At 41.5% G+C, this 72089-nt stretch overlaps 3 protein-coding genes across 4 annotated transcripts in view; 1 reads left to right on the top strand and 2 right to left on the bottom strand.

The window, feature by feature from the left end:
• rps6ka2 (ribosomal protein S6 kinase, polypeptide 2) overlaps positions 1-1988 on the bottom strand; it is a 17249-nt gene extending 15261 nt beyond the window's left edge. Inside the window, exon 1 of the mRNA XM_076726556.1 lies at positions 1280-1988. Within this exon, the coding sequence (XP_076582671.1) occupies positions 1280-1384 (105 nt within the window). The 5' untranslated portion in view covers positions 1385-1988. The remainder of the gene's footprint in view (positions 1-1279) is intronic.
• Positions 1989-2910: 922 nt separating this feature from the next.
• rnaset2 (ribonuclease T2) lies at positions 2911-9680 on the bottom strand. Of its 2 annotated transcripts, XM_076726534.1 has the most exons (10): positions 9548-9680; positions 8520-8597; positions 8263-8317; positions 6794-6843; positions 6564-6621; positions 6167-6231; positions 5186-5299; positions 4936-4981; positions 4721-4795; positions 2911-4577 (listed from the first exon to the last, which is right to left on the bottom strand). In XM_076726534.1, the coding sequence occupies exons 2-10, from the start codon at positions 8588-8590 to the stop codon at positions 4383-4385; spliced, it is 729 nt and encodes a 242-aa protein (XP_076582649.1). In that variant the 5' UTR covers positions 8591-8597; positions 9548-9680; the 3' UTR covers positions 2911-4382. The 2 variants fall into 2 exon arrangements, with proteins under 2 accessions (XP_076582649.1, XP_076582657.1); XM_076726542.1 differs by lacking the exons at positions 8263-8317; positions 8520-8597; positions 9548-9680 and adding an exon at positions 7443-7484 and having other exon boundaries at positions 3139-4577.
• A 3090-nt stretch (positions 9681-12770) lies between these two features.
• myom2b (myomesin 2b) lies at positions 12771-42674 on the top strand. The gene is made up of 39 exons (XM_076737474.1): positions 12771-12814; positions 15138-15241; positions 18228-18285; positions 18489-18643; positions 18864-18950; positions 21057-21145; positions 21778-21828; positions 21957-22121; positions 22552-22713; positions 22890-23031; positions 23291-23490; positions 24264-24317; positions 24439-24566; positions 25084-25267; positions 25407-25581; positions 25672-25793; positions 25885-26072; positions 26419-26545; positions 26733-26911; positions 27998-28112; positions 28365-28527; positions 28872-28978; positions 30049-30093; positions 30506-30642; positions 30873-31017; positions 31302-31364; positions 31732-31799; positions 32774-32887; positions 33081-33168; positions 33964-34002; positions 34888-34993; positions 35752-35818; positions 36214-36310; positions 36890-36926; positions 38846-38868; positions 39009-39064; positions 39158-39247; positions 41545-41670; positions 41984-42674. The coding sequence occupies exons 2-39, from the start codon at positions 15159-15161 to the stop codon at positions 42191-42193; spliced, it is 4245 nt and encodes a 1414-aa protein (XP_076593589.1). The 5' UTR covers positions 12771-12814; positions 15138-15158; the 3' UTR covers positions 42194-42674.
• The last annotated feature ends 29415 nt before the right edge of the window (positions 42675-72089 follow it).

The following is a 72089-nucleotide window of genomic DNA, read 5'->3' as shown; positions in this document are numbered from 1 at the left end:
TAGGTGCAAAGTGATGTGTGCAAAGTTTATTAGAGTAATGGAATTTTCCCTCGCGGGACAAATAAAGGAATATTGAATTGAATTGAATTGAATTGAATAAACAGAACACATATGATATGAGATGGCTTTATCCTAAGCACTGAGCATGTGAGGTAGGGTTTGTGCTTTGAATGTAAAGGTGATCAAGCTCTTTGCAGACTAAACTACTCAAAGCTGGGATCATGCAGTTTTTCATCAGCAAACACCTGCTGTGATGTCACTGACTGGGGTGTGGCTTGAAGTGTACCGTGCTGGACAGTGTCAGCCCGTGGACCACAGTGCAGTTTGCCTGATGTGATGCATTGCTGTTGTTTTCATTAAAGAGGGCAGCAGGAGTGGCATCCATCAACCAGAGAACAGGTTCAAGGCCTCAGCACCCGCTTCTGGGATGCTGATCTGTAGCTGACCTGACTCAGGCCCTTGCAGCGAAGGAGAGGGAAGTGGAAGGGGGACTTTCCCACATGGAGCGTCACGTTTCAGACAATCAAACGAACAGGCCATCAAACACAAGCAGACATATACGAGCCAGAGAGACGAACAATCACACGAACAGGTAACAGCCTGTCAAGTCGATTCATCAGCAGTCACAACAACAAAGAGCAGAGGAGCAGAGGGGGAGTCTGCTTTCTATTTATATCTCAAACATACAGGTAGACGTGCAGCAAACAGCATGCTGCCCCTCTCCTCCTGCTGTTTGGTTTCTTTGAGCTATAAATAGACCTCCACCGCTGCGGCCGTCCACTGAATCAATCTGTCTGCGTCCATTTATCAGCCTGCCTGCCTGTTTGCCTGTTAGCGTCTCTGTCTGTTAAATTGTATTTCCATGTAGCCTCTCTCTCTCTCTCTCTCTCTCTCTCTCTCTGTCAAAACAGAGTCTCTCTGCCACAGTATTTTCTGGATTCCTGACAGGCAGGCTGAGCAACAGCTGTAACGATGCTGCAGTGACCACAACAAACCAAATAACGCACATTCTTCCCACACCCATTCCCATGTGCGCGCGCACACACGCACACGCACACACACGCACATACACTGTTGATAAGAAACGGCTGCTGTGTTGGTTTTCGTCTTGGGGCCTTAATATTCATATAAACACACATGTTGCAACTGTGATGCAACGCAGGACACACACACACACACACACACACACACACACACACACACACACACACACACACACACAGAGGACTCCTCAGTGGATGTAAGTTTGTGTAGCTCCTGCATAAACAGCCTGACTAACCTCCAGCTGACAGAAGCCCGCGCTGCTCTTGTTCCTCGCCGCCTTGTTTTTCAGGTAGATAGAAAACCATCTCCTCACTGTGAATTTTCGCGTGCTGGTATCCATGGCAATGGGCAGACCTGTGCATCTATCCCATAATGATGTACATCTCCCTGCAGGAGGTCCAAAGGTAGAAACAGAAACAGAGCTCTTTCTTCTTCTGGTTATCTATTTGTCCCGCAGTTCATCCATTGGCCCGTCCTCAATGCAGTCGTCGCTCTTTACTTTCCCCATCATTCACATTCGCTGCTCGTCTCTCCGCTGGCTCTCAGCCTGTCGTCCCCCCCTCCGTCCCTCGGCTGCAGTGGACGCCAGTCAGCACGCAGTCCCGGTTGTAACAGAGCCGTTAATCTGCGCAGACGGACAGGCGGGCAGGTGCTGCTGGCTTTGGGATTGTGTTGTTTTGCAGCAGGTTCGCTGCGTGAGGCTGCAGGGAGAAGTGACGAATAAATCTGTTCCGCTGAATCAGGAGAGGTGTGTGTGAGCCCCCCTTCACATCTCTGCTTGAGCGTGTGTGTTCATCCCCTGCTGCCTCCCTCTCCCTCGCTCTCTCTGCAGAACAAGGGATTGTCACCAGTCACATTGTGTGCCGGCGAGCTCCCCACCCCTCCCTGCCTCATTCTCCCCTGTTCCTGGCCCTCACCTCCCTCTCTGTTTCTCCCACCAGCGTACAGCAACAGCTGGCGAGGTCACATGGTGTAACCCAGCTACCTCTGTCTGTCTCTCTCTTCCTCCATCCCTTCTCTTTTGCCCCTGCATGACATCCCAATAACACACCCCGGGCGCAGACAGAAGAAAACATAGCAAATGACAAAATGAAGCAGAGTATAAGCAGCAGTGGAACAGCAGAGGCCTGTGGAAAATACCGTGGCTCTGATTCAGGGACATGCATCAGGATTCAGTTCAGTTTGAGGGCAGCAATCAATGGTATAATCAATAGCAGTGATGACAGGAACAAGGACAGCAATCACAGAGAGTACAGTATGATCTGGTTGATCACTGGCCGTGTGTGTGTGTGCAAGTGTGTGTGGAGGTACTTGGATCTGTCACATCAGCAGCTTTGCAGAACTGCAGTGTTACATAACGGAGGAGAGAGAGAGAGAGAGAGAGACAGAGAGAGAGAGAGAGAGAGAGAGAGAGAGAGAGAGAGAGAGAGGAGGGGGGGCTTTCTTAGATGGAAGCAGGGGCTAAATCAGGCCTGCTGCTCCACCTGGGTCAAGTGTCCAGAGCTGACCTGAGCTCTAATTTTCTCTAAAATTAGGTTTCAAGTTCTTCAGCGAGGGTGATTCACCTCAAACGCTTAGACCATGATCCCCAAACTTGGAGCATCACTAAAAACAGAGCTCATGGTACTGTTTTCATGTGTTTGACAGGATTTGGACCACATTTTGGATATAGCTGGCACATATTTTGAGGGCATTTTAGCACTATTGAATATGTAATCAGATGTGTTTAGTCAATCTGCGGTGCTGTGTTGTGGGAGGAGATTCAGGATTATGGACTGGTGTCTTTGTCCTGGTAGGATTATGGCTCTGTAAGGAGATCACAACATGAATATTCATACACACAGAGTAGATCTGGACAGATAGAAATACTGGCTCAAATATAGTATTATATTATACTCCGTGCATAAACAGACATACAGACAGAAGATGCCATTTAAAACCATCCTTATAACACCGCTTTCAGCCAGATGGTCCGTCTCTATTTATTCACCAAGCTCCATTTCATTTCCATAAATAAAAAATGTAAATAGGTAGACTTTAATCAATGCTGCGTGTTACGTAATGACTCAGTGATGACTGGAGGGCAGACCGACTACATATTGATTATTTTATTGACATTAAAAAAACGACAGTACAGTTGTTCACTTCGGTGGTTTCACACATCAGCATTTGTCCACTGGGACACTTGATTATTTAAAAGCTTTCACTGAGGTATCTCTGCACAAAAATGCACCACCAGAAACAAATCATTGTACAAATCAGTGGGGAATTAAAAACTGTCGTCCAAAACGTTTGCTCCATCCTTGAGAAACAAGCATTTTGTCTACAGGCAGAAATGGTGCACCATGAACTTGTGTGACATACCGTGAAATATATTGAGTTTTTGGGCTCTGTTTAGACTTTCTAGTCTATACATGAGGTATAATATACTGGTGTTAAGCTCTCAAATGTGACCAACAATCCTCTTCAAGCAACATGGACACAGACCTAGCCAGGCCTGCAGCACTACACTGAATAATGCCCTAAGTACTTGGCAAACATCAGAAGGCAGCAAATGATAACTACCAATAATTTAGAATGTGCGAAAGACCAGCAGTGCTGTTCACTCCAAAACCCCTCAAAAATATGCCTAATTTCAGTAGTGATTCAATAATAAAGAACACCTGTTATTTTTTATTTAGCAACTACAAAATCAAATCACCTCCACAAAAAAGAGATGGAACACAAATGTGGTATAAAGTATGGTCAGCAGTGTCAAAAGATGTGCACTTGGATTTGACATCTACGTAATCAATAACATGAAGTAAGAGTCGAGTCAGTGGCACTCAGACAGAGACACACAGAGGCACAGTAAACTGCCCCTCCGCCTGGCCTGAACTCACCACGAAGCACCCTGCTGAGCCGTGGATCGGAGTCATCTACTAGTAAGGAGGAGTCAGGAAGGGACGTAATTCCATTAAAGCACTAAGTAGTAGTGAAGTGTGTGTGTGTGTGTGTGTGTGTGTGTGTGTGTGTGTGTGTGTGTGTCCTGGTTTTTGCAGGATATAAAAAGAACAATGACCTTGATGGTGACTTTTTCCAAGTACTTGTTGCATCCAGAGTGTTCATGATAACCAAAAATGTTTTCAGACTGCTGTGTTGTATGAGGCTATGACGCTCATTGTGAAGCCTGAGAAAATATATGGTGTGTGTGTCTGTGTGTGTGTGTGTGTGTGCGCGTGTACATGCTGAATGACAGTACAGTTGATTGGTAAACAAAGAGTAGATTTGTGTGCCTTTCTGAAGCAAAAAGTTTGGTTGTAGTGTGTGTTGCATTTCTGTTTGTGTGTGTATGTGTTTTACTGAAGAGGTGGGTAGTAAACGGGCATATCATGGTCACACACACTGAACCCAGAGGCTTTGTCAACAGCCATGGGATTGTCCCAGTCTCCCTTAGATATGGTTTTCATGGTTAACTGTTTCTCACAGTCCAACAGGGTGAAGTCAGGGTTGAAGCAGATCTCAATCTGCCCCAAAATCTGGACATCAGCATTCTGTGAAACACAAAAGCATACATTTGAACAATCTGACAGACTGTCACCTCACACATACGCACACACACAAAAGAGAAGTATAACCATTGAAAACACAAACAGCAAACAGTGACGATTTCATTATTTGAATGGCATTTTCATACCTTTGACGGATGGGCGCATTGGATCTTCGGTTTGACGCCGTAGAAGTTCTCGATGACTCCTTCAATCTGAGAAAACTTCACACAGACACATTAGGAGCAGAGAGAAGAGCAGCAGTGACAGGCACTCTCATGCCACAGATTATTTCTTACATAACACTAATATATTTGAGATTTTCACACACCACAATTTGACGTTAAAATATAAATAGACCTACTGAGTAGTATTTTTCTGAAGGGGTGATGTCAAACTTCAGCAGGATGCTACAACAACAAACAAAGATTTCTACTTGAGGCTTTGATGCTTTTATTCAGAGTGACTTAAAATAAGAATATAGCAGTCTGTATCTGTTAACAAGACTGTGAACAGTCAACATGTGCAGGATTAACAGGAACATCAAGACAGGCAGAAAATGAGACTTTGTTTCTGAGGAAAGAGGCGCGTTTGTGTAGGAAAATGTGCTGTACCTGTTCAAATCCACTTTATGGTAAAGTTCCAGTGCCTTGCTGAAGTATTTATGTTGGCTGTTCAGAGAAGCTGCTTTGGCTGCACATGTACCATGTTTGTGCCATTCATACTTCCTGTTGAATCAGACAAATAAATTTTAACAGGTGTTACTGTTATCATGTACAAATTGAAGCTGGAAACACACTTCATGATTATTATCATCTCAGTTTGCCCACTGATGACTGATTTCAAGGCCACGGAGCATCTCCACTGGGAGGCCAGTGTGGGCAGTTGACACACGATGTCTTTTGTTGTTCTGGGGTTTGGGAACCACATCACCTGTCCCTTGACTAAGCCATCGGATCAGCCATGATTACATCCCTATGCTTGAATATGATCCTGTAGTTAAAACTGGTTAACAATTAATATGAGCACAGTGTGCTTCTCAACACTGCTAACTATGAAGGTCAATGGATTAATGCATGACACTACATCAAATAGTGAATTCCCATCTTTATAGAGTGACTACATAAACTATGACATATGCCACAGGACAATGGGCAATAGAGTATGTTATGTTAATGTAGCCACTGACAGGTTGAAGTTTGTGACTGAAGAAAATAAATCCACTCAGACTACCTCTGTACAATAAGATTTTTTTTTTTTTTAAATGACTGCTGGTGTGAAATAAGGTTATATGTTCATTCTGCTTTTAAGATCACACACACAAGGCATGCCACAGTGGAGCAAAGTACATTAACACCCACTACTCTAATCAGCCCTATTACACAATGGTAGAGCAGTTATTGTCATGATGTCATATTACTTGATGATGCATTGACAACCAGGAAAAAAATGCAGCAGCAGTCATGAAAGATGCTCTAACAGTGATCTGGTAGTTGTGCCTTACTGTAGTATAGAAAACCAGAACACACTCAGCTAAAAAGTGTCACAGACAGACTGACAGACAGAAAAGGTGGAAGGGTTGGTTGGTGTAATACCAGAATCCAGCAGACAAGGGGTTAAGGAGGTCAGGCCAACTCTTCTTCATGTCTGGAAGCAAGTCCTGAAAACACATACCCCGAAACAGATGTGTTCATTTATCAGTGTACCAACCGCAGAAAACGAGAAGAAAAACACGACCACCTTCTCACTTTGGTAATGGAAAATTTTATTTGATTTTATGTGCTTTAGGTTAAAGGAGATTTTAATTGAGCTACAAATCAAGTACTCTCTTGTTTCTTCTTTGTCCTACCAAATTTTGTCATTGGTGAAAACCAATGTCTATCCATGTCCAATCTCCATGAATTACAATAACTACAGATTTAACATGTTGCCAAAAGAAGATAAATGACTTATATGAATTTGAAGACACACTCAGTCTGAACAGTTTGGTACCTGTATTTGAGAAGAGTTGAAATGCCACGATGAATTGCAGTCAATACCTTTATCTGGCCTGGAAAACAGAGAGATTTACAACATTAGATATCTCAGTTTCTCTGGGTCACTCCCTCACAGAGAGAGGAAAAATGAGGAAGTGAAAAGAGGTATTACAGCCATTTGCCGCACTGATTGACAAAAGAACACTCTCTTATCTAATTAAAAACCGCACACACGCACACACTTACCACAATCCGTGTAGTGTCCAGTAGCTAATGTTCGGATGACAGTGCTCCATCTGAAATGTATTTAAAAAATATAGTATTGTTATTCCATCTGGACACACAAATTTAAAACGTTATTTGTCATTTGGAAAGTAGCTATGAGGGCTGCAACTAATTAATTCTTTTATTGATGTCATTCTTGTTAAATGAACCGATTAATAACTTGGTCAATGAAATTTTAAATATGATGAACATTTTCAGTTTTAGGAGCCCAAAGATATTTGCATACAAACAAAACAACAACCCTGGTAAAGGTATTATTAAGGTAGCAGCATTTCAGGACAATGTTTGTACTTGAAAATAGACTTAAGCGATTAACAGAATGAACAATCACTTTGGAGATAAAGCTTGTCTTGTATGTTGTATTCAATCTGTCAAATGCCTGAGGAATGTCACACTGTTGAGTAAAAAGGAGAAGTGCAGCAGTGTTGTGGCTTTGCAGTTCAGGATCTACATATATATCTCCTCAGTTGAGTCTTGGAAAATGTAAACTTCTGCTTAGAATGGAAACGTGTTCAGCGATTGAGACCTCAAGATTTGCTTGAGACAGCATAAAAATCTTCCCCCATACAGACATGTATCATACCAAGACAACAATGCGGCCAAATCAGACCTTTGCTGCTGACACGTGATACACTTGAGGGTCTGAACCATCGGAGAAGTTCTCAGGAAAGCATAGGAGACGAGAAACGTGAGGTCAAAAAGCACAAAGTCAGAGATGTGTGTCTCCGTGGCATGACTGATTAAAACCACATCCTCACTGAATGTTTCACAGTACGCTGCCCAATCAAACCAAATTGTTGACATGCCGCCTGTCACATGACGCTCAGACATCACATGATGTACAAGGATTAAATGTTGACTCAGTTACACAGTATATAGGTAACATTCATGGGCAAGATAAGAGGGCAACATAGTTTTAAGATTACATACCATGTTCTTAAATAATTTAGCCTAATTGTTGGATAATTATTAGCTATCCACACTACACTCAGTTTGTCTCAACATATCCTGGGCTAACCCTTAATCTAAACCTATTATGCAGAGTGTCCAGGAAACAATCAGTGATTCATGTGTTTTGGCTCTGGCATACAGAGCCCATTTTAATCCATGGCTGCTTTGGTGCACAGTTATATTCAGGATGTGGAAAGTCAAATCTGAATGGAGTACAATGAATTAGAAGTTGTCCTTTTTTTATGTCAGATATTTTGACTTGTTATAGTAGGAAAATCACAGATGTTCCCAAAAATATCAATGATGGCTCTGTCCTATTCCAGAAGCTAAATGGCAATCATTGATTTTATTAATTCTACTATTGCTTTTCCTATGATGACATGTCAAATTTTGCTCCGTGAAAAAGCCTGACTGCATCTTAAAAAGGTCAGAATATAAGAGAAAAAAATAAATAAATAAAAGGCAGGAAAGAAACTCACACTACAGAAAGTGCGTGGCCAGTGGTGGGTCAGGATCAATTTGGTCCACATGTGTCTGCAACATGAGCACACACACATTAATTTCTTAATGGAGTCCAGGTTGTTTGGACAGGATGACAATGACTCAAACATATCGACTTAGAGCTATGTATTAATGTAAGAGATGTGTAAATGGAAAAGCAAAAAATAACAGAGTTCATTAGACCAAATCCCATTACGCTCATCTTTACATACTGTGTGTTATTTGCTGCACTTACGGAGGTGAAATCACGAAGGCAGAGGACAGGGCTGCTGCCAGAGAGAGGAGGAGAGGAGACCAGAGCCCCATGTCTGAACTAAAGAAGACAGAGAAATCATAAATGAGTACATTTCTACAAAAGTGGACCTTTATGAAACCATGTATTGCACATACTGTAGATGTTACACTGGTTCACTGAGCACAGTGAGTTGTGAAAGAGAAAAACAGGTTGTGGCTTCCACTGAGGGAAGTGAGAGGTGATGAAAACATCATGTGACAACATATTAGGCAATCAATTAAAACCTTTAACGCAGCAATCTCTCCCACAAACACACAACATAACATGCATTTGAAAGCTCATGCGTGCACATTGCGATTATCACAGGGCAGATTTCTCTCAAACTGTGCTAAAAGGCAATGCAATTCTGTGCCTTAATGTTGAATTAGCCTTAGCCTCTGGATGAAAGTGACCGGTTTGTGTAAGCACACCAGGCAAGTTCCCGCAACAAGCAGCAGAATCAGCAGCAACGCCAAATTCATGTGATTTAAGGCAGCTGGAAACTGCCTCCTACAACCAACAGTGCAGAGACTGTGGGGAAATAACTGCGTCTAACAATAACACGTTTACACGCTCGGAATGAAACAGAACTCATATTTATGGGACAGTTTTCAAAGACGTTTCTTCCAGTCAAAGTCTGTCCTGCAAAGGTCGATCAAGCGCACGAGGACTGAATGTAACTTAAGAAGCAGATGGCGACGAGCAACTTCGACATCAACGGTTAACGTTGATGCTGATAAACGTTAAGTTAGTTAACATGAACTTAAATCAAAGTTACAGTGTGTAACTGAAGTTGTGAAAACGCGAGCTGAGTCAAGGTAGAAGAACGAAACAATATCGGAAGCTGGACGTTAGACATGAAACAGCTAAACTATCGAGCCCTCACACAGACAAGACAAAACCCGGTTCTGACTACCAAGCGTAAACCTGAACTTCAGCTTTAACCGAACAACTGGTTTAAACAAGTGTAACGTTTAAACTGGTCTCACCAAATATGTGCGGCGGTTACCGGAGCAGAGTATCTTTGAGTTCACTCAACCAGGTCAGGGCATTACTCAGGATACAGTAGTAAGTAACAGTCTTGTTTATGTCCATACGTAGTTTACGTCTTACAGCCGCTCCACTACCTGTCTGTCAGTTCAACCAATCACGAACACCGTAAACGTCATGCGTCATGACGTAGCGGGATGGGTGGCTTGCTTTACTGTCCGGACCCCACCGGCTTCTCCCTCTCCTGGAGACGTGGAGTGAGGTTTTGAGACCAAGTTCGCTTGTGTAACGATGTTCGAGCGCTCCTTTCAAGACAGCCTGCAGTGTAGAATAAAATATGCATTCTCATTCTTAGTATTTTTAAATAAATGATTCATAGTTTTATACGGATATACATTTTATCTCCATAGTTACTGCAGTTTTTGCTTGACTACTTGAGTACTTACTTGAGTATTTCCATTTTCTCTAAATTTCTGCTTCTACTCCATCTCAGAGGCAGACATTGTACTTTTTAGTCCACTACATTTATCTCAGAGCTTCAGTTACTAGTTACTTTTCAGATTACAATTTTTCATACCTTTCGTGTCTGGTTAAAACTATAACAGTAGTTTAAATTAGCTTTGTTTTGACTTTTGATAGTTTGAGTACATTTTGTTGATTGATACTTGCTGATGGGCACTTTTACATAACTTACCTCCTCCACCACTGCCCAATGGAAAAGGACAGTAGATATTATTTCTGTCCAAATGTCTCATATCCTGGTCAGTATAAATCCAAGATCAAAATAATGCTTGTGTACTTGATGACTATAGTTTCTAGTAGTTTTGTTTTGTTTGCAGAAATTGGTACATTGAAAGAGTCTATATAAACAAATAGACCACTAAAGGTATTGCATTGCTACCTCATGTTTCTTCAACTAAAGACAGAGATTCAGTCAGTCACTTCACCTTGTTAAGTGCTCTGCACTAACGATTCATAATTCAAAGTTAATCGAACAGGTCTGACTTATTAAATGCATGAAGTGCCCAGAGGTTCCTTTTAAATAATGACTCATTACACGCCAAGGTATAAAATTAAGCATATCAGGAGACTAAAATGAAAGAATATTTAATCTTGCTGTGTCTCCAGGAACTGCAAAGTCAAAATGTGCTGCCTGGAATAGTGAAATTTTCATAATGTCCTATTGGAAAAAGCATCATACAACAAAGCTGTACGTGTATGTTCAATTTTCAAGGCTATTTCTTCCTCAGTTAACTTCCTGAAAATGTAATGCCACCTCATTACCCTGGAGTCCTGGCTTACCCTTGTCTCACTGTCAGCCAGCAGCATAATGTACTAAGTTATCACTGGGCTTTGCTGGCAGAGTGTACTACCACATGACCAACAGAGGGCTCTTTGCAACCACAGACAGACATCAGTTCTGTTTTTACAACACACCCAGGAATACATGGAGGTAACGAGAGAAAAAAAAAAAGATTACAATAGTCTCTGCCTATGTAAAACACTGACAATTTATTAAGGCATGATATACGTACTTGGTTCCTGGTGACTCTCACAGGTCAACCTCTCAACAAAATCTAAACTCACACTTTCAATATACTTGATATCTCTCATTCATTCATCTTCTATACCGACTATCCTTTTCGGGGTTGCGGGGGGGCTGGAGCCTATCCCAGCTGTCAACGGGCGAGAGGCGGGGTACACCCTGAACCGGTCGCCAGTCGATTGCAGGGCAACATATAGAGACGGCCAACCATTCACACTCACACTCACACCTAAGGACAATTATTAGAGTCACCAATTAACCTAATGAGCATGTTTTTGGTCTGTGGGAGGAAGCCGGAGTGCTCGGAGAGAACCCACACATGCACGGGAAGAACATGTAAACTTCACACAGAAAGGCCCTGCCCCCCCTTTGATATTTCTAATTCAGTACAATGTTTAATCCTGCTTGTGAAAAACGTAAATTGTTTGATGTAACTGGGTAGGTGATGGGAATGGGACCTTGTCATTTCCTGGTGAGTTCTGTTTCTTGTGGAAGTCAGCCTTGGTGGGATTTTCCTTCTATATACTGCACCTACTTCTATTCTTCAGTGTGACTGAAAAATGACAATTACATCACCACCTTTGTTGCCAAAATACCCTTCACCTTCCTTTACTAGTGTAGTTCCCATATTCCAAGATTTTATGGACTTGATGTACTGAAGAGAGCTACGTTTCTTAGACAGTTAGAGTTTTCATCATTAAAGCAATCATCTGCCACCTATCCTTTTTGTTGCCTACTTGTCTTTTGTCTCCTTGGTTGCCTTCATTCACACTCTTCTATCTATCTGCATCATTCACACATCACACACTCCTCCCCACGCCCCCACCCTGCCATTCTCTCTCTCTCTCTCTCTCTCTCTCTCTCTCTCTTTCCATTTCCTCAACTTTAACTCCATGTTGTACCATCATATGATTTCGCCTCAGATGTGAAATGCGTTTCACAGCTTCTCCACTGTGTCAGGAATAGTCTAGCTGTAACTGTAGCTAGTTTTATAAATAGGCCCTGGCCAAAGTTCAGCATGCGACACAGTGTCTCAAGATGTTTCTGAGTGCATATGGAGAAAGACGTTAGAGAGGAAGAAACATCAGTACAGTCAAAAGCGCTGATAGAATGCTTTAAATGTACACATGAAACTGTAGATATACATGGTCATTGACACACTGATTTTAAAATTTGTCTGAGTTTGAAAGTGCACATTCTATAAATCTGATATGTTTTTCATTCAAAAATTTTGCCACTGTGGTATCGAGGAAATTAATGCGAGCAGCCTAGTTGCAACATGGTTATTCAGCCATATTTCTGCTTATTCTGTAGAGCTAAAAATGCTGCTTACAAAGGAGTGGCACAGCCCCCCATGACATCTCCATGGTCAGATTGTTGGCATTGTCTTGAGCAGCTGGTATACTTGAATAACCAGCTGTTTAGCGCCAGTTGTTGAGATAATATGTCAGAAATCAGCAATTGGGCTAAAGCGGCTTCCACTAAAACCTGTAATGGGCAAACTCTGTTCATCAAATAGTTGCCTGGTTCTAGTGGCCATGAGTCTTGAAGGATACTGGTTATATATAGGCAGTTCTCTCTCCTTTTAAGGCCTCGGGGAGAGGCTGGTGGGGGTCGGTTGGAGACGGGTGGTGGTTTTGTTGGCCTGGTACTTGGTTTAGGCTGACTCCCTGTGGGTTCAGGCTGACAACCGAAGTCGGTGCAAGGGAAATCTCAAGGGGTAAGAAAACCTACAATTTCACTCTCTTTCTGTTGCTGTCCCCTCTGGATCCTCAGCTTTTTAATGTACTTTGTTTCAAACCCAAGTGTAGCAGGTGGGATCAGTGGGATGGAGGAGTAGAGAACAGATTAGGGTATGACCAAGGGATGTTGCATGGCCGCTAACCAGAGCTGATAATACTTTGTAATGAATGATAGGACATCTGAATCACAAAGGATGTGCAGCAATTGATTTGCAATAAATGAGTTTATCACTGCTTTGAGGATAATAGCCATAAATGTCCTGTTAGAGGGAGGACAGATAGACAACATGTTTCCCTGTGTGTTTATCGTGGTAGGAGTCTAATTGGTTAAATGGACTCCCACTGGACAGTCAAATTTGGTGGTGACTGTTGCTTCAGTGTAGAATTTGCTGATGCGCAGGGACTCATAATGTGTTGCTCTCATTTTAAATTAAAAAACGTACAATGGAAATGAGCCATTATTATTCCATTGTATTACCACTGCCACTTGTTAGCACAGAGCAAGTGTATCCAAATAACAACTGTGCAAAATCAAGCTTCAGAATTTTAGAGGTTTGTATGGTTACGGTTGGGAATTTTTGAGGTTTACTGTCATAGATGGAGCGGCTCGGGTGTCATTTGGCAGGCGTTTGTGCTGCTACAGTACAGGCAGAGGGTGTAGGACTGACGGGACTAGAATACTGACTTGCTTACAGTGACCACTTGCTTGAGAGCAGTTGAGTTTAATGCTTGTTTTCTTAGGAAGCACAATGTCTTGTCATGTGTGTTACTTTGATTTTGTGACATCTGATGTAAATAAACGTGTGCACAAGGAACGATCGGGACTTCAGTCACGTTAGTGGTATAACTGGTGTGTGAAACCACAGAATATTTTCTGTAAGAGACTTTTCTACTACACAACCAGATGATTCAACCAGGAATTTAAGTCATTATTGACTTTAGAGATAAAAGGTTAGAGATTAAGAGTTTCATCTTATCGATCTGATCAACTGGCTGACTGACCGTCAGCTTTGGGGCATTACAAGTGAGTTAAACTTGGCTCTGCTGATAGGTATGGCGACCCTAAAGCTGGGGCGAGTGTTTCAGAGATGTGGAGACAGGAATGTCTTTGCCAGGGCAGTACGTCTCAGTAGCTTTCAGGGAGAGGATGGGGAGGGACAGTCGCGTTATGTTTCAGCTGACCTTATTTCTGGTCTCTGAGGACTTAGGTGATGTAAGGCAATTATGTTCCAACGCTGCTATGTGTGCATGATGTAAGACAAAGTTATGCTGTTGCTTTGGTGTGTGTACTGTAAAACATGCATGTCAGAAAGAGAGCTACCAAGAAGAAGAGTACAAATCAGTGCGGTCATGACCTGAAAGTAAAAGTAAAGTGAAAGTAAATTTTCGTTAAATAAAAGCTCTACTGTTGAACTATGAATACAGAACAGGTTAAAGTCTCCAGATAAACTCACGCTTTTAAGATTTAAAGACACTGCTGATGCCTCTCCTTGACTCTGGTATAAATTAAAGTCAATCAATTTAACATCCATGAAAGAAAGAAGATGCACTTTGACAAGCGATGGGATCTCCACAGAGAGCTTTCTTAAGTTGCTGAATTGTTCAGTTTTTTTTATTGTGGAGGTTTTCATTAGACTGCAGCCAAACAGCCTTGAGGTATCCAAATGTTTCTGAAAACATATTTGAAGGAACGTAGCTGTAGGTGATACCTGTGTCACGCTCCTTCCACGTTTACTTTAGTATTATTTCACTTGTGCTTAAGGTGGAAAATATTCTCAGCGGAGCTGTCAGATTGATGGACAATCTCTAGTGCAGCTGTACTGTCAGTTGCTTTTCATATACATCACTGGTCCAACAATAGTCTATGTCCATGCCTTTTGTTTATGTGTGCGTGCACGTGTCTTTAAACCCATATGGTGTCACCTTGTCATTCCTGAAGCTGTGTGTGTGTGTGTGTGTTTGTGTACGTGTATTTATGTGTGACAATGTTTCCAAAGCCATGTGTCCAAATTCTAGCTTGGCTTTTCTTTTTACAGGGCGCGAGTTAGTCAACACAAATATTGTCCGCTATTCTCACTGTGTGTTAGTCGTAAGCCCCAAAGTGCAAATAATCAATCATCTCTTTCCGTTTCATTTGTCATCATGAGGCTTCATCTAATTCCTGAAGTCACTCTGACAGTCCCTTAGGGTTGGTAGCCCTATCGTTTGTGTATGTTGGTGTCACTGTGTTGCTGGTCTGACTCGTATCTACTGTACTTTGTTACTGTGTGTGTGTGTGTGTGTTTGTTGCTGGTCCAACAGGTCAGTATCTACAGTGTCACCATGTCAGTGTGGATCAAACGTGGGAGTTACAACCAAGAATACCACCATAAAGAGAGCAAATATGTGGTTAAAGAATACAGCAGGTACATGTACCACTCTAATGCTAACAGATGTACTTAAAACTAAAACTTTAATCATACTTATGACAGCCTTGTTATGGCAGTAAGTCTTGTCTTTGCCAAATGTGAAAATTTTGCTGTATCGCTAAATACAGCAAAAATAACTGATCTTAAAAACCCTGACTAGGTTAAAGCTTAAGTTAAAGTCTAAGCTGGTTACATTAAGCTAACACCAAGACCAAACTAACCCTAAGTTAAACTTTCACAAGGTATGTCCAAGACTCATTTCAGAAATCCATATGAGGGCTGATAAAAGCATTTTTTCCAATTGATCATCATTGGCTATATCAAACCAAGTCCAGCTTCATTCCTTGGAAACGCACTGCTTTCTTTTACCCCACTGTGCTCTGTCAAAACACTGGAACCTGTTTGCAACGCACAGCAGCACGAGCAAGTGAACTGCACAGTTTTAATGAGGGTCCCACATATTGAGAGCACACACCAGTGAGCAGGTTGAGGAAAACTCTTGTGGATTTGCATTTAAAATTTAATATTTTTCTCATGCTTCAGAGAAGCTGTTCAAACTTTCAAGCAGCGAAAGTCTGGCACTGACACCTTCTCCTCAGATACCACACAAAACACCATAGGCCTCTCTGGAAGCTGTATTGTGTATAAAATAGCAAATATTCAGTTTTGATTTAATTGGGATCAGGTTAAGAAAACAGTTTTCACTGTAACAAAAATGTGTGATGTCAGTTCTAGATAGTACAACACCATGGGGTAAAAATCTCTTGCTAACAAATGAAGCAGCTGTTACAGAGTGTTAATGTGTGTTGATTGTGTGTGATTAAGAGGAGCACCAACAGGTACTCTGGCTGCTCTGTTTCCTGTCTATACTCACCTCTTAAGAAATCTTATTTTTGCTGCTGCTCACTCTTTCTTGCTTCTTTTTTTATTTGGCTAATAAGCAGCTTTACTCATGGAGTGATTCTGCTCATATCGAGCTGGCTTCTCTAACAGATTTCCTCTCTCTTATTTCAAAGCTTGTGTGTGTAATGTGCCCTAAGTGACTGATTTGCTGATGAAAGTTAACTATATAATGCTCAAAATGATCATTTCTCTACATGAGACAACAACTCTTGGTACATTTGAACAACCACATATGATGCTTATCAACTGCACATAAGATTACCTGCTCTCCTCTTCAGAGCAGCGCACTGAAAATTGCATGCTACTTGGTTCGCCAGTTGGACGAACCCACAAATCCCACAGGCTGTGTAAATGGTCATCATACCTCCACCTGGCATCCACCTGCAACACAGAAACTAAGACATTATTTTTGGTCAAGGACGGCCTCATCTTCCTCTCTTAATGTGCAACACGGGCCCCTCCTGTCTTAGTGTCTTCTCAGTGGTCCCTACATCAACTGCTTCGTCTGTCGCTGCCAGCTTGTCAGGATGTTCCTCACTTTCTGGACTGTGGGGCACTCCCCTCCATCGTCCACAGGCAGTGGTGGAACCACTTCAGTCCTGGAGGCTCCTGGACAACAGTGATGAAACACAGACTCAGAGTTTCCCACTGCTGGCTGATTCTCTGCTGCTGACAATCTCCAGCTCTCAGGCAACAGGCCTGTTGCCAGCTCTGGGGCAGCCTCTCATGGGTGGGGTCTTCAGGGGCATAGTTTGCTGAATATGGGATTTAACTGTGCTCAAAGAGATTGTGTACAGCAGCAAGACAAAACAGGGAGAGACCTGTGATCAATCATTGTCAGTAACAATGGTGCATGACAAAAATGGCAAAAAAATACAGCTGTTGTCCAGGAGGTTCCTACAAATTATAAAGGCAGGTCAAATGTGTTTGTAAGTTAAATATTTATTTGTTGAGACAGTGAAAGCCTGAGCCATATTTTTCAGACAGACAATAATAACCACATCTAACTTTCAAGGACACCAATTGCATTTGTCTTTGACACAACAATGACCTCTGTGGTGCAAACCCTCCAGAGAACAAAGCTCAGACGACCATGTCTTGAGCACGGATGTTGAACAGGAAGGTGAAATCCAAAGCACCTTCGAACAAAAGCTTCTCTTTGTGGTGCTCAAGCCTCTCTAATGTCAACCGCTTCAGCCCACTTATGAAAATTTCCTTGTTGTCGTCTCTTTCCTCCTCACACAGAGGTCATGTGTGAGTGTGTGTCGACAGCCTGCTGTGTAAGGTCAGGCTCAGTCAGAGAGGCTTTACTTCTCTGTCCCTACTATGAAGAGGTCTTGGATAGGGTCCTGCATTCTTTGCATAAATTGGGTTCACACCCTTTATGCTGATGGCAGGGGGGCCTCACTGCCCTTAGTATTAAATGCGTGTCAGAGGGGAAAAAAACTGTGTGAAAAATAACAAATCTAATTAATACTCCTAATACAGAAACAACAGGAAAGACCTCTTAACTCATCACAGCACCAGTTCTTCATGAATGCCTGGTTGGGGTATAGCAGCCATTGTTCCAGCGGGTACCAGGTGGGATTGGTGGATCAATACTGATTGACCTTATTGATAATTTCCCATTTTAGCAAACTGCTCAGAGACCCTGCAGAGCTTGCTCCATTATTGCTCATACAAGGGTCAGATTGGATAACCTCCAGTCCTAGCTCTTTCATTTAAATGTCATAGACCGCCATCATTAAAAACAGCAAGAAACAATGTGGAGTCAGATTACAGGCCTCGTCGAGCGCTGGCTACAGACTGCTGCTCATATCTGAGGCACATAACAAACTAACACACAGCTCAATCCACAAGCTACTTTGGAGGCTTGTTATTTGGGCTGGTAGGTTCCTGAATAACAGTCAATAAGCACTAAACACCTTCAACAGCACGAGGTATTTCCCACACACAGGATGTAACTCGGTGCATGTTCAAAAATCACATTTATTTTGAAGAACTGACTGATTTCCCAGCCTGTGGAAAACCTTGTTTTCCTGTTTTCTGTTAGTGAAACTGACTCAGTGTTTGTCTTTAGCTCTGAGGCGATGGAGGAAAGATATGAGCACAAAACACGTGTTCATATCCAGGACATGGTAAGAATGTGTGAAGCTTCTCTATCCACACTTGTATATAAACACTGATTAAAAATAAACCACATTGTTCTAAAAATGTCCATGTCAATGACAATACATTTTAATATGCTGTAATAATGGGGTAATGTGGAGATGTGTTGGAGTATAAAGTGTATTTTATTCATCTGTTTCATATTTACTGGTATTCCTGTTTCCTTGTCCAGTTAAAGATGAAGATGTTGGATAAATATGTGCGTGAGGGGCCCATGATCAGGGGACCAAAGTTCACGGCCAGACTTAGATCCCACACCGTGTATGAAAACACTCCAGTCACACTCTTCTGCACTGTTGAGGGCTTCCCCACGCCTGTTGTAAAATGGTGAGTAAGAACAAAAACTTTTTCTTTTGACATGGTAATCTAACTCTAAAACTGACAAAATCTATTAACCAAAGTGTTTTTTACACCAGCATCTCTCTTTTCTTTTCCTTTTTTAGATATGATAGTAGATTTTAGTAGTGATGTCAAGAAAGCTAAAATGTTGTCCACTAATGTTCCACCTGTCTTGATGCTGGTGAGTTGTGATTTTCCTACATTTTAGGTATAGGGACGGTGTAATCCTGGACGAGTCCTCTGGAAGGTACCTGGTTGAATCTAAAGGTGGAATCCATTCTCTGGAGATCCCAAGGTACAGTAAGTCAAAAAACACAGACTTTAAACATGATTTAAATGGAGCCCTGTATGGTTTATGACCATATAATTAGCAGGATTTCATATCAAAGGGACACTCCTCCAATTCTACCCATAAAAGTCAGTTTCTTTGTTGCAGTATAAAACTACTCTGCTTGTGAAAAATAGCTGTTTAACAAAGTTCTGAATATTTGCATTATAAAGTGCAGATATACAGTTTGAAAGATGAGGACGTTTAACAGGCAGAAAAGGTCAAATGAAACATGTTATTGAGCTGCATTATGCAGATTTGTCATTTTTGAAGCTTGACCCATAGCAGGGATTACACTTTTTTTTTGTTTGTTTGTTTTTTTACTATCTCAGCTTTATGTAAGTGCAGCATTAAACCACTGGAGTTACCCTTAATTGTAGCTTGTTTTCAACTGTGGCCACAGAAGCTTAAAGGGAACATGATACAGCACAGTGCACTATTAAAAGTAGTGATGCACCAGTGAAAGAGAATAAAAAGGCTACAATCTCATGCAAATGTCTAAATCTATAAAACAGGTTTACCAAATGGTTAATATGGTAGGAAACTTATTTCATATGTTTACTAGGGTTTATGGATAAAAATAAGCATCCATTTACTGGGCTTGTAATTCATGACCAACTGCTTCATGGCAGTTGCCCAGTTGGCCAATCATCTATCCCAAGACTACGCTGTGAACCATCACGTCAAATCTGTCTCATCGGGATCGCCACACAAATTCAAAGTGGAGTAATAACGACAGAGTCAGCTGACTGACTTGGTGGGTAGGCTGTGTGGTTACAGATGGGGGATGGGGAATATACCAGTCTCCCTCCAGTCTTAGGAAGCTCAGCTGTTCCACTGCTGACCTCAGTGCTACGTGATACTCCAGGATTCTTTAAGTCATCACTCTCTCCTTGGATCCAGTCACCTTTAGCTCCTTCTGTCTGTTACTTACACACTGATCACCCAGAAGCCATTACTCCTTAGGGAAATGCAGAAGTCTACGACAGCTTGCCATTTATACTCATTCTGTGTGTTTTAAATTAGTAAAAAAAAAAAAAAGCACAATGGCTACTGCAAAAAGCTTGGGAGAGTATCCAAGTTTTAAACTAGGCTGGAAGACCTAAGAGGAAGAATCTCTTTTGAATTGCAAATAAGCAGCAGCTTGTCATAAATTTAAGCCAGGCTCATGACAGAGAGAGGAAATGAAGAATCCCTAAACCCCCAACCTCTCAATCCTAGATCCTTACTCAATGGCATTACACCCTGTCCTACCACCCTCTACCTACACACACACACACACACACACACACACACACACACACACACACACACACACACACACACACACACAGTGCAAACATTTCTGTGCATTTGAAAGCTTAGAGAATGCCATTATGATCCAGAATAAAAATACATTTGCTGCTCTCCCTCAGCTTCCTGTCAAACATCTGTGGCCGTGTGGTTCTAGAGGGAACAAAAGCAGCAACATGATCAACTTAATTACAGCATGCATTTTGCAGCAGCAGATTTGATTGTAAAATAAACCTTTTTTGTGAAAATGTCCTGGAAACGTACTCAATTCTGACCGGCAAGAAGGGTCATCTCTTCACAAAGAAGACACGCATTTCTTACAGCTTTGTGGCACTGTCTCCGCAGCCCAGTAATAAGTCTAATGCCAAGTCTTGTCCAAGCATTGCTTAATGTATCCAGAAGGCTGATGAAGCTGCTGATTTTATAATGCATCCATGTGGGAAATTATTGCTCATTTGGTGCATTAGTTTCATACACCTTGTAAAAGCAAATCTCCACAGCCATTACTTCAGTGGAGCAGATCCTTGTGGATATACAGTACATCTAATATGCAAACATTTTCCAGATGACTGTAAACCAAGAGCTTGATATAAGGTGATGGAGAGCCTGGCTTGGATAAATTCCCAACCCATGGTTTCATTTATACATCTGTCTTAAGAAATCTTTTGATCAGAATACAATGAGAATCTGTGAGACTTCCAATAGGTATATTTAAGGAATCCTTAACTATTTAAGGAATCCCTAATTCCTAACCTTAACTGTTTTACTGTGTATTCATAGATGCTCAACTGATGATACTGCCCAGTACACTGTTGTGGCTGGTAACAGCCATGGACAGGCCTCTAGTCAGGCCTCCATCGTGGTCAAGAGTAAGTCCTTCCATCTGATTATCTTCTATCTGATACTGCAGTGTCATTTTTATTAGACAGTCACAGCAGCACGTGCTGATTAGCAGGTCTGAAAGCATTCAAGCCAGATTTGTCAAGCTGTGGCTTTATCAGCACCGAGAGCAAGAGAGGTTCTGTGGGTCCTATTAAAGTCTTGAAATGTCTAATGATGGGGTCTGGAATGACATCTAGTTATCAGCAATCACTTGTTTTCAATGTGCAGTAGCAGATCTTAACCTTTAAATCAAGATTAGTAGTTAGCTAACAACTAAACTACTTCACAAAACATACATTTCTTTTCTGGATATGATACATTGACTGGTCCACTCAATGAAGAGTCACAGGACCAACTCTGACAGCTAAAGCTGTGACTTACTATTTATTATCAGTTACATTAATATTTCTCTGTTCAATTTAAATAACTGGAGTTTCATAAACAACCCATATGTCATTGCATTTAGCTGAGGCACTCTATAACTGCACACTTGAAGCTGTTATCCATTATTGCTGTCCATTGATATCTGTCAGCCTGTTCATCAATTTCTTCGCCTTTATTATTACTACTGACTGCTGCTGATAATGGTTAACGTTTGGCATATTTCTTAATCATGTAGGGTTCAAGCAGGAGGAGGAATCCAGTCCATATGCATGGTTGCCCTTCACAGGTGAGCATCATAAATATGTCCAGAAATTACAAGATCAGCACCACTACTACTCCACTACAAGCTGTTACCACCAGCCATGTTCCCATCTCTCTCTCATTCACTATTGCTTCTTTCGCCCGATCTCTCAGCTGCCATGCTCCCCAAGATCCATTACACTAAAATCAACATTACTTTCGTGGAGAAGTTTGGACCGGTGTTTGCTACTGAGGGAGAATCTGCCTCTCTGACTGCTTCCATGACCCTGAACCCCAACCTGGCCAACCTGCAGCCTGAGGCACAGTGGTATAGAGATGGTAATTGTTATAAAGAAGCAGTTTATGACAAAGTAATTACACTATAATTGCTAGTAATATATATTGCCTGCCACTGCGACTACCAGACCCAATCTAGTCGACACGCTGCCAGAGGCACAGCAGTGGCAAAATGGGAATATGTTCCGGACACTATTTTTATTGCTAATTAATTCTAATGAAAGTAGTTAAATAGACTCTCGCGATTTACCTCCAATACATGAGTAGTTTAATTTGCTGTGTCTATCGACATTACACAAAGGTGCCATGTGGTATAAAAGCAAATTATTAGTTCATCTTGTATATTCAAAATCTCTATATGCAGCCAAACCTCCTGTAAAATATAGAGTTATATATTGCTCCAGCAATTTAGAAGGTTTATAAGAATTCTGCAGGAGGTGAGACTGAACTCAGGATCCTCTCTCATTTCCAGACACACGTCTGTTTGATTCTAAATGGGTGAAGATTGAAACTGGCAGAGGAGTGACCACCTTGACTCTCCCAAACCTCTTCAAAGATGACGAAGGCCTCTACACGCTGCGCATGGTCACTAAAGGAGGCACTGCAGAACACAGTGCTTTTGTGTCTGTCGCAGGTGACTGGACAGTCTAAGAGATATTGATAACTTGGAATCAAACATCATACTGTTTTATTTTTATTTCATCGTCAACATAATGTGGATCTGTTTTTCACAGTTTTACAGGACTGTTACTATGGCTAATTCCTCACCTATAATATGTTACACATATCACTGTGTCACTTCCTGTGTAGATGGTCCTCCCCCTGTCCCCGCTGCACCTGGTGCTCCTATGGACATCAAGATCCACGATGCTAATAGAGACTATGTCATTGTGTCATGGAAGCCCCCAAATACCACCACAGAGGGACCAATCCTGGGATACTTTGTGGACAAGTAGGAGTTACTGATATAAACACCATAAATAGATAAAATGACCAACATAAAGACAAACTGATTACTGTAAGTCATCACATAGTTCGTTTGAATGTCTGTCGAAATGAAGGGGTTATTGTCTGTAGGTGGATGAAGGGGTTATTGTCTGTAGGTGGAGGAAATCCTTCATTTCAAAGCCTGTTATATGATATGGCTGTCTTTGTGCTTTCTGGAACTTTCCTGAACTCCTTTTGCTGTCTCTTTTGGCTTCATTTTGTAGATGTGAGGTTGGAACTGAAAACTGGACCCAATGCAATGATCACCCCATAAAGATTTGCAAATACCCAGTGACCGGGCTGTTCGAAGGACACTCCTTCTACTTCAGAGTCAGAGCAGTCAACTCGCACGGAATCAGCAAAGCGTCCCGCATGTCTGATCCAATCGCTGCACTGGACCCCACTGAGTTTGAGAAGCTCCATGGTGGGTTTAAGAAGATTAGTGCGGAGAAATATCATCTCTGCCCTTTATGTTTAGTTGCTAATGTGTCAAATGCCTCTGCTGTTTTGGTATGTTTTGATTGGAATCTGAAGTGATGATCTCTGACATAATCATATCAATGAATGTCTCTTTTGCTACTTTCTTTTATTGACTGGACACTAACTCTCTCTCTCTCTCTCTCTCTCTCTCTCTCTCTCTCTCTCACACACACACACACACACACACACACACACACACACACACACACACACACACTCTGCTATTCTGTTATTCTAAACATTATTAGCTATGTTTACTGACTGCAGATGATCAAACGTTATGTTGCTGTTAGTATGTTGATGTGGTTTTTATCCTGCTTGAAAAGACTCAGTCACAGCATCACAGAATTAAAAAAGAGCTTAAAATTATGGTTAAATGTAAATAGTTTACATTTTTACAGACTCAATGTAAATTTAGGTAGTTCACATTTCCTTCTTGTTTGTTGTTAGATTTCATTTTACATTGCATTCTGCAGAATTTTTTGCATTTCTGATAATTTTGCAGCACTGAGCAGACTATTTTATTGGAAACTGCTGCGTTGAAGGGTCATTGTACAAAGTTTGATTTAAGGTGTCTTTTTTGCATCCCAGTGTGCTGATTTACCCCAGAGTAACATTTATTTAAATCTCTGCCCAAACAAACAATTACACTGAACCTGTAACTGTAACTTTAGCGGTAACCTAACACGTGACGATGTTGTTTTTCTCTTTCTGTAGCCAAAAAACTTGGAGGAAAACTAGATGTTGTGTCTTACCATGATGACGTGGAAGGTGAGTTTTTACTTAAATTACTACACTTCTGCATGTTTTCTTGTGTGCAACCCCAATTCCAAAAAAGTACACTGTGTGTATGACATGTACTTAATGTGCATGCATGTGTGTTTTTGTGTAGCTGAGGGAAAACCTCCAGGTGCTCCATCAGGAATGCGTCCCTCAGAAATAGACAGGACATACGTTGTTCTGAGCTGGAAAGCTCCTGCGTATTCCAGCAAAGCTCCCATGTGGTACTACATAGAAAAGGTAACAAAAATGTCATTCTGTCACCACTGCTGCTGTGTATACTACACTGTACAAACCACTTGAATGAACACCTCAGTGTAAGAATGCACGTTCTTCTGTGTTTGAAAGCCCCTCCCTCCTCCAGTATAAAAACACTTACCTTTTCAGTGCTTATTTGGTCCAACAATATTCATTTTCAGTTCTAAAACTGACTGAACACATACATTTTGATGGCAGGAAAACAAGCTCAAAATTGACTGCTTTGAATTGTTAATGAAGCTAACAGACTCATCTCAGGCAATACACAATGTCTTCATGTGTGATGAACAGTTTCCTTGTGCAGTTATCTAATCAACTGCGCTGGATCAGTCGATAGTGAACTGACTAGGTGAACCTAAACAATTACTATAGATCCACAACAAATCCAGGTTAAAGTGCAGCACAACATATCAGGATGTATGTGAGTGTGTGTGTGTGTGTGTGTGTGTGTGTGTATAGGAGCAGTAAACAAGCTTTCTCTGTCTCTCTCAACTCACAGTGCCTGGTGGATAGCGGCGCATGGCAGCGTGTTAACACTCAGGTCCCAATTCGATCTCCCCGTTACGCCGTCTTCGACCTGGCAGAGGGCAAACAATACAAGTTCAGAGCTTTGGCTGCCAATATCTATGGAACCAGTGAGCCATCAGAGCCGAGTGAAACTATCGAGACTCTGGAACTCAAAGGTCTGTTTCTGCCCATTTATTCAGTGTTACACAGATCAACAGATTGTCTACAACAGTGGAATACAGCCACACACAAGAAGCAATTGTGGTTCATTGTCTATTATCATTTTTATGATTTAATGTCGATTTCTGTCTTCAGGTGTGCCATCTGCTCCCGGCCAGGTGATTTCTACCAGGGAAACGGACACCTCTGTCCTCATCCAGTGGGCTCCTCCAAAGGAACCCAATAATCTGATTGGCTACTACATCGACCAGTGTGTGAAGGGGTCCAAGGACTGGACCTCGGCCAATCACAAACCTCACAGGAGCACCAAGTATGTTTTCAAGCCAACAGATATTACTGAGAAATGTGTCTTTCTCTATATTTTGATTATGAGGTTTTGCATGTGCTTCTGTTTCTGCAGGTTTGTGGTTAGCGGCCTGACCAAAGGAGAAACCTATGTGTTCCGTGTCCAGGCTATCAATGAGCTGGGTCTTAGTGATGAATCCCAGGAGTCCGCACCTCTGACTGTTAAGGCTGCCCTTAGTCAGTATTCTATTCTATTTTTGGTTATTATTACTGATGAAGATGTGATTATTAAAAAGTAAATAAAATGAGTATTAAAATGCCTTTTCAGCCACCCCCTCTGCTCCTTACGACATTGCATTGCTGAACTGTGACGGTCATTCAATGGTGCTGACCTGGAAGAAGCCTCTTCATTCTGGAGGAGCAAAGATCAAGGAGTACTATGTGGACAAAAGACGCAGCGGAACAACCATGTGGAGAGAGATTCACATCCCACCAATCGCAGACAGGCTTTATAAGGTACGATAATGTATGTTGTTAACTTTAAAACATCAAAACAAACTACAGAATGGGCTACAATTTTAGCATAAATTTGATACAAGTGCTTCCGTTGGTTGATCTTTGATACCACAACAAAACTTTCACTGAAAGTAGTGCCTGAATCAGGCATATATTTTTGTTTTAATGGTTTGGTTTGTGGGTTAGTTACGATCTCTGGATAAGCAACTTCTTCACCAAGTGCTCATTAACTACTACTATCCACTGTTACGTGCTGGTTATTTTGTGCATGGTCGGCTTGCTTGAGTTCGGAAAGCGGCTTGTTTAAGATAATAACGGCGTGTTAATGGTAATATTTTACTGACAGGTGGAGGGCTTGACAGAGGGAGCAGTCTATCAGTTCCAGGTGTATGCAGCCAACCTGGCTGGCCTCGGATCAGCCTCCAAACATTCAGCCGACTTCACCTGTGAGGCCTGGACTATGCCGGAGCCTGGTTAGTAGTATCTTCTGACTGACTCAGGGACAAACTTTGAAACTTACCCAGAAAAGATGAAGCATATACAAGGTTAATGGCAAACATGCTGATGTCTACTGCGTAGCCTCAATAACCAGGAGGAAGAGAGTGAATGAAAATGTCCTTGAAATGTCCACACATGTACAAATGTCTTTCCTCCCTTTAGGTCCTGCCTATGACCTGACTTTCACTGAAGTGAGAGATAATTCATTGGTGGTTGAGTGGCAAAAGCCTGTCTACACTGGTTCTGGAGCAATCACAGGTTATCACGTTGAGTACGCTAAGAAGGGCACTTCTGAGTGGACCACATTCAATCAGACAGCTGTCAGTCACCGCTTCCTCAAGGTGAGGGCATCTTCAACATGTTTTATGGTTCCAGTACAATTATTTAACTGAAATCCTTCCAATTTGACTGGTTGATAATCAGCTAATCAATCAATGAAACAATTTTGATAATTGATTAATTATTTGTACATAATGCTATAAATTCTCTGGTTCCAGCCTCTAGTTAATGTGTGCACAGTCTCTCAGTCTTCTGACTAAACTTAACATTTTTAGGGTTTGTAGTTTTGGTCAGCCACAACAAGCAGTTTAATATATTCTGTAACTTTACTAAATATTAAATACATATGTAAATATTGTTGTGGAGAAACCAGATGCTGGTGTTCAGTGAGACCACTGCTGAAACAGGTTACAACTATTGCACATTGTGCTTTAATGCTATGTTGTGTCATGTCCAGCAGAGTGCAAAGCTTTCTAGTAGCTCCTGTTCACTATAACATCGTTTTCAAACTTGCGTGTATTTTGTTTGAACCTTCTGCACCAGCCTACAGTGATTTATACACTGTTGTACAGTGATACACTTAGAGTACACTGTGTGATACTGACACCTAGTGGATAAAGTAAACAGTTACTGGGTTAAGTCCAGGTTAGGTTCAGTTTAAGAATGAAAAATAGCAGCAATTAGGGGGACTTAGTTCGTATGTGACACTGGTAAGTCAGATAACAAATCAACATTACATGTATTTGATTACTGTGTAATGCAGAGACTATTTAGTGGCCTAATAAAAGATGGGCTGCAAAACAGTAAGATTCATTATGAGTGAATAAAAATGCAATTCATTTATTACAAAAAAAAAAAGGGGGGATATGACAATAAATTTAGCATTTCGCTGCTGGATAAGCTGCTGGATCTCAGAATTTACAACTACAGTCATTATTTCATCTGCTAAATAAGTTACCTCAGAAACTGGATTTGCAACGGTTTCTGATGTTGTGGGAAAACAAATGGGCCAAAGTTAATGTCAACAGTTACTGTACCTGCCAAATTTTCTCAAAATGATGGTCAACACAGGTGTAGACCAAAAAAAAAGGAAAAGAGGCCTCTCCTCCGTTCACCAACACAGGGTTGTTTTCTTGTTTGCTTCCTAGGTAGCAGGTCTGGAGGCGGGCACTAGCTACGTGTTCAGAGTGCGCGGGGTCAACGCCTCAGGAGTGGGCAAGGCCTCAATGCCCTCTGACCCTGTGACTGCTAAGGCTGTGGCAGGTAACAGACAGGAGATTATCAGATTCATGTCACAATTCTCCATCAGTAATCTCAAACAACATGGCACACACGGCTTTGCCAAGTTGGAATGATGCACTCTTTTTCAAAACGCTGGAGGCAAGATGAAAATATAATAAAAAGCAATGAAATACAAAAATTGATGGACTACATTCCTCCTGTTCCTGAGACCTGAATGGGTGCAGTTTAAAATTGAATACTTTGTGTGTGTTTCTGTGTCTTTGTGGATTCAAGGTTCCCAGGAGGTGTCCTGTGTTGTGGATCAGAAGACAGGGGACATCGTTATGTCGTTCGAGTCCTGCCAAATGAACGAGGGCTCTCAGTTCATCTGGAAGAAAGACTATAAAGAAATCACAGACTTCTCCAAAGGAGTGGTGATTAAGACTGAAGGCAGCCAGTAAGAACACACACGCACACACACGCACACACACGCGCGCGCACGCACACACACACACACACACACACACACACACACACACACACACACACACACACAGAGTTGTGTTGTTATCATTTTTGGGGACATTACTCAGTCTTACATTTACTTCCTGCAGACTTACCTAACTCTAACCTTAACCCTAACCTTTACCCTTCAAATTCAATGATTTACATTAAGGGGACTCGTTAAGGGAGGCGAGTCCCCACAGTGTGGGGAATATAGTAAGTGAAAGCATTTTGAATTCTTAAATGTTCATCATTCCTCTGTCTCTTTTCATCTGTCTCTCTGCGTCTGCTTCATAGCTCTAAGCTGATCTTTAAGAACGCAGACAAAGAGGACTTTGGGACGTACTCTGTTTCTGTCACCAGCACAGAGGGAGTGTCATCCAGCTATACAATCTCTGCTGAAGGTAGGATTTTACCCATCGCTGTGTTAGTGTGGCTCTGGTGCTTAACCACCCTGCCTAACTCTTTTAAAAATGTACAGAAATCCCATACTGACTTCTGTCTAGAGTAACATCTTTTCTCTTACAGCCAAGACTGACAGATTATGAATTGTTGTTGACGCACTGCGATGTGAATTGTAGCCATTATTATCTTCATCGTCTCATTAGCATTTACATTACATTAAATGACATTAAAGATCCATATCCAATATCCATCTGCTAAAGTAATGCATGCAAATATCTTTGGGTGCCTTGATCATGATTAATTGAGCAGCTGTAACTACCAAAAGCAAAATTCAAAAGGAAACCACGTATCGAAGAACTGAGGCCCTGTGTGGGATGAAACAAAGATGAAAGAAATGAGGCAGCGCTTTAAAACGATCACACTGGCATGTAGGCAACAAACAATTTCATTCCACATTAGATGAATGCCAGCAGAGCACGCTGCTCACAACATTTCTCCGAGCTTGGGGCAGTGTGTGTGTTTTAAAACCATGTCATCATGGCAAAGGGCTTTCTGTCAGAAAGTTTCACAATATTTTTCCTGCTATTGCACCACTATGCTGCTAGGCTATAATAAGTTATTCAGTGCGCCTTACACTGATTGTTTCCCATTTGGCCTACAGTTTTTTTCAGCCTAACTTAGAAAGCTTTCTAAACTCCTACTACACAAGGTGTCATATATATTGCACTCGTATCACAGGTCCCTGGAAAGATCGTTTCATATTATAGCTCTTCACGCAGGTTGTTAGAGCAGTTTCAGAATAAATCTTGGGGTCCAGTTCCAGTCTTTAAGAACACTGAGCACAATGTATCATCTTCCTCACAGCGTTGAAGTGTGCGTGCATTTATCTGCCTCATCCTATTAAACACAATTACAGTAATGACTTCTCCAGCTCCAAACTTGGTACTTGAGTCACCCCGTCAAAGTGCATGATAAACTGACATCTGTGTACAAAGTGTAACGTGTATTTTAGCTGCTTATTTGCGCCCATGGCTGCGTGAAATGAATAAGTTGTCTCTTCACATTTCAGAGTTGGCAAAGATGCTGGCACTCAGCTATGATATCAGACACCCAAGTAGGTACCTCTGGCTGACTCTTTCCATCTCTCATAATCTCTCTCTTTGTCCCTTTTAATCTCTCTTCTTTTACGCTTTTTCCTCTGCTGCGTCTTTAATCTGTCTTACCCACTCTCTCTATTTCTCGGATTCTACCTTTCATGCCTTCATTTTGCTTTGTTCTGACTTGCTTTGAACCTTTCAGATTTCTTTCTTCTTTTAGGGGCACATTTCTCCTTTTTATTTGATCCAAACAAGTCTTACCTGCTTTTGCATCACCTGCCTAACCACTATTCACTTCTCTTATTTCTGCCTCCTCTCCTCTCCTTTCCTGTCCTCTTCTCTGACTAACAGTTTGGTTAAGTTATTAGTAACTAAGTGCAATGATGTTTTGGAACCCTTAACTTTCTCCTCTCCTCTCCTCTCCTTTAGTCATCCCACTGAAATCAGAGTTGGCCTATAAGATTTTGGAGAGAGGCAGAATGAGGTTCTGGCTGCAGGCTGAAGAGATTTCTTCCAATGTCACCTACAAATTCTTTGCCAACAACAAGGAACTGTCTGGAGCTGATGTAAGATACACTGTAGTTTAAGGCGCAGACACAGGGTGAAATGGAACAAAAAAAAAAAAAAAAAAAGCTGAAAGAATTGTGTGTCTGCCCTCGATGTATGCTGACCGTGACTCAGTCAGCTATTGCCACATTAGAGCCATAATATCACAGCTAAAAGTATCCACATTCACAAAGTCTGTCTTCGAGTGCATTAGGGCCTTTTTACAACAACCAACTCTATTTTTCTGCAGCCCAACAAGATGGGTCATGACGTCTCTACAGGTATCATTGAGTTCATTATGGACCATTTCACCGAGGAGAACGAGGGCACGTTTACCTGCCAGATCACAGACGGAGGAGGCAAAGCACAGAGCTCCCTGGTTCTGATTGGAGATGGTAAGAGAGGCCAGGTCTCTTTATCCACCTCAGACAGAATGAACACAGCCTGTTGACACATGTGTGAATCTGTATCTCTATCATAAGTTAATGATGATCCTAGTTGATAAATGTAAAGGTGGGTTTGAAGCCATTCGGCCGTGTTTTTTCCCATAAATTATGATTCCGCTCTCATCCAAGGAACCATTAGCCAGCTAATCCACTGCAAGAATCTATAGCAACTACTGGCAACGCTTTGATCTTTTAATTATTCTCTGTTTATGTGTATCTGTATGTGCACACAGCTTTCAAGGCAGCACTGGCTGAGGCTGACTACCAGAGGAGAGAGTACATCAGAGTCAAAGAGGGTAAGAAACACAAGACATCATCCACTTTTAAGCTCGTATGAGCCTTACTCGACTTAGACCACTATGTTGCCTGGGAGACAACTAATCTAATCAGTGAAAAGAAACAGACCCGCTTTACTGCAACTGGGAGCTGGAACCTTAAAACTAAAAATGGACTCATTTCAAATGGCTCGCTACCTGACAGAATAAGTCCTAAATTAGAAATCGCTGGTGTAGGTGCACCTGCAGATTCCACTGTGGTATTTAGCATTTAGAATTTTAAATCCATACTTCAAGCACAAGGCAGTTCTTAGAGCTCATACAATCAGCTAATCTATTTTAAGTTTCCCTTCCCTGGGCCTTTCTCTCCTGCCTTTATCCACCACAGGACCCCACTTCAGTGAGTTCCTGTCACTTCACGTTGGAGACGACTGCTCCGTCACCTTGGTCTGCAAGGTAAACCCAAACTCAATAATCATTGAATATTTACACTCTAAACAAACGGGAGGCTGACTTGCGGATAGCTGATTAGCCATTCTGTGGAGGCTAAGTGAGACAATGCTGCGTAATGATAAGGTCGGGATTGAAAATAACCAGAATTACACTGTCAGGATTTTGTCTCAGCTTTGTTGGCATGAAGGATGTAATTAAAACAATTTTGAAATCAAAGTATTGTTCATGCCCCTACAGACAATTTGACGCTGACATCTGTTTAATCTGTTTGTTAGTTTAGCCCAAATAAAGGCATTTTGAAAAATGTAGAAACACAACAAACATATGCAGGAAATGAAGTGGGTGAATGTTGAGAGGGATTATGTACAGAGGGCATTAACTTCTTTTCAGGCATCAAGCGTTTTGCAGGAATAGGCTCCATTTGTAATTGGTGGCATTGATTAGTTTGGGTATAATATATATTTTAAAAATAACTACAGGCCAGCTTCTCTTGAGGGAAAGAGTCGTTTTCTTATCCATGAGATGGGATGAGAGTCGACAGTGAGGTATCACTTGGTCTTAATGAACCTCTGCATAAACTGAACTTCACACATCACTGACTTGTTGGATGAGCATCTTGTAATGAGTTATAAAATCTGAGGTGTGCTGCATTAATGACATTGCTAACAGGTTTGTATAAGGTGGAACTAAAGTGAATTTATATTGGTGATTTTACCCGCAGAACATCTCTAATGGATCTGTTCCACTCCCTGGTTGCCATGAAAAGATGAAGTGCAATACATCTAAACCCGGGAATGCTAAATGACTTTTAGAGGCAGATTGATGCAGTTTTTGGGCTGGGTCCATATAAACTGCTGCCATTGGGATTGATGATCTGCTACGTAGAAGCTCTTAAAAAAAAACAACAAAAAAAAACTCCTTAATGGCAATTATGTTGAATGTTTAAATAATATTTGTGATTATGTGTTTCCTTGCAGGTTGCTAACTTGAAGAAGGAATCGGTATTCCACTGGTTTAAAGAAGACACAGAGATCATCCCTGATGTTAAGCCTGACCTGGGATCAGGAGTCTGTAAACTGCCAATTAAACTGGTAATTGCACTTTGGCACCGTTTATCTTCTGGATGCTATGAAACTGCGTGCAATACTATTACCTCTACACATGGTTAGTTACAGAATTTAGTGTTTCTCTGAGGATCCAAAACCAAGGACACTTTGTTCAAAAACTACAGATTTCACAGTGTGGTCAGATCTGTTCCTTATATGGTTCCTGTTTCTCCTCCAGTTTTCACTGAAGACCGCAGGGGTTTATAAGGCCACCATCAGTGATGACAGAGGACAAGATATGAGCCAAATTGATATCTCCGGAAAAGGTAAACATATCTCTCGTACTGAATTTATCTTACTGATTCACTGAGTAATTCAATGGCTTACTGCCTGTCTAACTGAGCAAAAATAAATAATGACCTACAGTAAAATGGCCATTCAAAAGCATAAACTCTAAAACGAGCTTGATGCTCATTAAAAAGTGGGAGACAGGGAAAATGTAAAATGTATAAACTGTATCTGTACATGGTAAACTAATGAATTTTTAACAAACCCTCTAACCCTAACCTTGTTTTTCTGCCTACTGTATAAAAATAGTTCCTGCCACATGACAGCTTGCTCACCTGCTGGCTGTATTTAATCCTGGGAAAATCCATTTTAATGTTCCTGTAAAAGTTTGGGTGGAATAAAATTAAGCTGCTACTCTGTAGTCCTTCAAGCTTGAACTTCTGTACACATTTTGATGACAGAACTGAGCATTACTGTCCTTTTCAGATCATCTTTTATCCCCTCTGTATTAGAGGTTAGTAACTATTTAATCAGGGAGAGAATTAGTGGATGGATGCAGCTCTTCATACATTTTTTTTTGTCATTTTATCTCAATTGGAACACCACTAACAAACAGAAATATTTAGTTAATTGCTTAATTATGGCAACAGGGATACTGAGTTGCAGGGTATGGAGACAGGTTGCCTCACAGCAGCAAACACCCAGATGAGTAAACATGTTTAATTTAAACCACTGCTTACTGAGATTTGAATGCAGCCACCAGAGGGCAGCATCGTGACTCTCCATCATCTTGGCTCTTTCCCTGACCCCATGTTTCTCTGCCTCTCCTCTAGTCTTTGACGATGCCATCAACAAGATCAGCCAACTGGCTGGTGGGTATCTGCCTTTGACACACACACATGCACAGAGGTGCTCAATAACAGAAATCCATATTAAAAGCAGTCCTGAACATCACCATCATCCTCCTCTACACACTGACGGGCTGACGTGCAAATGATCTAAATTTATAGAGGAGATTTAGATCCATCACCAGGCTGATGCTTTAAAATCCCACTGCTGCACACACACACAGGCACACACACTTATCAGCATGTGGCAGAAGTTGTCATGCTGGAAGCATTTGGCCATCATGCCATCATGTGGTGAAATCACTTTAAAATTCCACCGCGCTGTCACAGTGACAGTGTGGAGGAGCATCTTACTCCTATTTTAAGAGACAGTCACTTGACAGCTCTGCAGCGACTGCTACAGCAGTGGTTGCAGAGGAGAAGAGGGTTCATTACTGTGATAATGGGAAACCATGGTGATGTGACCAGGTGGATGACACACTTGTACACTTGTAATGTGAAGTGAGCAAAGTCCCACACAGTCATAGTGTAGTGTGAAACTCCCTTTTGGGTATAAGAGCTCTTTAAAAAAAAAAAAAAAAAAAAAAAAAGTTTCTAGTGTTTGAAGTGTTTTATTGAATGCAGCATTCAAACAGTCTGCACTCTGCTTCATTAGTACAATTCTGCTCTCCAAGCTGGATAAATGTAACATAAAAAGGAAAGTCTTGAAATGGATATTACATGTGCAAATGGCCGCAGATGGAGGTTTCATTTTATCTGATTAGTTCTGAGCTAAAAAAAGGTGCATCCTGTTGCTCTCCCTGCAGAGGGAGAGGGGAGCTTATCCAGCAGCAGATGGAAAATATGTGTCTGATTCTGATTTTAAATGTGCCCTCCACAACCTCTATCACCTCCCATCACCTCCTCCAGGAGCCAGTGCAGCACAGCTGGTGATTAACTGCACAGCAACAGGCATTCAGCTGCAGTGTCACATGAAGTATTACACCTCAGAGATGAACATCACCTGGTATCATGGGTAAGAAATAAACAGCACTCTTACTACCACAACACCATCAACAGCTACAACCAGAGGAGAAGAAGAAGAAGAAGAAGAAGAAGAAGAAGAAAATAATGATAGCAATCACTCCTGTATATGTAGGCTGAGGAAAGGTTTTAGGAGGAATAAGAGTATTCTTTTAAGTCTGCCTATAAACATGCTGACCACAAACACATTATTTTGCTTTTCTCTCAAGTTAAACCGCTGGGAGTGGCAAAAACAATAAGCCACATAATAAAACTTGTGATGGCTGTTGGCAAGTGTTTTCATTATCCTGGTTATTGCAGTAAAATTGCCCTGTTTTGTGACAAAAATCACACCCCTATCATTTTCTATAAAGAAGTAAGGCTTTTCTGCACTTAAAAGCACTCTGTCGTACCCTCCAGATTATAAAATGTGGCGGGAGGGGAATCGGAGTGAGAGAGAGTGGACAGAAAGAAAGACAGAGAGGGGAAAAAGACATAAAGAAAAAGAACAAGGAGAAATAGAGAAACAGTGGGCGGTAGAGCTGTTATTCAATTATACAAAGAACAAAAAAATTATGGAGATGAGATTTTGAACCTCTCCCCGTCTTTTCCGCGAGTGCGTGTGAGGGAGCGACAGATAGCAAGAGAGAGAAATTGGTATCCATATGCGTAACATTAGGCAGGCATGTAAACATGATTTTCCATTACCTCTGAAGCAGGCTTCACCAGCTCACACACACACACTAACCTCGTCTCCTCTCCTCTCCTCAGTGAGACTAAACTCTCCCACAGTGACAAGGTTATGATTGGAGGAACCCCTTCTATGGCAACAATGGAGGTATTATCGTCTCCTGTGCGATGCTGAATAGTATATGCCTCTTAAGTGGATCATACATGGGTAATTTTATGACAGCGAAGCCCTTCTGGCAGCGGCACTGGTGATCACTGATGTTGCTTAGAAGTCCTGAGAGTGTCTTAGCAGAGGTGATTCCAGGGCAACTTTTAGACAAACTAAATAGATAATGTCACCTTTAAAAGGGGGTGGCTAATGAATAAAAACATCATATATTTTAAAATTCATTAAACTTAATTAATTGAACAGTGTATCTTCTTTCTACCTTTTGTCTTGAAGCTTTGTAATTATCCGGTAGATGAATGAATCTCTTTGAAGCCAGTAATTAAAGACATGCAAGTGGAAATAAACAATTGCTTAATTAACTGATTGATTCACAGGTGATTGAGCCGACGGAGAGGGATAAAGGAGCGTACTCCATCGTGATCACTGACCCTGAAAACTCACATAAACGCACACTGGACCTCAGTGGTGATGGTCAGTACCTCATTTGCTCTCTCTCTGAGTGTCACTCACTCTTTTTTTATTGATAACACAGTTAAAAAGAGGGTTGAAAACTACACGGTCACTTGTTTTTATGGAGCTCTTGGCTTCAATCTGTAGTTTAAGACTTTGAAGTGACACTTCAACCTTTTGAGTATCAAACACTCATCCCCCTTGGCTTGAAAACTGGCTGTAAAAACTTTGCAGTTTGCTTTTTCACTCAATATACTATATATATTACACTCAATATGTTCCAGAAAGTTCAAATATTGGACAAATGCACTGCTTCTATGTTGCACCGCCCCCCTCCTCACGTTGTGAAGCTATGCCATGAAGTAGAGAATTTACATTTTCACCAAAATATGTTTAACTGACATCTATTAAAGCTGAGCACTCTTGCAGGAGAAGGAGCGAGCAACAGACGCAGGTTTAAAGCCACATTTGAAGCCAGGGTTGAGGGTTTTTTTATACTGAAAAGGTGGATTCCTGGTGGAGTGTTACTTCGAAATAAGGTAAAAAGACAATTGGTTTTGTGAACACTGACAGTGAAGTTGTGTTTTTTGTCTTTTACAGTATATGAGAAGGCTTTCGCTGAGTTCCAGAAACTCAAGTAAGAACCACTCTTTCTTTCTATATTTGTGCCTTTCTGTGTATATTTTAATCACACTAAACATGCATATGATGAATACCTGTTTCCTTCACATCTGAACCTGAAGTATGACATCTCGTAGTATCTCAAAGTATATATTAGGATATATAAATGATATATTTAGATTTTAATCACCATAAGTAAAACTTTTTGCTCACTAGACCCTGTTTGAGAGAACAAAAGGAGTAAAGACTGCAGACACAGCCAGAAAACTTGAGCTGAGCTTCTACACACAACTTCCTTAACTGACCGCAAGGTGCATGTAGATCCAACACAGCATTTCCAATGAGACGATCAATTTGAAGGCTCGATAGACAGACCATGCTTTTGATGCATCTGCTGTGCTGTTTTAAAACACTGGAACGACTCCCTTTCTGAGTTCCCAGCAGGGGCTTTATTATTGTCTCTCTCCAACAAGCGGCAGCTGCCAAGGTTGAGGCCAATGCAGATGTGCCAAAATCTGCAGGCACCAAAAGCCTTTCACCCCCATAGACCTCCACATTAAAATGCCCAGCTAAATAGCAGAAATAAACATGATTACAGCCTGGTCCAAAAAATGCCTTTGATCTTAAAAGCCAGTTCATGATAACTGTACAGGGAGGTGAACGTTTATGGGCATGGTTACATGGCGTGACAGCTAGCCTCTAGGACTCCGCAACCAGGCTTCATTCTGCTCACCTTATCTCCACCCACGCTCCACCTCTTTGCCCATTTTTGGATTAGTCAGGTGTTTGGCTGAGTCAGACAGCCAGAGCCACTGTCACTGAGCATCACAATGGCTCTTCCGAGGGCTATGGGTGACATCACCCAGGCAGCCATATCTTATACAGTCTATGCCCCCCAGTCAAGCCCAAGCATACAGTAAACTGTGCTAGGCTTATTTTATGCTTGCACCCACTGGTCAGAGCCAACGGAAATGCCAACTATCCATGTGTGTTTGCAAACTGAACGGCTGCTATTGAAATGTTCTGTTGGAACACACACTCAGCTATTATATTTGTGTTTTACGTACTATTTTGTACCAGACAGCCTGCACGTTCGCATTTGATGTATGTGTTAACACGATAAAGCATTCAGTAAATAAAGCTGTATCTCAACTTATGAATGTTTGCTGATCAGCTTCAGCAAAGGTTGCTCTCCATCAACAAAACTTGAGTGAATCCCAAAACTCCGAGCCTTGCTGTCTGAAAAAGTCCAGTCTATTATAATTTGAGATAAAAATCAATGTTCAAAAATAGACGCAGTCAGGTAGCAGAGATCCTTCTGGGTCCTTTGGCTAATTGGGCCAAAGCGAAACCCCACACACTGAATTTTGCAAATCCATTTAGAAAAATCAATTGAAACTCCAGACACTAAACAGTGCATGCAGAGTGGAAACTGTCCAAATCCCTTTTCTAATTAACATTCAAAGAGAGACATTTAAGCACAAGATTTTACAAACACATTGAAACAAGTGACACCCTGTTGTCCTTTTGATTGAGCATCAACATGCCAAGAGGAGAGCAGAGTTCCCTCAGCCATCTGGTCCTGTGGCTGACCTCTGGCCCTTCCATGCTGATCCAACAGACCTCACCCAGTTATTACAAAGCAGAATCATTTTTCCCATTGAAAAGATTCTGTTAAGTCCCTGAGTAAACTACAGTATAATGAGGTTTGGCTGTAAACCCAAAATGCCTTGTGCCAAACCATCTGACCACTGCTACTGACCCAAAAATGGAAAAGATATTATGCATGTGGTCAGTGGAAACAGACCATAACCAAACTTGGCTAAACTGCATGTCCAGTACAGGCTTACATTTGGTAGTCTTGTTGCACTCAGTACTGTGCGTGATGCTCTATAAGACAGAGAAAGAAACATTTCTAACTTTTCTGTGTTTCAGGGCTGAGGCCTACGCTGAGAAGAGTGAGTTCATCCTTCCAATCTCCTTGTTTCTTTATACTTTTTCCTAGTTACTTTTACAGTTACTTCTGTTTAAAGATGATTCATCATCAATATGATAAGCAATAGGAATGCTTGGTAATATAAACAATGGTTTGTTCCAGACCGCGGTAAGGTGGTGGGAGGGCTGCCTGATGTAGTCACCATTATGGAAAAGAAGGTAAGCATGTTAGTGTACATGTGACTGTGTGATTTTAGTCTCTGTAAATGTGTAAGTTTGTCTAAGAAAGTCATCTTTTATTCCCCCCCATAGACCCTGAGTTTAACATGTACAGTGTGTGGAGACCCCAAGCCTCAGGTCTCATGGTTGAAGAATGGAACAGATGTGGAACCTGGTGATCAGGTAAATGCTTCGGTCACAAGAACAGAAAACAGACATTTCAAATGCTGCTGCTACCTGTGCAAGCTGCATACTCCCTTCACAAACCAAGCCCCCGCTTCCTTTCTCATGATTAATTACCTTATTAATCAGACACCATCGCCACAGTATGTTTCTGTTAACTTGTCTAGTGATACTATGGGGTTTACACATCCAGAACATGTCCACTGGATTGTGTTGTGGCACTCCCAGTGGCTTTGACTGTGTTCAAATATTATGCACACTCTTTGCACATTCACATAGGTGGTATCCTACAGATACATATTGTCAAAATGCAACATACTAAAATCATGACTACAATAACAGCTTTAGTTTCAATGGAAGAATTCTTGACATGCTTCCATGCAATTCTTGCAAAAATTACACACTAATTAATATAAAGTGATAATACTAATACTAACACTACTGCTACTAGCAGTAATAATAATAATAATAATAATAATAATAATAATAATAATAATAATAATAATAATAAAGTGCCTCACATAAAAAGAAGACATAAAATGAACAGAAAAACAGGTATAAAAAATGTATGAATTAATAGAAAATGAAATATTATATATTGGTAATAAACAAACTACTTTCTAAGTAGTGTATGTTTCAATGCAAAATTGAAACTGTTGAAATAGACAACATCCCAAACGACACATCTAAGTTCCTTGTTTGAAACTGACTGAAGTCTCTGTACAGCCTCCATATGTAGTTAATCAAAGGGCTTCTAACTGCTTTTTGCACCTTTCACACTCCCTCACTGGAAGGATCTACATTGTTTAGGTGAGGTCAGCATTATCAGCACAGACCTGGATCTGTAATGGAACAAATCTACCTCTCATAACTCACTGACCTACTTGCCAGCCAGTACAAGTCTACAGTCTATCCCCAGTCAGTGGAGGCTCTTTCAACAGCATCAGCATCCTGCGGCTCCTCGCGGCTTTGAAGATTTAAGTTTGAGAGACCCCGGTCCAGGTGGAATATGTGTTGAAGTTTGCCCTCTCCTTTATTAATTCCCTCACCTGCTAATAATCTGTTGAAAACAAGAACTGATGTCCTTGGTGATGTGTTTGCCAAATCTCAGGAGTGCGTCTCCCCTACGTAGATACCACAGAGGCCACTACCGATACTAACAGAAAAACAAACAGACATGTATACAGATCCAGAGAATATTGTACTGGAACTCTGAGTAGGAACAGTAGTAATTTTTTACATTTTGTCACTAAGTATGAGATTTTTGTGTTCTGAGAACCACCAAAACAACTATAATAGCCTTATATTATGTCTTTTTATACAGCAGTTCACTCAAACTAAAGAGAAGCTAGCAACCCACAGATTAGCCTACAGTGGTTTAACAAATGAATGCAATTATCCAAGGCCATATGACATGTTAATTAGGAAAGGCCCATCAATTACCAATGTGGCATCTTTTTAGGTCTATTTGATTTTTAGGCCAGTAGAGCTTTTCATTTCTCAAAATTAAAGGCAAGCGTTTCTCTTAATAGGAATGTAATTAGCCTGCTACAAGTGCCACTCCATAAAAATGTACTAATGTCTAGACCTCTCAAATGAGTGGGCAGGTATGAGAGAGGGAAACTGAAATACTGTATTTTCGCCAGCACCCCACACATAGTGCAAGTCAGATCAACACAAGTGTACTCCATCCACATTTCTTGAGACCATGAAAACAAAACTATTGATGTTTAAAGCCTTCGGAGTTGAAGTGCACTTGTGTCAATCTGACTTGTATTATGTGAGTAGTGCCAGCGACACAAGTGTACTTCAACTCTGAAGGCTTTAAACATCAATAGTTTAGTTTTTTGAAGGCTTTAAACATCAATAGTTTAAAGCCTTCAGAGTTGAAGTAAACTTGTGTCGCCAGCATCACTCACTGAGCGCAAGTCAGATCGACACAAACGTACTTTAACTCCGAAGGCGTTAAACATCAGTAGTGTTGTTTTGTGGTCTGAGGAGATGCAGATGGAACATGTTTTTATTGTCATTTAATTCCATATTTTTGTTTGAGCTAACAGGGCTCAGCAGAATATAATAGACTGGAATTGGTCATTACTCCCCGTGTCCATCTGGCAGTGCTCAGCTTTTGCTAAAGGGAGGTGGCTGTCAAAGCTCATGCTGCTGCTCTGACTGCAAGATGAATCAGATTTTAAATAAAACTTTAAGTGACGGGCGTTTTAAATGTTAAATCATGCTAAAGCCCCTCTGCTGCCTCTCTGCCGTTTTTTTTTTAACCTTTGATTTCATTTTTTCAGTACGTGGTCTCCCTGGACCAGGGCAAGTTTGCCAGTCTGACGATCAAAGGTGTTTCCATGGAGGATTCTGGCAGATATACCATGATTGTCCAGAACAAATACGGAGGGGAGTCTGTGGATATAGTGGTGAGTGTCACCACTACGTGCCGCAAATTACAGGATTTACTCAGAACCGTGAAATATTTCTGACCATCTGTGGCACAAATCTTGTTTTTTCTTCTGGGCCTAACAGTGAGATACTCTGTGATCACGCTTGTAACTCTGAGCCATTACAGAGCTGAAATTTGACCTTGTGGGTTTTGTCTGGTCCAGATTTGACAGTTTGACTCAAAAGATAACTGATACTGATAAGATACTTTTTACAGGTATTGTAAATGCATTGATGGGAAATGTCTACATAACACTCACATTATGTCTTACTCTACCTCCTCCTCTCCAGGTCAGTGTGTACCGCCACGGAGAGAAAATCCCAGAGGCGAAACCAACTCTGACCCCTAAAACAATCATCCCTCCCAAGCTCCCCATTGAGATCCCTCAGCCCAAGACCCAGCCTGCTCCGAGCCCCGCCCCCTCTGCTCCGAGCCCCGCCCCTCCCAAAGCAGCACCAGGAAGAGGGGTGAAGAGCCCCACGCCCACCAGGAGGAAGTAGAAAGCATCACGGTCATAGAGGAGGAAGTAACATATTCACAAACTGGTGCACATGTAGACTACACAAGCTTTTACTGGTATGCTCTATCTGGACTAATATTAAAAGCATTTAATGAAATGGAGTGAACACATTTGGTGTTAGAGAGTCACGGAAATGGTTAAACTAATAAATGTAATAATAAGAAGAAAAAAAGAAAAAAATGTATTACTGTGATATCTCTGTGTTAAAACAAAAAACCTGAAATGAATAAAATAAAATGTAACACTAGTTCATATTGGAGCATGGCTAAATTAGAAATGAGTTTAATTAAAATGAGCTGAATTAAAACTTGAATAAAGCTGAAATTTGATTAAAACTATTGCTTGACAAAGAATTAAACATGTTTAAAACTGATGCAGGAATGTAAGTGAAGCCGAATGAATAAACGTAGTTTCAAGGACAGCCCAGTGTACAAATGTCCCAAAACATCTAATGTACATCTGACTAAAATAAAGGTGGAAAAAACAAATTAAGATTATAATATGATTAAACAGAATCTGTACAGAGCACATTGTTGGTCACCACCATGGAGACATCTGCTGACAACGCTTAAACCCGTTGGAGCTACATGGTAAACACTGGATACTTTCAGAACAGTAGCTCTGATATGCCCTCATCGGTATCCTGCTGAAAGGACACCTTATTTTTCAGTGATGCCTGCATTTTTGATGGTGTGCAACATATTGTGCTTTATGAGGCCCTTGGCAGAATTTCTGAATCCCCCCCTCACGCACCTTTCACCTCCACTACCACCACCCTTTGAAGACGGGGCCAAGCCAAGTCGTGATGGCCCTGTGGAGAGAGGTGGGCCCCCATAGGGAGGGACGGCTCTGAATATGATCAATGGTTTGGCTCGGTCTCACGAGACGTGTTTAAAACATGAAGGATTTCATTTACATGTTTCAGAAAACCCCGCTCCTGTCACGGTTTCTGCAGGACGTAGATGCACAAAACAACAGAGGTTTAGTATTACAGCTCAAAGTCACTGTTACATCCAACAAGACGGATGTTTACGCTACGTAGATTTTACCTTCCAAGAAGCTAATTTTCACAAAGAGCATGTTAACACAGGTACAGAGAGAAACAGGCTGTACAGAGCCATCATTGGACAAGCGGCTGTACGAAGCCCTCATTATGCTCCCACCTCTGTCAACCGATGGCTGCAAATATATAACACCATCCTCCTTAACATCACCATGGTGAGATATTGAACATGCTGAAGATCAGCTGGCAGTGAATCACCACTTATAAACCAGAGCTGTGGAGCAGGACTGCCACACTAATACTGCTGCCACTGAAAACTGTCATTCTGCTTAATATTGACTCTGACTGTTAACACACATATTTTTTGGGGGGAAATCTATATGCTTTCTACCTTACAGCTAAATATCAATTATGTACAGTCCTCCTGGCCATCAGCCAACAGCAGAGACAGACGTGCTGTGAGAAGTCAGTCAGGTTTAAAGTGCAGGAAGTAGTGATGGCAGAGCTGATGAAAAAGATGGCTGATGAGATTTGTGGTTCATTAAAGCTGATGAGAGGAGAAGAGCAGACGGAGAGAGAGAGGGAGGGAGGGTAAATTCATTGTTTCTGTGTTTGCTGTTGCTAATAAAAGAACGAGATTACACTTTGCTGAGCCTGTTTATTCATTCTGTCAGAGAGAAAGAGAGCGAGAACAAGAGACGGATTGTGAGAGAGAGAGAGAGAGAGAGAACTGGAATAATGGCGAGACTGAAAGCGAGAAAGTGAGACTGTGAGGTTGCTATTGTTTTGTGTTACTTCTGCTGCTGATGTGTCTGCTCCGGCGATGTACGAGATGAGCCTTGTCATGCCTGTTAACAAGTTGAGAATGAGTTGAGTGAAGGGTAAGGAGAGGGATATGGTGAGAGGCGTGGCTGTTTGTGAGTGCAAGTTATTTTGCGACTGCTGCTGTTGTCGTACTTTTTTTTTTTTTTTTGGACGTGAAGACAAATCTCATCATGTCATAAATCGTGTGTGTAAGTGTGAAGGGAAGGAAGAATGGACTGGGACGAGAGATGGATGTAGATAATTCAGTGTTGCGTGGCAATAGAGGACTTCTGAAGTGCGACAGAGAAAGACGGGAAGAGGAGGAGTGTATTAGAGAGAGCGGGAGTGAGAGGAAGGAGACACGGAGATCTGAATCATTTTGATGTTTTCGCTGATCATCTGCTGTGAGATCATATTCCTGACTTTTTAATTAATTTTCACATTTTTAATCAACATAATTACTCAGAATCCAAATGTTGCCATGACAACCAACTTTTAATTTCAGCAAACTTGGAGAAGGACTCATCTCTGTGAGACACGCAGACAGCCTGTGCACTCAGACACACAAACAGATGCATACATACAGACACGCACACTGGCATAAGCACACACGCACGCACGCACGCACACATTCACTCACACACACACACACACACACACACACACACACATATATAGACTGCTGCTATCTAAATGGAATAGCTAGCCAGTACTGATAGCATGAAATTGTGTTTCCAAATATAACACCGTGTCATTGGAGTGTGTGTGAGTGTGTGGGTGTGTGTGTGTGTGTGTGTGTGTGTGTTAAGAAACAAGACTATAGAATATATGCTCATCCACAATCCTCCACATGGGGGCACTATGGTAACATGTACACACACTTAAGACACCGTTACTCACTCTTAGGCACACACACGCACACAAACACACACACGGATAGACAGGCCTGTCCTAATTAAAGCAGCGCTGTTCAAACAATGAGATAAACTAGGAGTAGACATTTTGTGGGTGTGCACTGACACAGCCACATTTTAAAATACTGCTATTACACACACACACACACACACACACACACACACACACACACACACACACATTTTTAATTTGCAATTTGCATTGTGAGGCTAAACGCTGACAATTACTCTGATGATGCTATTGATTACTGCTGATTTTTCCCTAAAAGAGGGAGGAGGAGAGAGGTGAATGGGGGGATATGAGAGGAGGAGAGATATGAGGAAGAGGGGAAGGAGGAAAGAGGAACTAAAGAAAGGACAGAGTGAGAGAGGAGAAACAAGCAGCATGTTATTCTGCCAGCTTGTCACGCTGTTTCATGATCATTTCGTTATTTCACTGTTAGCAGAAGGACAGCTATCGGAGGATGGGAAGGAAGGTGAGAGTAGCACGGAGAGGGAGGAGAGAAAGTTGAGAAAAGGGGAGCAATAAGAGAGAAGAAGAGGTCTGGGAGACACGAGGCAGAAGGAGGGACACACAAAAAAGTGAAAGTGCATTGCATCAAATACACAGTTGTTGGCTTTCACCTTTTTTGTTTCGTGCTCATAGAGCTCAGACAGCAGGGGCGTCGCACCCCTTTACTATAACTGAAATGATCCGACTTGTTTCTCGTGTCGGCACCTCCAATCTCACAGGAGCTCTCAAACCAATCAAAAATCTGCAAATGCTGGATCTTAAATACAAAGTTTGACACAATCAAGACAGCTGGAACGTGCCTGCTCATTGGTGAGTGTGGTAAAGACTGAATTTGTAAACCCCTCACACTACCAGTTAATCCTGGCTGTACATCGGTGCTGTCTAACCTCTGGCTGGGATTTCCCCTCAGATTGGTCGCAGATCTAGAGTAAATCAGCCCAGTAATCCTCCACTGTGCTCTCTGCTTCGCTACTGCAACGTTTGTTCTGTGCAATACAAATGAAGACATAGAGACAATATTAACGGCAAACTGATCACAAATAGAGCAAACTGACACAGGTGAGGAGGAGGAGACAGAGGAAAGAGGAGGGAAGACGACACAATGGGAACAATGCCGCAACGAATCACAAGAGTATTAAAATAGTTTCATGAGATGAGAGCAGTTTAGATTCATCTATCTATCCTTATGAATGCAGTGTTCGGACATCATTATGTCAGCATGTTATTTGTCAGAAACTTCATGTGAGTCTTCTATCCCCGACATGTTCAAACCACATTCCGTAAACTTAAAGGCTGCGTTCACGTCAAGTGGAAAATGATTCATCTTAAGAAGGAGGCAAGCTTAATGTTCACATCTGGTATATTTCCAGTGATGTTAAGCGATGCTTTGCAGGGAAACATGCTTCTCCCTCTGCAGGGAAGTCAGGTAGCTCAGCTACACCCCGGAGCTGGTAGTGACTCAGTGTCTGGCTGTTGGAGGTTTCAGCAGGACAGATGCTTGACAACATGGAAACTTAAGTCCTGGATCTCTCGTCCAAGGACATCATGCCTACTTGCCATTCCAGTGTGTAGCCCTAATTCCACTCTGCTGGGATACTGTGGGGCCTTACACACATTAAATCCAGAGGCACTGTTTGTGCCAACAGTGCGCAATAAATCATAGTACAGTGGTTCATTGTTTTATATACCCAAAAGAACATGCAAGCTCTCGCCTTCACTCCCCATGTCCCTCTGGTTTTCCAACAGGTTCCCCATTTTTCTCCTACATCACAGACATGAAAGCTAGCTCGAGTCTCTAAATTGCTCACATTCATGAATGTGACTCATCATCTGTCTGAGCCCGTGTCACTCTGCCCTCAACAGAAAGAGAGGGACAGAGGGTGAGCAGAGAAAATGAATTGTCGATTGTGAAACTTAGACTCCATTCAAACTACCCTGAAAACATTTTTCTGTGAGAATGGGAGACAATGAGAATGACGTGTGATTTTAACTTCAGCTGCTTATTCCTGGAAAGCTGACTTTTTTTTTTAAGGATGGAAGAATTTCCTCTGACAGCACCATTCTTCTCCCCCCATAGCTGGAAAAAAAAATGAAGTCAGTATTACCATACTCTTCTCAGTCTGCCTGTCTCTCTGCCTCTATCTCCCTCTAAGTCGCATCTCTCTACTCTCTATTCATTTCTCCCCGCCTCCTCCCCCTTTTCTTCCTCTATTTTTTTTCTCTTTCAGTCACTCCTCCCTCACCCTTTCTTTCACTCCTTCTCCAATCACTGTGAAATTGCAAGGCGGCTGGTTGGGGACTTTTCTGACAGAGAAATTTGGCTCCGATCAGAATCACTAGCAAGCTTTCCTGCATTCCTTTCCCAATTTAAATGATTTTGCAGCTTCACAGGCACACCCACCCAGACAGCCAGACATACTCACATTGACACTTTGGAAGCCTCCCGCCCTCTCTTTCTCTTGTGCACACGCGCACTCTTTCATATTTCTCTCCCTTTCTCTGTCACACACATACAAACATACACATACAAAGCACAATTCAGACCTGAAAGTGGTGGTGGTACTGGCGAGGTGCCAACAAGCAGGAGCCCATATAGTTGCTTCATTGACTTCAGTTAGCTGAGAAAACAGATGAGAGATGAAAGAAGAGAAGCTGCAGCTGGGTGAAGAGATGGCGATAGGAAGGCAGATAGATGGAGTTACAGTTCAGCAAAGTGTATCATTAAAACATGAATAATATGTTTATCCTGGTTCATATCTGTGTTGCAGAATGCATTATTATGCACAGACTCACAATAATATGCCTTATTTCCTGCCAAACCGCATGCAGATGAGTGCTGAGCTCCTTAGAACTAGCGCAGTCCCTGATGCATGTCAATATGTCGAAGTCACACAGACAAAGGAAGCTGTCGAGTCTGCCGGCAATTTTCGTTTTTTTTTTTTTTTTTTCTTTATGCGCTGGGGCCAGCTGTCTCACTGAGATTATCATGTGAAGGCGGCACCAGGTTTGCTTCACCTGTCTGCTCCATGCATCAGATGCTAGTCTTGACTTTTTTGCGTTGAGCTGCCGAGGCACAGCGAACAGGTGTCTGCACCTCCTCGGGCTAAGGGGCAGATTCAGAGAAAGAAGCTACATTGTGATCAGCCACTTCAAATTCAACTTCTCACCAGCGAGCCATCAGCTGCAAGCAGCACAGCCAAGAGCATTCATTCATTCCTTGATTTTAATACCATGTGTCATTTTCAGATACTCAAACATTTTTTACTGTTTTTTTGACTGTGTAAATGTAAATGCAGTCATAGTTAAAAGAAACCATCATTTACTGCAGGGAGATGGAAAGTAAACAGTGGCTTCTGGTGGTTCTTGCTGTAGGAATAGTTGTTGTTCTTTAGTTGTAATAATATGACAATAATAACAATAAAGAATCTTACTTCTAGAGAAACAAAAGAGGGATAGAAAATGGATGTAAAAAAAGATGGATAATAAAACCCTGCGATAATAGTGAAAATCAGCAATCTCCCTCGCTGTCATCCTCGGTTTCGTCCTCACTGTCCTGTTCTTCAGCTTCCTGCAGCATAGATGATGAAGTTGCACCACTCTGGTTGAGCCTCTGAATAGCCGTCTCCATCCACAGGTCAACAGCTGGCTTCGGGTCAAACATCTCTGTGGGCATCTTTAATGGGTGAATGTGTATCAGGGCTGAGAGACCGATGAGATCTGTGCTTGGTTTGCATTATATTAAGATGTGAGGATCCCTTCTCTCCTCTCTAAGACAATTTCACCACCTTGTTGATGTTGGAGCAACCATCCAGATGGCTTGTGGTGGCGCTCACCATGCAAAAATGTGCACTGTCCACTGGGCGCAATGAGTTCATCTCTCCATTCTCAACAAGGCTCAACTTCTTCTAAAATTGGACGCTGTCTTCAAAATGTTGCCAATGTCAAGCATGTTGGCCAGAAAACACTGAAAATGCTCTGTGCAAATATGTGCAGGTCACTGTTATCACACGTAGCCAGCTGCATGTGAAAGGCTGGCAATAGTCTTTCATTTCAACAGTGTTTCATGCCTCCTCCAACACTGCTCCACAGCTGATAGTGTGAAAATGCAGTATTTTTTTTGACCTTCTTGTAAATAAAACTAGCTGCACTATTAAGTCAGCACCCATTCAAATCAGGAAATCTAAAGTAAACTCTCCAACGTTGGACACAGACACAACGGAATAATTTCATGCACACATGGTATGCAAAGGCATGTTTTCAGGATTGGGGAACCTTCTTGCTATCACGGACCATTTAAATTTTTAAAACAGCCGTTGGGGGTCATGCTAAATTATTAAACACATATCACACAATAACCTCTGGAACAGCTTCTCTTTGGTGAGGAGTCTGATGTCAGATGGTAGTGATGATGATGATGATGATGCTACTTGCAGGTTTGGGATATTAAGTCTTGTGCGATACTCTCTGCAATACTTAATGTTAAATGCTGATAGCATATCACATAGGTTGTCCTAAACAGAGATGCAAACTTGAGTGCATGCCTGCTTAGAATGGAAAGATCCTCAGAATGGACACACAGTTTATAGACTTTGAGCAGAGAGACATTGCTGTACTTAGCTTTGAGCTTGTCGTTGATTTGCTGCTCAATTGTTTCATGTTGTAGGTTGTCAGGCACATCAGCTGGCCTTATAATTAATGGAAAAGTAAATATGTTCAGTTCCTTTTGTTTACTTTTCATGTCCTGAAACCTCTTGCCATGACTGAAGGAATTCTACACTTGCTCAAACAAATGCAAAGACAACAATCCCTCCTCTAATCAAACTTGGCAGTAATTTCAAAATGGTTAGGTGGGCAATATTTCTTGTGTCTGTTGTTTCATCACAGGCCATAGAGAAAAACTGGAAATTTCCTGCAGCACCCTTCAATGTTTTCCAATATCTTGCGCAGTATCAGTAATGAGGCTGTTCTTCAAGACAAACTGACACTTTGGAACAGCTTGACTCCGTGGTGTCCAGCGCTAGCAGCTCCACAGTGGCAACAAGGCACTCCTTCACAAATTTTCCTTCTGAATGAGGTTTCAGCTTCTTAGCTATTAGCTCACTCATCACAAAACTTGCCTGCAGAACACTGCCTCTGTCAGAGTGTGGTCTTGTGAAAGCTTAACTTTATCCAAGCACATTTTTTCTTGCAACTCATGCTGTTTGGCATGTTTCAAGCTGTATTGATGCTCAAGATTGAACTTTTTCATTACTACAGGTTTTCTTCACTTACTGAGGCAGACTGGCTTGTCTTTCACTTGAACCAAAAAAATAATCATCTGTCCGTTTCTCTTGGAAACCGCAACTTTCCGCATCTACTTTCTGTTCTTGACAGTCGCCATTGATGACATATAACTGTTGTTTGTGTTGCATTCACCATGACTGACCTGGACAGGCATACAGCTAGAATGGAAGATACTATTCAGAGGGACGTGTTTATCTACTATTTTAAGTTATTTTCTTTTATCACAGAAAAAGTAATTGCGGTCTGGAGATTTTTTATTTATTTCTCAGTATTTTTTTTGTAAATCTAAATTGCAAGCTGTTGCCTGAATGTCCCCCAACCATGATATAGGTAGTTGTTACAGTTGTTGTTGTTGTAGTAGTAGTAGTTTTATTAGTAGTAGTTCCTGTTGTACAAATTATATTATAGAAGTGTAATTCATAATATGACACCTCTAATTGGTTGTACTACATCTTAAATGGGTACATTTTAAGTTTCTGTTGGCTAACCCATCGCTGGAAAAACAGCCATGTCAGCTAAATTAATTGTACTGTACGAAGGCCTAGTTGTTTAGTAAGGGCAGTACGTGTTCCCACAGGTCAAATCCAGCCTCTGGTAAATAGAAGAGAGCCGTTTAAGTCCAGCAGAGAGCCATTACTGATGTGCGAATGTGTGTTTTAGTATGCATGCCTGGACACGAGAGTACAATGGTTGTGGTTGCGACCTTACAATTAGATTAGACGACCCTTGCCCACAAGGTCCCGAGGATCAAATTTCCCCACTGCCAGTCTAATGAAAGACTCAAATTTGCAGCAACCTGCTGTCATTGCATACATTATATGTCTTTATGCCATTTCCGCTGCATGCAAGTAAATTATGTGTGCTGTAATTCATGGTGGAGCTACAGGTTCAGGTGGACTTCATGCATAAACAAAGCTTTTGTTTTCAGGCTGCTTCACGGTCAGTGTTATTCTGTCTCTTTCTTACTTCTTCTCTTTAATCTTAGAGAGTTATTACATTTGAGATAAAAGCCTTCCGGTTGTCTCCTCTCTGTCACAGTGCATTCAGTCTCTTACCTGCTGAAATTCCCTTTTCATCAGTTCACCTGCTCAGCCAGTACTTTTCTATTCTCACTCTCCTTGCCAGCCACGCCCACCTGCCCACTCACCTGATCCTGATTCCCAATCAGCCTAGTATTTAAGATGCTCTCCCACACTTACTCGCTACTGGATTATTCTTTCATCGACTGATCTCTAGTCACTGGACCTGTCTGCCTTTGACTTCACCTGGTTTCCTTTTCTATATGGTACACACCTCTGCCTTCAGCCTCTGACCAAGAGTTTGTCCCTGCACTTCCTGGATCTCTGCCTGCTTGTGACTGTTGAATGTTTGGTTCACCAAACATTTCAAGAGACTCTCAATAGTTCCAAACAGGACATTGATCTGTACTATAGCTTATCCATCTCTGTCATGTCTGAGATCAAAGTCAGTGAAGGCAACTCCCGTGTACTGGTTGTACTGCAATGAGGTCCTAAACCAACCTGTTACACAAATATTAAACAACACTATTCGCTTTTTAAGGTGATACAGCACAGAATTTCCTCATGGTTTTGTACATCCAAAACCTGTAAGTTATTTCAGCTTTACTCACGGTCAACTGTGTACAACTTGATCAGAAGGTAGCAGTACATTTTTAACCTTTGCTCTGGTTGCCGTGTGCTTTTTACATTAGCTGAAACTTTAATAATCCCTGCAGAGACTTTATAGATTTAAAAATCTTTTACCTACTGAACTGTTGCTAATCAGGTAACGTACCCATTCTAGATTTCATTTTAATCATTTATTGCTCTGGTGAACCACACGGTTTCCCTGGTCTCTTTTGACACTTTTTGAAATTGATGTTAACTATAGAATTGCTTATTTTTCAGAATAACAGTGGATACATGGATAAAAGTAGTGGTAAGATTTTCTGAAATCAATTAACAAAACACTTATGCACTGGATTAAATAACCAGATGGGAATATCTGCATTTGTCGAACCCTATGAATTAAATATTTGACAAATCACCATTCTACTGCAAAAACTATCAAACAATAATCCAGTATTACGATAAAATCATGTTGCTCACTGATGTGCAACATTACCCACAATAGCACAACACACACAGATACACACACACCAGTAGTAGAGTAAATGGTATGGCAAACTATGGTGGATTAATTTATGTAGTTCATTCATTCATTCATCTTCTATACCCGCGTATCCCTTTCGGGGTTGCGGGGGGCTGGAGCCTATCCCAGCTAGGGTACGAGAGGCGGGGTACACGGCGATCGTACATCGGCAACATAGACAGACACACACTCACACACACTCACACTCACACCAATGGACAATTTAGAGTCAATGTGGGAGGAAGCCGGAGTGCCCGGAGAGAACCCATGCAAACTTCACACAGAAAGGCCCTGCCCAACCCGGGGATCGAACCAGCGACCTCCTTGCTGTGAAGCACGCGCACTACCTGCCGTGCCACCGTGCCGCCTTAATTTATGTAGTTGTGGTGGAAATATGAAATAAAGATCGTCAAAGCAGGCTTGCTCATGAGATTTTTATTACATCCTTGTAAGGGGTGTAGACACACAAGTATGAGTCTGTTGGTGAAAGAACAAGAATATAGACAATAAGTGCCTTTATAATCAATTTGAAGGTCATGGAACCAGTCTGAGCTGAATGAGGTGAGAGTAATAATGGGAAACAGTGGTCAACAAGGCCATGTAAGGAGTGAAGGAATAAAGAACTAAAGTCAAGTAGTTTCCAGTGTGTTACTTACATCTGGTGTTATGTGACGGGCAAACAAGATCATCATATGAGAGGATTTCCATCACATAGTCTAACAGTATATACACAATTTCAGAATTACAAATCACAAAATATCGCATGCAACACACTTTCAATGACGGGCAAATACTTAAAGATGAGGTTTTTCCAAGTGAATCAGATGAAGACCATTATTTAGGTTGTTGTCTGCTCGATAGATTTATCACAAGATAAGATGTGTCAGAGTCAAGGTGGCTTACCATTTTTTCTAAACAGTTTCATATGATTCACATACTTTTCATACTCATCGGACCATTCAGTGATCCCTCTTGCCCTTTACCTCATCATTTGTGTGTTTTAGATTTATTCACTCATTTATTCAGGATGCAAACTACATTGTGACCTTCGGAAACATTACAATAAAATCCTATTATTTTACCATTCAACAAGTCCACTATTTTTATGTATGTATATATATGTGTGTGTGTGTGTGTGTGTGTGTTTGTGTGGTAGCAGGATGCTGTTGCTCCTGGCAGCAGGCCCATACACTTCCACTGTCATGGTCAATCACTGTCAAGTAGACCACAGCTCCTCCACACACACACACACACACACACACACACACACACACACACACACACACACACACACTCTTGGTCTCTCTAGTAATATAAGGGTCAGCTATGCAGTCACCCATACCTGTTATTCTCTTTGCTTTCACATACAGAGTGGAAGAAATCAACAAGCTGCAATGAAAATTGTGCATCACAAGCCCTTGACTTCAACCTCGGGAGTAACCAAAATATTTAGTGGTCCTGGACACAACTGAAACATGTTTGTGAGCATGTCTCGCATGTTTGTGGTCCAGCCCAGAGAAAACGAAAAGTGCAGTACTGATCTTTTCAAGCCAGAGAGGGGGAGCTCAAAATGTTGCTCAGAAATGCGTCAAAAATATAATATCATCCCACACTCACACAGACACTACAGCTGTGCAACAGTATAAATACTTGGAAGCACGGAGAGCACTCAGATTTAAATGCAAAATAGGACTGCAGTGGTTGCATTTTGGCAGCTGCAATTTAGAGCACAGTGAAGGTGAGCAATAAGTCAATTGAGGAAACCATGTTGTGCTTTTTGAGTTTTCCCCTTTCCTTTAGTGTGCGTTACATATCTTTTTTGTCATGTAAAATGTCTGTAAAGTTACAAAGCCCACAGTCCACACCAAAGGGAGTTATTCCGTCCTACAGAAAACACTGCCCCTTAAATGCCAGAAACACCTTCCTCGTAGTCCAGCCTTTTCTTATGTGTCTGCATCACTACACCAACTCGAGCGAGGTGACTGTACTGCCCACTGAAACTTTGTGAATCTACTTCGCTGTCTGTCGATGCTATATGAAGATATGGACGGTAACATTACAAGCAAAGCACGCCAGTGTTTCTGATATTGGCCGCAAGAACCAACACAAAAGTCTACACCAACTCCCACCATCTGAGGATGTCAAGCCCCAGTGAATTGATGTCAGTTTTGATAAAATCTGGAGTGTGTGTGGATGTATTTTCTCTCATGGAAATATAGTGCTAAGATTTATCAAGTTTTATGTTTAACTGTGTATTTTTATGTTGTAGGTTATCCTATAGACCTTGCCATTAGCATGTTGCACGGCTAACGTGGCTACTCCCACAGACTGGGGCGATGCTGCACTAATGTAGTATTGAGGGAAAATCAAGAGTAATTGTGTTAACTATAAGCCTCATTTGAATCCAACTAAACAACAAGAGTAGTTGGTTGGATGCTGGTGACTGTTTTTTTCATGTTGCTTTTTGTGGAAGTTTATACTTTGCTCTGTTATACAGAAGTCCACTGATGTGTGTGTTGCTGCTGTATGTAAATTTACTTCATAGACATGCCCTGAAGGTCATGATATAGCTACATGTGAAAAAGAAACAGGAATGCATTTGCTTGGCAACACTGTGTACCGTTGATTAGCACCAAGCAATTGGCTGCTCAGACCATAAAGCTGTGACATCAGTGGCCCACTGGATTGTGAAGCTGAGGCTAAGACCGATTGGATTCCTGCTTGAACATGTGAGGTTGTGCAGATTTTGGTTTAGAAGCAGTAACTGTTGAAGAGAAGATAGACTTGGTTATAGTAATTCCCTGCCTGCAAACACCAGCAGAGCTGTGAGCTGGGGTGCCTGCTTAGTTCTGTGGGCGCTGACCAGTCAAAGCAGACTGGGTCTTATGGCTGGATCAGACTACATGAATCAAGCTTGATATTGAGACGATTTTGTCACGGCCGACAAATTACCAGTGGCTTGGCCGATCATGAACAATAATCGGGCATCTATACCCGTGTAGTGTGACATGCTAAACGACCTGTCATGCAGCGTCTGAGACACCCCATGACACCCCGACAGAAATCTTTCCTCGAGGCACAAGGACTGAGTCAAAAAAGATAAATGTTGGCGAGAAATTGTAGAAGCACTTCATCAGCCAGGCGAGTAGCTGCTATGCTGTCATAGCATTATCCCCGGTCCTAATTGCAGGAATATGCTTATCATTACTAATTCCAGAACAAACTTAAAAGTAGCCTATTTGATGCAGCCAACACAGCCGAGCCTGCTCCTTGTAGAATAAATGACTATGGATATAAAATTACTATATGTGAAACTCGCTGTACCTGTCCTAATTGTTTTCCAGATGCTACCCAGTAGATGTATAAATAATGACTGACTGGGCGGAAGTTTACACCACCTTCTGCATTTGTTTTTAATGTTATAGCACATTCACAGTAGTTTTTTTCTTTCTTTTTCTTTTTTTTTGGTACGCAAGACATCAAACACAACGCTTCTCTCAGTTTGATTGACAGTTGCTACAAAGGCCTCCCCGATGACATCTGAATTTGTGCATGATGGTGAAATAAATCCTGCTGTGATTGGTCGGGGCCATATGTGTAGTCTTGCCAGTCACCCGAACAAGATTCAGCGAGATTCGCGCTGTGATCGTTGACATGGTGATCATTGTCAAAGACAAAAATTGTTTCATGACATGTTTCAGAGAGAGGGTGAATAGAGGTGCTGCATTACTATACTGGGTTAGTAAAAATCAGGCTTTCATGTCTTGTTATTTTGTCTATGAATCATTTTACAATTGACTTTGAGATACGTATAACATTTTGCAATATATCAATGCCATGATAACAAAATACAAATTCGTGGAGTGTCAAGAACAAAATGACCAAAACATATACATTACAGGTACAATTTTACACCCGCCCACCATCCTATACAATAGAGAGGGATTAAAAAATGTGGTGTGTGTGTGTGTGTGTGTACATCACTGTCTGTGTTTCTTATGTCCTAGTTCCCAATCAAAGGCCTGAGACAACAAGTGGAGCACTTACATAATGCTGTGGAGGTAGCTACAGTAAGGACAGAGATGGTGCGCTTCTTAATGTGTTGAGGTGTGTGTCTTACTCACATTCTGGGGACATAGATCTGTTTACACAGTAACAATGTGGAGACTCACCTTCTTTATGGGGACTGAACAGAGCTCCCCATAAAGTAAATCATCAAATTTTACAGTGCAGACTAGGGTTAAGGTTAGGGTAAGAGTTAGGGTTGGGCAAGTAGTGGTTATGGTTTGGGTGAGTCGTCAGGAAATGAATGTAAGTCTAAGAAATCTTCCCAGAAGCAATGGAAACAAGACTGTGTGTGTGTGTGTGTGTGTGTGTGTGTGTGTGTGTGTGTGTGTGTGTGTGTGTCTGTCTGTCTGTCTGTCTGTAGACATCAGGCGATCACGACAGCTGCTTTAGTTGCTAGAGCACCGAAGAGCGAACATGCTTCATCCCAGCCCGTTTCTGTTCATGCACCCTCGTTCTATTCTTCTTTCACCTTTTTAATCTCTCTCTTCTCTCTGTTTCTCCTTCGCCTACCTGTCAGCATATTTCCCTTGCTATACTGGCATACTGAATTGATCATTTTTGTTGATCTTATAGGGGGATTCTCTGTAGCTGCTCATGCAGCCATGAATCTCAGTGTTTGCTCTGGTACACTGCAAATACTCCAGTGGACCAGGTAGAGTATGACAGGGCGGCTGTGGTTGCTACAGCCTGTTGCAGATAAAATATCTGTCATATATATTATTGATAAGACTCAGTGGAATACACTGTTGTTGGTCCTATGGTTAGCATGTACCTATTACCATCTACCGTTGATGTGCAAAAATGCCAGTACATTGTACTTTTTCAGTTGTACTAAAGTATAATCTAGTTTTTTGTTTATGCTCTTATAATGTTCACATAAATTATGTACTTCTATGGAAATACTGTGAATACCAGTGCAAAAGTTTTTGTTGCGTCAGGACTGCCACCAGTTGTCTTCATTCACTGTAACAAAGGGTGGTGATCATGTTGAGCAGAGGGTTTACAGTGAAGCCGTCTTTTCTAGATGTAAGCTAACTGAAAGGAGAACACTAATGAGACTTTCTTCTACTTCCTTAACGTTGTCTTCACTATCAACAATCTGCAACAGCGTCAGAACTTGTGGGAGAAAACACAGGAGCCCATGCTGACCAATCACAGTTCTTACAGGTTCCACATCTCTGCAGCCACTGTAGAGTGGTAAGTGCTGTTACATTTTTGACGGGGTGAACATTGGCTACAGCATAGTCTACAGTGTAGCCCTTAACACACAGCTGTATATCAGACTTAAGGTCTCATCGGTGGCCCACCGCTCCTGGTCTGCCGCGGAGGAGGGACGACCAGGATGGGTTAAAGGCGGAAGTCAAATTTCACCTCGTGTGCCGTGCTCGCATGTGTGTGACAAATAAAGGGGAATGTCTCCCCCCGATTCTTCTTCTTCTTCTTCTTCTTCTTCAGTGACTGTGGAGCTGAACAAAATACAGTTCCACATGGTCTCTGGTTTGACCAAGTGAAGAGTGTTAATCTACTCCTGACAAGAGCAAACTACCATCAAGTACACTAAAAGGAAAAAAACAAAAAACAAAAACAAAAGCGCAGATCCTTAATCCAAACTAATTTCATACTCAATTTCAATTAAGAATGAATCACATTAAATTTTGAATCCCTCACTGTAATTTTAATGTGAGCTTTATAAATTTGTTTTTCAATTAATTTGTTTTGACTTGGTGGTTTCATAAAAGCATGGTGAATTCCCATGTACAACCCTGAAAAACAATCTGCTCGCACTAATCTAATGTAATCTTCAATTGTGGCTGAGGTATTAGTTTATATTAAAGCATAACAAATGTAGATGTAGGTGGAAACTATCATATGTTGTTTCTTGTGAAATCAGCTTGGATGTCTACCACTGTGGTGTACACACAGACATGCTGCTTTTCCTGCATCAACTGCATGATAAAAAAGGTTATTTTATTTCTATATTTCTTCTATAGGGTACACAGAGGCAAGTGGACCCACCTTGTAAATACTATTGGTTTGTTGCTTTCACATTCTAATCAATATTTTTCCCTGCAAAGCCATTGATCAGTAAGTATCTTACTCTGTCTCACATGGAACAATAATTCTCCTCTGATCATGAGTGTGTCCCCCCACAAGTTGACATGAAACCCTCCAACTTAGAAAATCATTTTTACTGTCCACTGTTTTCAGCATGACTCCAGGACACCTCTTGCAAAGCTGAATTCAACTCAGTGAACTATATCGGATAATAATCCCTCCCTTGCTAGCTACCTGCTGCTGTCAGGCTCTGGAGTCACAACCATAAGTGGCAAAAACGTATTGACTGCTGTCAAACGGTGCAGAAAGGAATAAAATAAGAATCACTTGACAATATGCCTTCACATCTCATCACTGTAGGACAGATACAGGATAGATTAAAGTAGCTCTGGCCCCTGCAAATCCATTTATTCATTTTTTGCAGCCGGTATCAGTGGAGTCAGGAGTGTATCCCTGCCTACACAGACAAAATGCATGCATGCAACACCATGAAAGACTACCAGTCCATGACAGGGTGAACACAGATACAGTAGGTACACAACCACTCACACTAATGGTAATTTAAAGGCTGCTGTCTCACACCCACCTGGACAGCTTGTGTTTGGAAAAGAAACAGGAGGAGGAGGAGGAGAATGCATGCTCACCCCATACAAACACACGGGGGGGACCTTCGGCCTCTGGACCATATACACCCTGCAAGACTGTTTGATCTGGCCCATGAGGCAATTCAGAAATACAAAAACAGCAATGTTGTTTTCAGCGATAAGGGAAGACAAAACATACAATAGCAGACTAACACATTCTCCCAAATGGTCCCTAAATGCAACATTCATATAGCAGTAAATATCACGTCAGTGCAACATGGAGACTGTCAACAAAACAAAAGTAGATATGGAGTGTCATACTTCCCAAGAGAAATGGACAAAGGTTTATTTTTATTGAAGTAAAAGACAAGCGAGTGTGTCTAAGTTAGTTTTGGGAAACACACTCACAGTGATGAAAAGGCTCTCAAGAGTCATTACAGCTGGAAAAATGCTGAATGAACTGGAAGGACAAATGTGCTTGTTGGCAGAGTCTGCATGCCCAACAAGCAGCTCTCATAAGACCACATTCTGACAGAAACAGTGTTAGGCAGACAGGTTTTGTGGCAAGTGAGCTAATAGTCAAGAAGCTAGAAGCTAAAATCATTCAGACGGACAATTTGTGAAGGAGTGTCGGGTTGTTGCTGCTCACACCAGACAAAATAAAACTGTTCCAAAGTGTCAGTTTGTCTGAAATAATTCATAGAGATAAAGAAAAGCCTGACATGAAACTCAGTGATAGAAAGCGTCCGTGTGATTTGGCCTTCATAGTGAACACTTGCAAGTATAGCTCTCAGAGCTGAACTTCAAGCTCCAGCCTGCTTCTCAGCTCTCAGCTTTCAAATGTGAAATCATTTGAAGTGAAGTTGAGGCATGTGCAACTGGAAGAACTAAAGCCTGCTAAAGCTTCCTATGAATATGCTGTAGAACCAGCTGATGTGCCTGACAACCTACATGAAATCACTGAGCTGCAAAGAAACGACCTACTGACAGTTCAAAACTGACTCTTGCAAAGGCTCAGCTCCACTCAAGACTGACTAACCCAAACCAGGGAAACCTCCTGCGAGTTGCATCATCATCATCATCACTACATCTGACATCAGACGCCTCACCAAAGAGAAGAAGAAACCTATACAGTCCACTCATAACATATTTTAGTCTTGGCAGCTAGAAAGGAGCACACACTGAAGAGTGAATTAATGCAGAAACAACTCACTAGCGATAGGTAAGCTATGATTCCAGTTGCGTCACTTACCAGAGTCCAAACTTCAGCGAGGACATGAATTCTCACGTTCCCGTACTAAAACAGACACTGATGATCAAGAAGAGTTAGCCCTCCTAATTCATACTGCAATCTGTGGCAGAAACATGGTCTGCAAACTGTGGAGAAAGAGGCAGTGGTGGCATTCCTGCAAAACACAAGTGAGACCTCCCTGAAAAATTAAAGAGCAGGAGGGGAGCGAACTTGATCATCTGAGCTGCTCTGCACTAAAACCTGAAGGGGCCACAAGTTTCAGTTTCTTACTTTACTGTGTGCTGAACCATTCACTCACGTCCTCAGTTCACTGAATTAGAATATGAAACATAACTGCCAGTTAACTTGTCTTGACTTAACTGGTTGGCAAAGAGAAAAAGTAGAGAAAAAAAGTTACAGCACATTGCATGAATGCCATTTGCGTGCCATTTTCAGCTGGTTTTATATTTATTATTATTTCTCCTGCTCCTCCTGATTTAATCTTCCAAATTGGAACAGAATGGGTTCGACTTGGTCCGCTCAGTCGTCAAGCCCAAATAATTTCTAACTAGACTTTGTGTCCCCTCTTATTCTGGACAGATTCTCATTTGACAATCAAGTTTCATTAAGAATAATGTTAGATAGTGGGCTCTCATTTCCCCCAAGTAATAAGGGAAGCAAGTAAGGGCAGACCGGGTGCTCAAGCTAAGGCCGCCACCATTGTGCTAATATGTGTTAGATGCAGGACTGATGACTTTATCATTCTTTAAGAGGAGCTAAAATCTGAGAATGTGGGGAAGAAAGCTAACAGACTATAGAGGAGATAAGATTTTTTAAAAAGGCAAGCCTTTGGTCGAAATGTAATTCCAGGGATAGAAGTGTTGGATAAAGCACCAGAGAATGAAGCTGCTGGGGCAGTAAGGGGGAAGGACATACTCTTATAAATCTCTGTATGTCTCTGTCTCTTCAGATTCTATTACGCTGGACTGCCACACTATCACAAAACCCATGATCTGACACCTATGTGTGTGTGTGTAGGTCATTATAACCACTACAGATTCCTGGATATAACACCTGACACCCACATGGTGCAAGCATGCACACATGCCTGCGCACACACATACATACATGCCCGCACGCGCACACACACACACACACACACACACACACACACACAAAGGTCTCTGAAAGCTGGTGGAATTGATTTTACACAGAAAGCTCCAATCCAAAGTTACTTATTAGACCTGCCAAGTGCTAATTCCCAACCCACCAGGCTGAGGTGTTTGCGGCCCGGTTGACCTAGATGTTACTTTTCTTCCTTTGTCTTTGTATTATTACCCTTTCTTCTCTGCCTATTAACACGTCTTTTACCTGTCTCTCCTCTCCTCTCCCATTTTTAGTCATGGTAATGACATAGCTCTATGGACAGCAATACTAATCAGCTCAGCTCAGTGTTGATCGACCACCCATTTCCTCCTGAAATTTCTTACCATTCAATTGATAGCTTGCCAAATTTAATCTAAACAGGTAATTATTGTCCCCAGAGGACGAATCCTTGTGACTTTGGTGATTTTCTGATATTTCCTGTTGCGCCACCTTGAGGTTTCAAGTGAAATGTCTCAACTACTTTTGGATGGATTTCCAAGAAATTTGGTACATTCATTCAGAGCTAATGACATTTCATCAGCCTCAGCTGTACTTTGTGTTTACTGTGAAGTAAGTAAGCAAGAAGACATTGTACTTCCTGAACATCAGCATGTTGGCACTGTCATTGTAAGCATGTTAGCATGCTGATGTTAGCCTTAAGCTCCAAGAATCGCTGTGCCTAAGTGGACTCTTGTCTCACTTTGCCTTTTTTTTATCTTCAAGCCCTGCAGCTTCTGCAGCCACTATGCACAGAAAAGACAAACACACATACAGTATTCACATCATCTTAGCTTCTGATTGTATGGTACAATTGGTTAGCTGTTTCATCCCTGGAACAAAGCTGTGTGTGTCTGTGTGTGTGTCTGTGCTTCAAAAGTGTTCCCCTAACTTGCTGCCATGTTGAATATCCACCGTTATACACCACCTTCGTTCAGACAACCACAGAGAGAAAACAAGAGCAGAGAGAAGCAAAGACATGGGCAGAAAAAGACACAGCAAGAAGACAGAGGAGAGCAGGAGAGTGGAAGATGAGAGGAGACTCAGGAGGCATTTACCCCAACAAGAATCCTGAATTTCAATTCCTTGTTGCAGACACACAAACACGCATATAGACAAAGAAAGAGGGAGAGAGTGGAAGAAACAAAATGATTCACTCACACTGCCAACTGTGGATGATGCCAAAATGATAATCATGCCCGAATCCCTGCAAAGATGCCAAAATCCATTGCCATTTCCCATTTTAGGCGATTGGCCAGTACAATAAGTACATAATAGCATTTCAGTGTTTCCCCAAGATATGTTTTTTGGCAGTGTGAAAAGGCCCCTGAAACAGCATTTAGATGTGATACTAAAACTCTCCATTGAAACCAATAATAATGAAATTCTGTGACAGCAAACCACGTGGTGATAAAGTTCTCCTGTTAAATCAACAACTGTCTGCCAAAGATTAAACCCTGAGCAGCGAGGGCTCTAATCTGTGATGATATCAAGAGACAGATGCTGGAGCCCCTTTCCTGATAATGACTTACAGACTGGCTCACTCTTGTTTACAGTTTTTCACAGTCACTTAAAGCCTCCCCAGACGACTTGATATCAGCCTGATAATGGCCCAATCAGATTGACATAAAGGAATATGAGCTTCATCCACATTTTATCCCGTGTTGTGTGACAGTCGAACACAACCAAAGCAGCCTATGGGATATGTTCAAAGATAAATGCGTGAAGACTAGCACATCCATCTTTTGCCCTTTTTTGAGCTTTTGAGACAACTCTGGCCACAGCTTTGATTGTGGCACATCGTGAGATCAATGATATTGATGAATCACGGCACAGTATGCTGACTGTGCTCTAAAAATTGGCAGTACTGCTTTAGTTTGTCCAGTCTGTAGAAAAGTTTACCCTTCACCTCAAGTCATCTCCGTCACATCAACACTTTTAATACTCACGACTATATGAATGCTTTTATTTTGTCGGTTATACTTATTTACATTTTATTTCATTATTATTTAACTTGTTAATTTAACTTTATTTTCATATTAATTGCTTGTGCTCCATATTATAAAAAAAAAAAAAACATTAAAAAAACATGTTTTCTTCATTTTCTACTGTGGTCCACTCTACAAATAAGAGTAAAGAGCTGCTATGTGGAAGCAACAACGACAATGATGATGATGATAACTGTCGACACATAATAGCCCCACTCCCACAAAACTGATCACTTTTCCACCTGTTTAGCTTCCTCCTTCCTATTGACATTCTGGCAAACAAGGAGTTTGTCTTATCCAGTGGACAAGATTACGTAGTCTGTATTATGAGGATAACTGAGCCAGTGTAATTAAAGGAGATTTGCAATTTGAAAACGGAGGGGAAAAAACACTGCATACAGTCAAACAGCAGGAAAGACAGAAGAATTACAGGTGTCCACAGCTGGTGCACCATCATTATGAGTAAATTCTTAACAGTTGAAATGACAACTTCAACTGTGCACCACAGCCATGACAAGTGGATGAGACTGAACAATGAAAATCTGAAACTGTCTATCCCTTCGTCAAAGATAATGAACCTTCATGACATGGCTTCGTCAGAATTATTCATAGTATGATCTTTTAGGGTTGGTTACCACAGAGAATATCAGTCTACACACACATACACACAATCTCTGCTGACTCCAGTACAGGATGTGGTCGTCCATTTTGCCCTCCCACTCTCTCGCTTGCTGCGTTACTGATAACAGTGTTTGTTTTGCTCAATTGTGGGGCAACACAGTGAAAATAAATGCACACTATCCTGCAGCGGTAGTGGACATCAGGCAGATAACGGACTAAATTAAGGCATCAGTATGTGAGAAATTCCTAATTACAGATGTGCAGTACTATAGCATCTACGCCTTACTGATTACAAATTAACACCTTTAGATACATGACTTCCTGTTTTACCACATATTTAAAAGATTCATACTCAATCTCACATATAAATTCACTTTTACTGAGGTTATACAATGTCTGTACAGTATTTGATCAGCAACACCACAGACCTGAAGTTTACGTACTGACAGAAACAACATGCCAAACTACATGACCAGAAGATGGGACTGAATGCTGAAAAGGCCCATGAAGAGGGTCACAAGTAATGATTTAATGTTTAACATCAGAAAAAAGTGAAAAGGAAAGGAGGTCAGAGAGAGCCGATCTGAAGATAGAAGGGCAAACAAGAGATAGGTAGAGAGGAGAGGAGACAACGATGACAAAGACAAAAAAGAGAAATGGCTTTTTGCCCCATCTGCTTCAGCCAGCTCACCACGTCAGTCTGTGAGTTAATGTAATACTTTGCCCGTCCCTCCCTACCGTTCTTTATTTCACTTCTTTGTTTTGTTGATGACTTACATAAGACTAATATTATGTGCATTTTTAGCTAACACTTAAACACACAGTGAATAACAGAAAATAATCTCAAGCAATGACAACGTGATCTGGGATCCAACAATGTTATTGTCTGTAATGGGAGCAGGTTAGCGATGGTGAAAGGCAGAAGTATTATAGAAGCTGTGAAATGCAATAAATAATGCATCAGTGTGTGTAGCCATGTGTGTGTGTGTCTGTGTGTGTGGAGAAAGAGGTGTGTGATTGATTCACCTAACACACAAACAAGCAGCTCTGTCACTCTCTCTCTCTCTCTCACACTCTCACTCACTCACTCACTCACTCACACAGACACACACACACACACAGACACAGACACACACACAGACACACACACACACACACACACACACACACACACACACACACACACACTGAAAGCTGCATTGCTGGTGCAGCCTACAGTAGATGTTGCACTGTACAGCCCTGATGTTACAAACTGTTCTCCTCTCGCTTTCATTCTGTTTCAACAGACAGAAAATTATCGGATCAGTTTAATAAAGCAGCAACGAAGACCGTCGGTCTACCACAATCCATGTGCACTCACAGAGACCACGATACAGGTCGTTTGATATCCACATGACGATACATCACTATATAACACATTTTCTGTAAATTCAATGAATAAATAGTTCAGGGGTTAAAGATATGATATTTCAAAGCTTAATTAAGCGACACAGAAGCACAGATAGTGTTCAATCCCAAGACCCAAGTCAGGTATCAACTGTTGCTTTTAAAATTTGACATTAACAATGACGAATGACGTGATGCTTTACTTACACTTTCAAGTCTCGTCTGTTTAAGCACTTTCTTCCTCTGGGAAAGGGTGCAGGAATGATTTCCAAGCTGTCTTTGTCTGCTAGAAATGTACTGAAGGGGCCACCAAACTGTCACATTTCAGACTGTACGGACAGCCGCTTCTTATTAATTGATCAAACGAAACAGTTGTTTCTTAATTAGTGGATGATGTATCTCATATTTTAAATCTCATGTTGCAGTATCATTTCCTTTAAGCCCACGGCAGACGATCATCAGGGATGGACTTTGGATTCCCACAGTGTTTCTTAGCTTGAGGTGGTGCAATCAGAAAGTAATTGTCCAAATGTCACCACTTTGTGTTTTGGCTTGTGTACAAAAGCTCCATTTTGTGATAATAATTAGCTCCCCTGTGTTATGTTGATGGAGTGTGATTTCCTTGCAGGTAACTTTCTGAAAACGTCTGACCAACCTGTAACTGTAAAACTCCACAGACGAGTGGATTACAATAATCACTGAATCTCTGCATATTTCCTTTGAAGTTGAGACAATGTAAGGCTTATGTAAAGCTTGTCTTGCAGGGTGCTTACTGTATCTAAAGGCCTTCTGCATACTACTGAGCTTCCTGCCTCAAATGAGCCAAGCATCTGAAGCATTTGCGGTAAAAGCGAAATGTGCAGCTGTTATACATCAGCTAACTAGATCATGAGGCTCTAAGTGCAAATGTGAATCACGTCTCAAGTCTCCCACAACAATATGGCATTTCCTACAAATGACACTGCAGATGAATTGCATCATATTTAATCATTTGTACTCCTTAAGACAATTGCTTGGTGTTTTAATCAGCAGAGACAAGAACCACAATTAAAATGCACAACAGCACAGTGACAAACAAACACATTCCTCCAGCCCCTTGTCCTATTGTACAAATGAGCTCATCAAGTCAAAACATTATAATAGCAATAAGGCTGTGGTGTGTAAGCACAACATTTAAAGTAGGTCCCTCCTCCCTGGCTCAACACCTGGTCACCAAGTTTTTATAAATCCCCCGCCCTCACACCCTGCATGCTGTTGTTGGCTGGGGGCTACACACCCACTGCCCGAAAGTCGATGCCCAGAAATGCCCTGGACACAGCAAAATAAGAAGATGCAGGCCGAGGGCAGGGACTCTGCAGACACAGACTCCACCACGCACTTCTGGTGGGTCATAAGTGATGATGGAGAGGGATTATTTTTGTATGAGTCTACACAATGTTTTTAAAGGAAAATCCCATTCATTCTGCCTGTCCTGATCCACCTGTCTTTCGACTGTTTTGCACCTGCAGACGAACGTGAGAACTACATCAAAACTAAGGAGGAAATTAACACTATTAGACACATTATGTATAGATGATGATTATCAGCAGCTGTCATACTCATCTGTTTTTAATTCTCGGTTTAAAAGTCGACTGTTCAGTGTAATTGAACACAGTTTGATGGCTTGTTCCGGCGCCAGAATAAAGCAACGAGGTTCAGAGAGAAACTTCCAGAAAAGCGGAACACCACTGAATAGACATTACGACAGCACCAGGCTCCACCAGACCACAGAAAGACAACTGGAGCTTGCAGTGAACTCAATATGCAACATGCCGTATCCTCAAAGCAGCACCGCGGACAGCGACAGCTCGGGAAGTTTACAGAACACATGAAAGCAGACAGATGCTGAATATTGCCACGGGCAAACGTATCTTCACCTACACGAGCAGAAGAAAATCAATGGCGCAGTGGATTATTTATCAGCCGTGCTAATACATAAATAGATAAAGTTTTACTCACCATCAAAACTGAAGGGCTGTCAAATCTGTCTCTTAGTCAGTCAAAATGTTAACAGCTGAACTGTTCACAGATTTCAAGGCTGGTTCCAACCAGCCTCCGTCCTTGACGTGATAGTGTACCATCCATTAGCAAAACTGCGCATTCTGTCGCGGTTTAAACGTTAAAGCAGAAGTTTGGCGTATTGATCCGGGACAGCTCACCGAGGCCGAGCTAACTTTAGCCACTGACACGTTAGCCTTCCCGATACAAGAACAACTTTATACACTTGTACCTTTTGTGTTTTTAGTATGTCGTCGCCCGACTGCTGGTGTTCACCAAAATAAAGCTAAATTACTTTTTTTGGGGAGAGCTAGTGAACCAAGTTTTGGCGGGTTAGTGTGGTACCCACTTCCGGTTCCGCGGTGAACAAATGCGGCAATGACACGTTCCGGTCCTACTTAGCTTTTTTGCTGCTGTTGCTGTTATTGTGTTATTTTGTATATTCATTATGCTATATTTTTTGTTATATTTTTATATGATGGTTTTTTTTAACCATACCTCTCTTTTCAATCCTTTGTAGTACATGGCTGCATCCTCCTCAGTGACCACCTCTCACTTGTTTGTACCCCAAAGATTGATTTGCGTTTTAAAAGACTTGAATCTTTTAACATCTTTTATGTCAGAAATAAAGTTACGGTTGTCTCAAAGCACTCTTGTTATCCTGTCTGTAAATGTGAAACCTGCAGCCATAAACTGTATTTTACCATTGACATCTTGCTTGTAAATGGGTAACTTATGGTTCCTCCAGCTGAGAGGAATTCTTGAATTTTTTCTGATCTCCCTGTGATCTGGAGAAAGCAATGTGCTTTTTCGGTTTTTCTTCCATATAGGACGATATACATTGTCTGTATCTGTTCACTTAAGTGATTTACTGAGGCTACATGACACAAATTCAAAATAAACCTATGTAGTTTTGAAGAGAATTTGTTCAGGCACTGGCAGGTCAGTGGGATTGAAGAGGGTTTTGAATTCAAAGAGACAATCACATCAATTCAATTCAGGCCTCTTATCAATGTCAGCTTTTATTTCAATTTGTCTTCTCAGTTTTCCTTTCATTTCATTTCACTGTCTCTTTAATTATTTGAATGATTTGATTTTATGTCCTTTTTATTTCTTGCTGCATGCCTCTTATCTCCCACTGTCTTTGTTTAAGTCTTGAAATGTTTAATCCCAAATTCTCCTGTAAACCAGCTTATAACCTTGTCTTGATAGGTGCTGTATAAATAAAGTTTCAGCTATTACAATTCATCATTCTGGTCCTGTGAATCCGACCAGTCACACGCTGCGGCTGACTGGTTGTGCTGTTTCTCCCTTCACTGCTCCGGCTCACTCCTCTACTTTCATATGAGTCATTGGTGGAATCTCTTTACTTGTGTATTACATATATTCAGTTTCACAGTGATATGATTTGCTGGTCCCAAAAGTTTCTGACCAACCTGTGTAACCATGGTAACATGATGGTAAAGTCCAGAAAAGAAACCAACTTTCACACTTTCAAAGTCCAGCATTCGACAAAAATAAAGACTCGGATTTCAGATTTGAGACCATGGTTTGTATGAAAATATGTCTATGGAGAAGAGGCCACTAACGTTTGAGGAGTGACAAAGACGATGTGGACGAAAAGATTCTATTTAAAGAGCGTACCACCACAAAATATAAGTAACCAATAATGTGTAATGTGATGAATGAGATAATCCGCTCCAGCCCCTAAAGTTAATAAGCAAGTCCATCACATTGTTTGCTATCAGTAACTGAATGAGTCAGTGTAGTGAGTATGCACACAATACAGAGTCCAACATGAGGTTCTTTAACACGCACTGTGCCATGGATTATCCTTATCATTGCAATGAACAACCTGCACAGGGGTTTGACTTGTGCTAGCAACAGAGATTCACCTTTAATGAACCTGCATTTCATAATGTTCGTCAATCCATGCACCCAGGCTGTAGCATGTATTTACATGCATTTGGTGAGAGTATACACCAAGATAAAGGGTAATATAAACTCAGCTGGTCAGTATATCTTTAGACTGTGCAGGGAAAGTTGAGCACCAGCAGGAAACTGAAGAAAACATGCACACAGAGAGGCTTCAGCTGGACTTCAAACCCAGGACTGAGGCACCAGGCTGACTCTGTGTTTGCAGCTGAACATACTCAAACAAACCAAATCATGCTAAAGACAGCTCATAAATCAGGACAGCAGTTTACAAAAACATTACAACAAAGGAGAAATTATTGTATCAAAAACTTTATTCTCAAATAATGTTTTCAAAATAGCTGATAAACTGTGAGTCTCTTTAACAGCAGGTTGTGAGGCTGCATTCACATACAGTATCTGTTGTTCAACCCTTTACAACACTCCATGTTGTTTCTCTCTCACGATCCCATGGGAGGACAGAAAAATTTTCCATTTTCCATGCTTTAATTCAAAACCTAAGAGTGCCAGTCTTGTTTCACCAGTCATTATAGGAGCCTCCAAAACAGTTGCCAATTTGGTAATGCTGCTGCTAGAGCCTAAATTCACCACAATTTCATTTTCCACTCTAAACCCATATTGTCTGAGCAAGGAGAGATGCATTCCTCCTTGTTCAGACAGATATGAGGTTAGATTTTGGGCTGTAAAGGGGTCAAGTCATCCAAAATCTTTTGTACCTGTGGAAGTCATCCCTCTCCCAGATACAGACATTAGGATCAGCCACACAGGGCTGCTGTTACACAAGAAGAAGAGTCTTTTAAACAAAGTGTCATTTTCAACCCATCCACGAATACTATTCATGACATTATGACACCAAACATCTGGTGTTTATTTGAAGTTCACTGTGTGTGTGTGTGTGTGTGTGTGTGTGTGTGTGTGTGTGTGTGTGTGTGTGTGTAAAATCAATTCAAAAACTGCATTTAAACAGATATGTTAATGTGAGAAATCACCAATGCTCAGGCAACTCTTATAGCCCAGCTGCCGCTTTAGAAGCCACCTAAAATTGTGGTATCATTAGATTATATAGCATATTTTTGCTTGAATGCTCACTTTAAAACGTAGATGTTGAAAAACACAAATTCTGCCCGGTCCCAAACTGCAGAGGAGTCAGAACTGACACATCATTTTATAAGACTGAAGTGTTTTAGACTGTTTTACAGGTGTGACCCAGAGGTAAGTGTCTCTCCAGCACCAAGAAAATTAACTCTGGGTCCCCTCAAGGTTGTCTGTTCCTGTGTAAAAGCAGCCATAATGGACAAAAGAGATCATATGACGGTTTGATATTTGATACTCAGTTTGAACCATAGATTTTTACATGGTGTGTAACAGTAAAAACACTGACTTTAATGAACAAGATTTTGTTGTACCTACATCATTAATCATAAAAAGTACAGCATGTTTAATAATTTGTTTTTTACAAATTCTCCATAAAAAATAGATTTCTGTACAAAAAAAATTTTTTTTCTTTTGCACCTACTTCAAGTTCAGCAGCACATGATGATGGTGAGAGGTGACAGTGGTGATGATGACGGTGATTATGATGCTTCAAACAATAACAGTAATGACGGTGGTGGCGAGGACCTGCTGAGGACCTGCCATTTTTCAACACATCTCTGTACCGTTTGGGACAACAAAAACATTTTTCAGCACACATTTATAAGCAACAAATTTATTTACTGCATGTCAATATGTGTTGCTGAGAACATATCCAGTCACTGTAACGTGCGAACATAGCACTAATATATGTGGTGTCCCAATCTACAAGCTGCCATGTGCCAAAATGACAATTATTCATGGTTTGCACTGATGAGTGAAGCAGGGCTGCAGTCAACTCACGTTCAGCTCAGACACACCGGGTTGTAGATTTTCTTCAAAGCCGTACGGCTGAATGTATGGCATGAGAAGTTTGTCCTATCCAAACTACTGAGGAAAAGGTGAAACAAAGGCCCGTCAAGGGCAAATGAACTGCAGTGCTAAATATTGTAATTCAGTTTCACTATAAATTTAAACCCAAAGCAGCTGAGATGTAGTGTTTGTGTGTACTTCACACACATGCACGCACGCACGCACGCACGCACGCACGCACGCACGCACGCACGCACGCACGCACGCAAGCACACACACACACACACACACACACACACACACACAGAGGAAAGTTTCCATCTGGTCATAAAATTCTAGCACAGATAAAAATCTGTCTGCAGGTCCATATGGCTGCCGAGCCAAGTATGAACACATGTATGGTATCATTCCTCTCCAAGCAGGACTGCAGCTGGATTTTCCAACATTATTCCTGCAGGAAAAAATCAGCGCCATCGCGCTGCAGCAGCTCTTTCCTGGGTGCATTTGCACCAATATTAAAATGACTCTCTTGGGCCAGCTTGATGTAATCTACATACATCTTATATCTGCATTGAATCTGTTCTGAATTTAATAATTCATAGAGAAAAAGCAGCTCGTCTCTGCCATGTGACACTGTGTGGAAAGGCAATGTGTGACATTTACAATTTTAGCAGCTCTTTTTTTCAGCTCGCAGCAACATGGGCCCCTGTGTTTCAATGAGGACTGCTGACAGTACCACTTTACAGAAAGTGTGGGACAAATGTGGAAACTTCTTC

This window comes from Chaetodon auriga, chromosome 1 (assembly GCF_051107435.1).
Source record: "Chaetodon auriga isolate fChaAug3 chromosome 1, fChaAug3.hap1, whole genome shotgun sequence".
Taxonomy (NCBI): Eukaryota; Metazoa; Chordata; class Actinopteri; order Chaetodontiformes; family Chaetodontidae; genus Chaetodon; species Chaetodon auriga.
Note: the sequence above shows the minus strand (reverse complement) of the source record. Positions and strands in the feature narration are given on the sequence as shown.

Bases quoted from the DNA above. Each gene is read 5' to 3' on its own strand.
- rnaset2 (XM_076726534.1), bottom strand. From the start codon at position 8,590: ATGGGGCTCTGGTCTCCTCTCCTCCTCTCTCTGGCAGCAGCCCTGTCC. The intron at 6,622-6,793 runs GTAAGTGTGTGC...TCTGTTTTCCAG, and splicing joins TGGACACTACACGGATTGTG to GCCAGATAAAGGTATTGACT. The intron at 6,232-6,563 runs GTACCAAACTGT...ATGTGTTTTCAG, and splicing joins TCAACTCTTCTCAAATACAG to GACTTGCTTCCAGACATGAA.
- myom2b (XM_076737474.1), top strand. From the start codon at position 15,159: ATGTCAGTGTGGATCAAACGTGGGAGTTACAACCAAGAATACCACCAT. The intron at 28,528-28,871 runs GTAAGAACACAC...TCTGCTTCATAG, and splicing joins ATTAAGACTGAAGGCAGCCA to CTCTAAGCTGATCTTTAAGA. The intron at 39,248-41,544 runs GTAAATGCTTCG...TCATTTTTTCAG, and splicing joins ATGTGGAACCTGGTGATCAG to TACGTGGTCTCCCTGGACCA.